Consider the following 55,508-nt stretch of genomic DNA (forward strand, 5'->3'; position numbering starts at 1 on the left):
CCTTCGTGAGTTGGTATGACACTGTTAGTGGCGACACCTTTGATTTTCAGACAGATCAGACGCTACTGCATCAATAATGTAGAAGTGTTACGCAGAGCATGCACTGTTTATCGCGAGTCTTTTCTGGAGTGCACACAACTTGATCCATTTGCATTCACTACACTGGCATCTAGTTGCATGGGCGTGTTCAAAACAATGTTTCTGCCCGCAGACACTGGCACTAACGTATGAAGGTGCATACATTGCTCAGAACAAGGCCTACTCTGATGTCTCAATACAGTGGCTTGAATATGTGGCACACACAGAGAACGTTGAGATCAGACATGCGCTCAATCATGGTGAGCAACTGTTTCCTCCGTTCTATGACGATGACATTAACACTGCAGCAGACACACGCTACGAATTTGCCGGGTGTTTTTTCCACGGGTGTGTCAAATGTCATGTGCCGTCTGATTTGAATCCGGTCACCAAAGTCACCTATTAGAATACTACTTGAGTAAAAGTCTTAAAGTATCTGATATTTATTGTACTTAAGTATCAAAAGTAATTTTCTGATATTAAATGTACTTAAGTATTGAAAGTAAAAGTACAAGTAAATGCTGTTAATAAAAAAAGCAAAGGGTCAGAATTATGAAGTTTATTCTTTTAAGTGCTGTGGCACCATGACCAAGGACATGGAGCTGTGTTGACAATAATTGGGTTGGCTGTGATCCATCCAGGAGCAACAATGTTCAACATGATATATTGTACATAAGTATACTTTTGTATCTACTATGAACTTATCATCATAATTCTCCGAAAAGCAATATGACACTATGAAGGAGTTCACTTTTTGGATTGCAGCATCGTATCAAATAGTTTATGAAAGGTTTCCAGGTCTCTTCGAAGGCTTCACTGGAGTCTCTAAGTGAGAATCTGATCTTTTCAAGTTTTATATGATTTAAGATCTCTATTAACCAACTGTTATGTGAAGGCGGGAGGACGTGTTTCCACTTGAATAGTATGAGGAGTCTAGCTAGAAGTGTCGTAAAGGCCAGGATGCGTCGTCCTGTCGATGGCAGATCAAGTACTTCAGGCGGCTGAGTTCCAAATAGTGCTGTAAGGGGTTCGGGGTCAAGTTTTATACCTAGTACTGTCCCAAGTGTATTGAATATTTGATCCCAGAAATCTTTTAAATTTGGACACGACCAAAACATATGGGTATGGTTGGCAGGTGACTGTTTGCACCTATTGCAGCTGTCATTCAGATTTTGGTAGATTTTAGCCAGACGGGCATTTGTGTAGTGCACACGAAACAAAACCTTGCATTGCAGCAGCCCGTGTCTCGCACAAATAGAGTGGGATAAGGCCAGAATGCGCACCCAACGGTTATCGGATATTGATTTACCAATTTCTCTTTCCCAGGTCTGCTTCAGGTGAGATGTCTGGTCTGGGTTAAGGGAGTCAATGAGACCATAGATAGTAGAGATGGAGCGTTTTTGTGCAGTATCTAGACCAGGGGTCACCAACCTTTTTTAGACTGAGAGCTACTTCAAGGGTACCGAGTAGGACGAAGGGCTACTTATTTGATACAAACTTCCTGAATAACAAAATTGCACAGATCACCTTAATAATAATAATATATGTGAAGAGACTGTTTGATCACATGTCAGTTATTTATTCCTCACAATAATTATTAACAATGATTTCCACAACAATGATGGTATAGCTACACATACATATTTAATTAAACATGCAACTTTTATTTCTGTTAATCTGTTTAAACATTTGAAAGTCAGAGGTATCACATCTCTGATATATTTGTATCATCACATGATTAAAGACGGTTACTTTTGCACATAGCGCCTGCTGGTGAATGATGCAGTGGTAATGTAGACATTTTGGGAAGTCTGGGTCACCTTTGCATTGTGCAATGAAGCCTGCATGCTGGCCCGTCATCGCGGGAGCCCCGTCTGTTGTCACCGACACCAGCTTTTCCAATGGTACCTTTTTCTCCACGAATAAACTAGTAACCGGTCTCGTCTATAGCGGAGCGGGGGATCCAACCCTCCGAGGCGCGCGAGCGTCTTCGGGCGCCCGCGTTCAAACCTCTAGTCTGGGCCTTTTCGGTCGGATTGCGTTACCTCGCCTCTACCCCCGCCACCCCTGAGTTGTTGCCCCGCGGCCTGTACCGAGGATTTACGGACCTGACGACGGGGTGCGCTCGCGGCTCGCGTCTGGCACCAACGGGATGCGCCCGCCATTCAGAACCTGAAAACCTAGTGCGGTGCGGCGGCCTCGTCCTGGCTGTCAGCCGTGCGCCTCCGGGTACCCAACTCTTAACTCTCTGCAAGCGTTTTTGATTAAAAAAGAACAGCAACTACAATTTTAGACGGAGCTCCATAATGACTAGTGCTATTTTTAGAACATGTCTTGCGGCGACTCACGTGGTCCCTGCGGGCGACAGGGTGCCGCGGGCACCGTGTTGGCTACCTCTGATCTAGAGTAAGCAAGGAGTCAATCAGAGATCCAGGAGGATGATTAGGAAAGTTTATTCGGATTTAATGAAGTGCCTAATCTGTAGAAAGCGGAAAAATTTGATTTAGGCAGGTCGAATCTAGAAGACAGTCCTGCAAAATCAATAAAGTCTCCATCTTTATAAAAGTCTTTAATTTTATGTAAGCCTTTGTCGCGCCACATACAAAAGGTAGGGTCAGACACAGAAGGTGAGAATAAGTGGTTTCTAAAGACTGGGGCCAAAGTAGAAGGTTTGTCCAGTCCAAAATGTTTACGGAATTGTATCCAGATGTTGAGAGAGTTAGTAACTATTGGGTTTTCTGAGATCCCGTGGGTTTTAAGTGGCAGTCGTGCCGTGATGAGGGATTGAAGGGAAATCTTGGAGGAGGATAGTTCCATTTGGGCCCACAGGGGGCCATTTCTTAGCCCATCATCTATCCAGTGACGTAGCTTTTCGATGTTACAGGCCCAGTAATATTGGATTAAATTGGGTAGAGCTAAGCCGCCTGACTTTTTAGGAAGTTGTAAGATTGCTTTCTTAATGCGAGGGGGTTTATTAACCCACAGAAATGAAGAGATAGTCTGATCTAGTTGGCAAAAAAATTATTTTTTCATAAAGATTGGAATATGTTGAAACAGATATAGGAATTTGGGAAGAATTACCATTTTTATGAGGTTGACGCGGCCAATGAGGGACAGGGGAAGAGCGGACCAGCTGGTTATATCGGATTTACAGTTGTCAACAAGAGGACGAAAGTTCTTGGCGAAGAGTTCTTTAAATGATGGTGTAATGACTACCCCTAGGTATCTAAATCCTTCCATGGTCACCTTGAATGGAAAGAGATTGTGGTAGTGCCTTGGCTAACGCATTTATGGGGAGAAGTTCACTTTTATGAAAGTTTAATTTGTAACCAGAATATTTTCCAAATTTGAGTAGAATATCTTTGACAACTGAAAGGGATGAGACAGGATTGGAGACGTATAACAAGAGATCATCCGCATAAAGTGACAGTTTGTGTGTGATTCCCATCCTGGAAATACCCTCGAATCCCCCTTCCCCCCGGAGCCAGATGGCTAAAGGCTCAATGGCCAAAGCGAACAGAAGGGGTGAGAGGGGACAACCTTGTCTGGTGCCACGGCACAAAGTGAAAGGGCGGGATTTTACACCGTTAGTGAGAATGGAAGCAGTCGGAGAATTATAGAGCAACTCGATCCAGGCTATAAAGACTGAGCTAAAGCCAAATCTTCCCAAAATATAGTATAGATATTTCCATTCGACCCTGTCGAAGGCCTTCTCAGCAAGGGATTTCGATTCTATCGATAATTATTTTGGGTTTGTAAAGTGTACTGTGCTCCCCCCAAAAGGCTTGTACCATCCTGTCCTGCCCTACCGATGTCTCAAAAACTCATGTTCCCTCTGTGCAGCAAGTGTGCTGAAGAGTTGAACCAGACAAGTGCATGCACACACAGTGACAGAGACAGACAGCTGTCGGGGGTGTGGGTCTCTTTCCAGCTTCAGAAGGCGGTTGAAAAGGGGTGATGAAGTGTGGCATTTCCCCAACACAACAGATACTCTGTTTAGGGGTTATGTCACGACATTTCTGAAATGTAAACAGGAGGCCTCGGGCTACCCTGGACATGTCAAAACCCCTGCAGATCAGGACAAATATGTCGCTGACTATTTCGAAAAGGAGGGCATTAAACTTGACCCTAGCAAAATCAAGGTCAACAAGGCGATGAGAAGTTGTAATAAACTTCTCCTAAACTCTTTGTGGGGCCGGTTTAGCATGCGGAGCAATATGCCCTCCTGTGAACTGATCACTGACCCAGACAGATTTATGCGGCTAATGTTTAGCGATGCTATCGATGTGCAGCAGTTCTGTTTCATTTCTGATGAGGTGGCCATGGTGCAATGGCGTTATGCGGATGCCCGTGGTTCACGCATAAAAGATGTAAATGTCTTTATAGGAGCCATGACAACGGCCCATGCTCGTCTGATGCTTTATGACCTGCTAGATACGCTGCAGGAACGGGTGTTGTATTGTGACACAGACAGCATCGTCTTCACATCGAGGGCCGGTGACATGATCCCGCCCCTCGGATCGTATCTCGGGGACCTGACAGATGAAATAAACCATGGGGATGTGTGTGGTCTCCATAAGGAGGATTACATCACACAGTTTGTGTCGGGGTGGGGGGGTCCAAAGTGTTATGCCTACTACACGAGACACGGCAAAACACAGGTGAAAGAATGCGTCAGTTGTCACTCCCGAGTCACTGGTTGGTCTAGTCCACGCCTTTGTAGCCAATCAGAATACCAATGCACACATGACGGTGTCTGACACTATCAAGAGGGATAAAAAGCAGTTCCATCTTAAAAATGAGCGTTTTTAAGAAAGTCCAGGTTGTGTACAACAAGCGACGGTTGTTGTCTGATTATACCACCCTCCCATATGGATACTGATCTGGGATTTGATGTAAGGTTGCAACATCCATTTAGTTTGGTGGTGAGTGGTCCCTCAAACTGTGGAAAGACTTTTTTTGTCAAGGATATTATTGAAAATGCCTCGAGGATTATTTCACACCATTTTGATAATGTAGTTTACATTTACTCCTGCTGGCAACCTTTATATAACCAACTCCTTCAAATAAGAGACATCAACTTTGCAGACGGGTTACCAGACTCTCTGTGTGACGACGTACTGCTCCCTCCAGACAAAAACAATCTGCTCATAATGGACGATTTGATGAACGATGCCAGTAATAACATAGAAGTTCAAAATGTTTTTACCAAATATGTGCATCATAGAAATCTCAGCTGTATATATTTAGTATAAAATGTATTTATTCAAAGCAAGGCAAGTCGTACTATCAGTTTAAACACAAACTATCTCATTTTGTTTAAAAACCCCCGGGATAAATATCAGATTATGCTATTGGCCAGACAGATGTTTCCTGGTAATACTAAATATTTTTTAGAGGCATTTAATGACGCCACCTCCCCCTCCTACGGTTATCTCCTCATAGATTATAAAGCAAAGACCCCTGATTATTTGAGACTCAGAACAGCATTGCTATCAGAGCAGCCGGTTGCATATATCCCCAAAAAACAAGAGGTGACAATGTCGTCCCGAATACAGACGAATTTGTCTCTGCTGGAGTTGATATATAAATCTCTCGTAGCTTATTCAATGAAAACTCAGACTCTCTCAAATAAATCCTGAAATAAGCCCTCTCTGCGACAGATGCCATCAGGCTGAATAAAAACAGAACACCTTCAATCAGCTGTTTGGAATGATTATTATCACAACCGGTGCTATTGAGCACGATGTGCAGGCCGCGATTACGTCCTTTTCTGGCACACGCACCTGACGGTGGCTTCACTACAGCAACCATAAACTACACTTAAGGGACTGATTGCCATATTAAAGCATTCTTATCTGTCTATGGGAGAGGGGGAAATATGTGATTTGCGGCCATCATTGAACATATGCACGAAGGGGCCATGAGCGAAGTTGGGTAGCCATCTGAGCGCAGAGATTTGCCCAGCCGCAATAAATGGCTATTTTCAATTACTCTGCGGAAAGAGGAGCATCTAATCAGTTAGGTGTGGCAATATTGAAAGTTGGAAAAGGGAGGTTGTCAAAAAAAAGCATTAAGGGATAAATCACGACTAGGTTCAGAGCAGTAAAGGGAGCAATGGAGCAGCAAAAGATACATTATTTAATGTTTGAAAACATGCTATTAATATTAGTTAATGATTATTAAATAATTTAAGTAATACAAAAATGAGCATTAGGTCGTTAAGAAATGTCTCTTAACCTTTATTAAGAATTTACATGTTAATAAAGGTGCTATTATAAGTAAACTCTTAAATATGTAAATGACCTTGTCGTCAGTTCACAGTTAGACCATTTCATTAAGAGAAAACTTAGTTTGTATAATTCTTATTTAAGGATAGTGATCACTTACTTGTTCATCCTCCAACTTGTGACTTATTTTCAGTAGATATGGTTGAGATCAGTGGACACCCTCCATGGTAGAGGTTTGCTTGTACCTTTAACTTATATTGTAACCTATAAATTACTGTGCATGCTATGTAAGCATTACTTTACCATAATTAACCATTTAATAACACTCTTTGTGAACCTTGTTGGAAAGTTAAAAAACATGTATCCCTTAAGTAAAGCTTCATAATGCATCAGAGTGCTGAATAAGCATTACATATGTACATGTTCGGTCATTAAAATACAGGAATGAACTGTTACACTTAATATGGGGAGTAGAGGTTTTCTTCCTGTTCCCTTTAATGTCATCGATGTTGAAACTGTTCAGTTGAATTGAGGAAAGGAACAAATAAAGTGTGTTAAAAAAAGGAAACAGTCGTATGTTAACAGACTCTGATGAGATTCTAATTTGGCTGTATTGTTAAAAAGCACATGTCCTTACAGCAGTCGGTGTTTCTGGGCACGTTAGTGTTGCATGCTGCCACCATGTGGATAGAATACACAACAATACCCCACCCATACAAATGACACATAAACCAAGCTACAGTTTTCATGCACTCCTTTAATATATCAGTTTTTCATATTCACAACAAATACATTAAGCTCTTTCTCCTTATGATACAGCCTTAAATATTTTTACACTCAACTGTTTTTTTTTTTCACAGAAGTCTGCCTATCAAAATGTCTTTTAATCTTCCATCTCTTTATTTTGAACATTTTATAATTAGTTACATTTGTAGTCTCCATGCCTCCTAGCAAACGGACAGTGTCTCCTTTGTACAACTATTTACAGGTGAAAAAAAAACAATCAGAAAAGGTCTCCATGAAGTTTCTCATTATAGTTCTCAATTGAAAGGAATTGATGGGTTTTAGGAGAATGTTTAAGAAGAGAAAAGGAAAATAGAGAAGGGAAAGGTTTTGGATGAAGAGGAGACAGAGGATGTGTGTGAGCAAAGCCTCAGTGTTTACTTCCAAAGATGCTATGAAGCTTCAGCAGATAGAGGTCGAAGGAAAGACAAACGCAAGGATTCATTCTTGCCCTGGGAAATAGTAATTACCAAGATCAAAAGCTCTAGAACAAGCAAATAAGTCAACCTCGAGTTGAGCTTATATCATTAACCACTCTTTTCAAGGTTGAGAATGAACATGTCATTGTCAACATTTAAGCCAATATAGAAATGTACAGGAAGTCCTTGGACTGCTCGCTCACTCTCAGACTAAAGCTGCTCTAAGATCAGTCTGGCTTTATCTAAAAAGAAAGAAATCTAAGTCGGATTCTAGCCTTGAATCAGAATTTAAAACATAGTCAAAAGTCAGAGTCTGTAGATTTCAATGATTAAACTTAGACATCTTTACCTTCCTTTTCTTCCCCACACGACCTCATCCTCTTCTGTAAGTACCAGTATTATTGGCCTATTACTTTTTACTGATGACAGAACTGACTGAGCACAATTCATCTTCAAAGATTTCATGACCAAGAAGTTAGCAATATTTCTATCTCTAGTGACTCAGTCTCCTTCACAACCTGAACCAGCTCATATCTTTGAAGGTCCACAACATGTCAGCTCGGTCTTCTTCAGAGAGGACCTTGAAATATCAGAGGCGTTCCATGACTGAGGGATATGTTATGTTTTATAAAAGGCCTACAATGTCTTCATACATCAGTCTAACCTTAACCTGCATACTAGTGGAAGTCAAGTATGGGTTAGAAGCCCTTAGAATCTATGGGTGGAACCAGGCACTTTCTGCTGATGCCTGGTATTTAGTACAAGGTGTTTCTGTGAGAGTGCACTCCAAAACCCAATGAACACCAGTTTGTGCCTAACAAGTGTCCGCACGGCAATGGACACACAAGAAGGCATGTGCTGATTCGACCAGCCTGAATCAACTACATGTGTGGTAAACAAAGCTCCATGTGAAGCAGCAACATCACTGGCACTGTCAGAGACGGGCAAGCATTACTGCTGAAACAATGAGCACATGGATAATTCCTTTATGCTGTGTTCACACCAAATGCAAAGCAAATGTTTGCCTTGCGAGACGCACCGGAGAGTTACAGTTCAGAATCGGAGCATCTTTGATACCAACACTTCTGATCCGCCATGGCTGGGTTCAGAACATCATCACCTAGCTGTAGTCACTGAATGTAGCAAGTCATGTCAGCTGAATTAATGTGGTTTACTACAGCAGTATGAACTCAAAATATACAGATTTTGCTGTGATTTAATTGCAATAAACAAATCAAAATAATGACAAAATCACTACATCACAATGCAGATTTGTGAAGTCTGAAGTCAGAATTCATGTCTTGTCAGGTCTGTCCGCAAGACAACAAGCAAAGAACTTTTAAAATGCCTGTTTTCTGAATGGAGTTTGGATCAACCAGGGATATGCTATGCTAACATTGTAGCTTCTCCATCAACACTCAAAATAATGTCATGTAAATGACTTCACTGCCGTAATCAAATACATGTATACACATAGATTCACCTCCAGTCTCTGTACAGTTATGAGGTACCATCTTAGAGCTCTGGGTGCCCACAGACAGCTACAATATGTTTCCCTTCATTTCTTATTTAACGTCAGGACGTCAGTGACAAAAGGAGAATCTGGCTAATTGGTTACAACTGCTGTGTTGGCGAACAACTATTGATTCATACAGCAAACACATTTCAGCATCCATTAGAAGTTGCTATTCTGGTCAAAAGAAGAATGTTGAAAGACCAGTGTGTAAGCTTTATTACACCATAGTTCTCCGACGAGCATGACCGAAGGGACTACCAGTCGCAGTCTGACTTCCGTTGCTCTTAAAGTAGTGTTATTACGGTAAAGATGGCCTGAGCGACCGTTTTGCGCTCTGAAACCACTTTCAGCTTTCAGAGCAAAAAGTCACCGTCCTTCTGTGTTGCCAGATCTCAGCCATAAACGTGGCAAGTACAGTGACAGGAATGTTGAACAAAACTACGAATAATAGACCAAAGTTGTAATGAACCTGGAATAACCGTTGCTGTTATGCAGCACTCGGCACGCTGCAAGGCGAGGTGAAGTGCACCTGTATCTTCAGAGCGACATCAAAGACCACCCAATAGCAGTTGGACATTATCCTGCTTTCACCAGTAGATATCAGGCTCTACACAGATTTGGGTTGAGTTACTCTTCAAATATGAATCACAGTTAAGGATATTCTTTTGTTTGCCGTCTTAACCTGGGTAATATGACGTCAACAGAAATATTTGTGCATTCAGTCCAGAGATACTGTAGATCTCGTGTTTTGGAGCGAGGCTAACAAACGATCCCTCTTCATGTCTTGAGGCGTTACAGGTGATCTCGCCTGCAACATTTCAGTCATTGAATGGCTCATGAAATTTTGTGAAAGGATGGTGGAATTCAATCTTTTTAACCATTTTTTAAGATATGGAAGAAAACAGCAAGTGGATGAAAAGTAACAAAAAAAGTCCCTTTAAAATCATGTTTTTCACTATTTGGCATATTTAATCCCCCCTGGTTAATGCTGCTAACATTTCCTACCAGATTGTATTTTCAACATGGTTCTTGTAAAACTTTATGACGGGAAAATGTCCAAATTACTGGAGGTGGTGATCCAGGGCCTTGTTGAGTACAAGACTCACCTGGGTCAGGGCTAGTACTGCCCCCCCCCCCCCCCCCATGCTTCCATTCTTTGTGCTAAGCTATGCTAAACTCCCCACAGCTCTGTCCTGTAGGCACAAAGATGAGAGGCAACAAAATGTCTGATAACATGGCTGTGGGTGTGGGGTTAGTTAATGATGGAAATACATAAATCCTTAATGATGAGAAGAACCAGTCTGTCAGTGTTTGGCTAGATGCTTCAGCTGTGTGCTCCAACTCCACAATATCCACTCATCAGACCAGCTGTCTCTTCACTGCAGGTAAGGTGACATACTCGGCTTTTTCAAAGACAGTCCTGAAGCAACAACTGAGCCTTCCCGGCAAAATATTCACAGTTCAGACCCTGCAGATGGCTCATGCATTGGAAATTCAATTTTGGGTCATCAGCTCTGTATGTCACAATTTATTCTTCAATAAAAAAAAGAAAAGGCAAGTCGCTCATTTGCTTCTATCCATCTCTACAAAGTGCAAGTACACGAGTCACAAAGAGTAAAACAAGCGCCAAAAGAAATACTGATCGCTTCAAAGTAAAGCAGTACAGAAAATAAACAAAACAAAAAAAATCACATAAATAAGTAAATATCTGCAGGCCTGCCTGTACAGAAAAAGGCAAACACTGACTATAACAAAATAAAAATAACCTGTAATAACACCTGCAACCCTCAACACACACTGGAATTTAAAAAAGTACAGGTGCATGTGTGTAGAGGATGTAAATGGTGCGATTGAAATAATACTTTCAAACCTTTCGTGACTAACAGATCTCTCCAGAGGATCACTGGTCCTTTCAGCAGGTAACACTGCAGCCCATCAGTGAGCAGCTGCAAGTGAGGTCCCCATTGTTAGGTGAGTGCAATATTAAAGCCACATGAGGGGGAAAAGGAAAAGAAACACGACATGCAATTGCTATTACAAAAAAAAATAAAATCTGAGGTTGGGTTTTGTGGAAAAAAACGTGTGAAGCAAAATAAAAGCTTTGTTGAAAAGATGCTATGTCACAACTTACTGTACACACTCCGTAGCTCAGTGTAAAGGCTGGCCACTAGCTTGGCTTTGACCAGGCTCTTTAAACTAAATAAGAAACCCCTCTTGTGTAGCTTCCATCACCAAACGAATCTGCATTTCCCCCCCTGTAAACAGCTCCTGTGGTCACAGAACACGTCACGCTTATGCTGCTTTTTCACATCGACGTGACCACCTCTGAAAAGGTAGAGCGTCCCTTTCCAACACTGCTGAAGCTGGCTAATTAACAAGCATCTCATTTGTTGGCTTAGACCAGGCTTTTTATGAGAAATCCCTCTCATGGATCTTTTATCACCAAACAAATGAGTATTTTTCCTCCCAAAGAACAGCCCCTATTTTCGGTGGAAAAGCGTAGGCGCCACACTTTTCTACCAGAATCCTGTTTTCATTTGAAGGTTTTGAAGTTTGAAAAGGTAGAACAAAATATGTCCGTAGATAAACAGCTATTACCGTTTCCTCATGGGTGTTGAATTTGTTGGAGGCAAACATGTATTTTGCAGAATTTCAGTATTGAGCCCTGTGGTGTGTGACCAGAAAGCCTGGCTTACACCTGGCCTATCTCAACTGGAGGACGGCAGGCCTCTTCTCCTTCCATGGGCCCCGTTTCTGCAGTCCCTCAAAGAGCAGTTCAGCACCTGGCTGATAAACCAGTCTCACCTACACAGGAAATGATGGGACGAGGGGCGCCCTAAATCTGGACTTCTGACGTTTCGCCTCCGTCTCTCCTTCCTTTTGCCTTCATCTTTTCCCTCCAGCAGGCAAGTCCATCTGTGGAGTTTGATGTCTCTTCCTCAAAAACTTTTTGGTATGGATAGCTTTGTAACTTGTTTTTTTCCCTTTCTTTTTGTGATTCAAGTTTCTTGATTGTGTTTTTTGTATTTTTTGTTCCTAATTGAGTTGTGTCCGTTGCTGTTTGCCTGCTGGACAGCTTTTTGTTGGAAGAACTCCAGTGAGGCTGCCTTCTTCAGGTTGACAGAGGAAGAATAAAGCACATTCTTTGAGACAATTTTTTTCAGTTTTTCAGTAATGAATGAATCCACCGCATGGACACAAGACTTTTGAGCAGTGACGAAGAGAGATGGACTTGTGGGATCTGCAGCACTTACTTAAATGCCGAAAACTCCCCTAAAAAGTAATAAAGACACAGAAGATTAGTATGCAGCCACAGGAATATCAATTCAGATTTTTTCATTATGTGTATCTTCACAATACGGCAAAGCAGTTTTAACGTGGATGGTTCTCCAGAGCTACGTTGCCAATTCGTTTTGTCCTTATGTTTGTGTTACGGTCAAGATCTTTTCTGATGTGCTTTGGATCAGCCTGCCACGATAATTATGTTATTGAGTACATATATGGAAACAACCTCAATCATTTTTGATGACCTCTATATTGCCCGTTATGTTTAAATGCGTGTATTTTGTTAACATTCTTATGTAAACAAAATTCTAGCCAATATGATGCCAGAATAAACAACAGGGTTTTGCCTACCATTAAACGACTTGGGCATTGGGCAGAGAATGCATATTTAAGTTGAAAGAGATCAAGAGTCCATTTTATTTATGGTTTTGGTTGTGTGATTTTATTTGGTCTATTTATATAGGATATTTGATATTATTTTTTTTTTTTACATTCCAATGTGTGAATATTCTTAAGAATTAATAGATTTTTTTAAATGTATATCATTATATATTAAAAAAATCTTAAAATGACAATAGTATTGTGTATTGCAATTATTTCTGGGACAATATATCGTCCAAAAAGTTGTTCTCCTCACAGGCTTTTGAATGTGTAATATCTACAGGAATGATTGAGTTGCTTTTACAGTAACAACAACTGACAGAATAGCAAAATAGAAGCAACTGAAATTAATGAATACATTTAAAACAACATTTCTATTACATAAAGGAAGGTATCATTTACGTTTACGGGGCAGCAAAATGTTAGAAAAACCTTTTACAGAATAATATCTGTTTCACAAAGCTAGTATGTATTGCTGGTATTTGATGGCCTATCTATAAAGGGCTTTCTTTATATATTCATTAAATTAAAATAATCAAATCTGATCAAGTGTTTCCACATTCAATCAGTGTAGTACTAATGAAGTGTACAACAAAAAGTCGACATAATCAATATGTCAGTCTAATCCATGTTTTTATCAATGTTTCTTTGAAGGAGTTTGCGTGCGTTTACTTTTATTCTTTGATTTTAAGTGTAAAAACATAATTGTGAATTGAGGCCACTGCTGACTTCCTTCTTCACTGGAGTAGTTTACAATACTAGTAAATAATACTGTTGAGACTGACGTTTGTATATGAGCTCACCATAGCCAACGGCTTGGATAGGGGTTTTGGGCGAAGCGCAGGCGTACAAGCTGAAGTCCTCCGTCTGAAAGCCGGCTCGGTTTAGCGAAGGCTCTGAGGCGCTGCGGTGGATTTTGGGTAATGAACGTGCCAGCAGCTCGATGGATGCCAAGATCTGACAGAATACAAAGCACAGCCGCAGGATCATCAGTCAGAATACTAAATAACTAACTAACTAACTAACATAATCATCAACAATGGTGTGTGCTGTGTAAGTAATGAGTCATTGCTTCAGTTCGGCTGCTTTTTTTCCATCATGTAAACCTCTGAAGCCCTCTGGTGGCAAAGCCAATCAATTCCTCATTGAATGAAATCAGTGGGGTAATGGGATCAAGTAGAAATAAATAATTTAAAGAACACAGATTAAAAAGAAATCAAACTTTTTTAGGCACTTACAAGTAAAGGTCCTAGCATTCTCCCATATTTGACCCATCTCACTACCTCTGCCCTGCAGTTTAAATATGTTACCATAAACGTCCCGTACTTTAAACCTGAAAAATGATTTGAAAAAAAGGTTGATGGTAGGAATAACCACCAGGCCTATTTGATGCGTTTGCTACATCCGCCTTCGGTAAAACAGGTGGCAGTATGTCGGACATTAGCTGTAACATCTAGTGACCAGAAGTCATTCAATCAAATGGCACCTACCAATAAAACAAGAGGAAGAAGAACCGTATAAGAAGAAGATGAAGTATAAAAAGAGAAGTATAATAAGAAGTATTGACCTTAATCTTTGCCTGAAGTAGAAGTAGCTTTGGCATTGTGTGATTTTGTGTTCTTAGTGTCAGGGTTTAGACCAGAAGAGTGATTACTTTGCTCAGCATCGCCAGCTTTATCATCCTTTACTTGCCAATAAATATTTTTCAAAAGCTGTTATTAAGATTTAATAATAAGATCTAATTTAAGGAGAGAAGGTAACCTTTTAGATTCCAAATATGCTATTTTTTTATCCAAATAACGATGATTTGTAAATTCATGCCAACATTTTTGGAGGAATGAGTAGCCGCTGGCTTTGTGAGACCAGCCACTCGGCGTGCAAAAAGTGTGCCGGTGTTTTAAAAACTGCTCTCACTGCAAAAACAGGTAGACACAGGTCCCCACAGCATGTTTAACAATTGGGTATTACATAAATAATAATAATAAATTAAAGCTGCAAGCAGCATTGATCGGGCCCTTGCATATTCACGCACGTCGAGGGTACTGGCAGGACTCTGGTGGATGCGGCCATGCATTTCTGTGACCATCATACACTGCGTGCACGAGTTAAACGGTATTTCCTGTGTCTACCAATGGCGTAGCCAGGTCATTTTGCCAGGTCTTAAGCCTTGAATGTTTTGAGTGTACCTCCAAATACAATCATAACTGTAATTCTGTAAAAATTGACGAAAAACTGAATGTGTGTGAATGCGCTTCAGTGTTAGCAACATAACAGACTGTCAAAGTAAATGCAGGTCTCAAAACTTTGTTTGTTTGTGCAGGTAGCTCTGACAATCACTGCTGAGTGACTCAGAGCTGGAAGAGTCGAGGAGAAATAGGAGAATGTATAGTTCCATGTGAACAAAAAACATTTTTTTGTAAAGAAATAACTTTAAGCCAAAAGGTGAGCCAATGTAGAATAATTTACCATATAAATTAGGATGGGTGCAGTTTGATTTTATTTAACAAACTTCACGTTTCATGAAATTACCTAACATTAAGGACCGGCTCCAAAACGAACAAAAACAATTACATTTACTATTAATGAAAACTCCACATACAAACGCAATTTGGAAACCTTTTTTATCCAATTTCTGCTCTCCAAACATCTTAGTTTGCACATATTTAGATCAGAGAAGTCTTTTTCTCATGGTGTACCCACAAACCCTTTTAATAAGTTCAGTGTTTGGGCCGCTGTAATTATAGAATCCTGCTTACGGCCATCGTTATCAGTAGGTGGCGCTATGACTGAGTTAATATTGGCATGCAGAAGTCCTAAAGCCATGACAGTCATCAAGCAGGTCAAGTTTAGGACAGTTTTGACAAAGTACAGTTGAGTTACAACAGCTTGATGGATGATGGCGAACCATGTAAAATGACTGCCATACCACATCCATGTCGTTCGATGAAACCTCAAGCTTTTGGTAACTTTTAATCGCTAAGGTCTTTAGATTGTTCTGACCACATTCTAAGTTGATCTGATTAATTCCCTAGGAGGAGTTTGTTAAAGTACAGCACCTGGAAATGGCAAAAAAAACCACGAGAAATTCATACAAAATTAAAAATGGCTGACTTCCGGTTGGGTTTAGAGCATGGACCCCTTAGAAATCTGAAGTCAATCGGGTTAAATCTCTAGGAGGAGTTTGTTAAAGTACGAAGGCTTAAAATGGTCAAAAAATGTCATAAAATTAAAAATGTCCGACTTCCTGTTTGGATTAGGACATACTTCCAAGAGGATATTTTGTACGTCCCATCAAGTAACACATACCTACAAAATTTGATACAGCTAGGTGAATTCCAATGTTGGGGCCACTCAAAAGGGGGCGCTATCGAGCCAATTTTTCATACTGGACACCCCAATCAGACTGCAATTTTCACCATGACTGCCTTGCGTGCCAAATTTCAAAAATGTTACCAGTATTCCAAGCACCTGCTTTTGCGCCGAAAGTGGTACGATAATAATAATAAACATTAGAATAACAATAGGTCCTCCGCTCCGACTACGTCGGTGCTCGGGCCCTAATTAAATGGTAAATGGACTGTACTTGTACAGCGCTTTTCTAGTCTTCCGACCACTCAAAGCTCTTTAACACTACATGTCACCATTCACCCATTCATACACTGATGGCAGGGGCTACCATGCAAGGTGCCACCTGGTAACTAACATTTATACCCATTCACACACCGTAGGCACAGCTACGGGAGCATTTTGAGGTTAAGTGTCTAGACACATCGGCTAGCGGGGCCAGGTATCGAACCCCCAATCCTTTGATTTGATTGAAGCACGACCCTGCTCTACCACTGTTGTTGAGCCACAGTCGCTCAACAACCAACAATTGCAATGAAATTGTTAATACGGGGGATAGTTAAGAATGAAGCACTGTATCTAACACAAGCCTGTTTTACAATAAATATCTGATTCTAAAACTATATTAATTCAGCTGTGATGCCCACCTCCCAATGAACTATAAAAGCATTAGCATTTATTTGTCTCACCTGAGGGAAAAGAGGTCGTTCCTCTCTCTTCTTCTTCAGGCAGTCGGCCATCAGTCTCTTCATGGCCTTTGGACAGTTGCTGCGCACCTTGCTGAGGTCAGGAGACAGGTAACCTCGACCTACCATAAATATGATCTATGGGAATAAAGATATGAGTTATAACATCGGTTTGCTGGGATAAACATTTTGTAGAGCTGTGGCTTCCAATAAAGCTCAAATGTGCCACTGGAATACTTTTATATTGTTGACTGTGTTGATTTTATTGTTAGAAAAATAATTGAATAACAACTAATTAGATTCATCTTAATTAAAGAGTGCATTTAAATGAGGCATGAACAAACTCCAAATAAAGATCATACACTTTGCAAAATATATAATTTGGCAACACTTTATATTAAGGTCTTGTAATAAGTGTTAGTTATTAAGACTGATAAAGGATTTATTATCTCATACCAGGCATTGTTCTCGCTTTAGATTTGGTAGCCCATAGTTAACTGATAATAAATGCATAATAAAGTATGTATTCATCTTTAAAAAGTATCCAAAAGCTGACATAATGACATAATTGGTAAGTTAAGGTTATAATACTTCTTAATAATAATATTAATAATAATTATATAGTCTATATAATTATATAGACTGCTTAATAATAATTCTTAAGCAGTCTATATAAAGTCTAATCATCTTAATAAGATCTTATAAATACTAATATATATATATATATATATATATATATATATACACACACCATTTTGTTTCCTTAAAATGAATAACAATCACATTTAAAAGTGGAATTGAAAAAGTCTTCAAAATCATAACGTAGGTTTTTCAGTTAGGACTTTGATTTGGCTGTTGCTTGATGCACGCCTTGTCTTTAAGAAATTGGTAGGAATATTTTTGAACTTTGGACAGAGCCAAGCTAGCTGTTTCCCTCTGCTTCCAGTCGTTATGCTGAGCTAGGCTAACCACGACCTGACTCCAGCTCTGCACTGAACACAAAGACATGAGACTGAAACATCTCACTCTCAGGATCTCAAAATATTTCAATTTTCTTTTAATGATTATAACTTCAGTTTGTCTGTGATGAGAATGCATGATGGCAACACATATGCAAATGGTTGGTATATTTTCTTCTACCGTATGCGAAGGGGTGCTTGTCTAACCAGGGAGCCACTGAAATTGATTGCGACTACTATGAAGAAATTAAATGTGTTTTGTTGTTTTAAAACATCTGTGTGGTTTATGGAGTCCTCTAACCTGGTCTCTGTTGTTGATGTTGGAGTAGGGCAGTGCTCCTGACATGAGCTCGTACAGCACGATGCCGAATGCGTAGACGTCTGACTGGAAGCTGTAGGGATTCTTGTCCTGCAGCCGTATCACCTCTGGGGCCTGAGAGAGCACAGGTTACACCGACTAGCTCACGCCAATTTATGAGTAGTGTCATAATAAAGGACCAACAGAAGAAATGGAAACTGGTAAAAAAGACAACTTAGTTAAGGGCCACTGGTAGGGGATGAACACTCACCATCCACAGTATAGAGCCAGACAGCTGTTCAAACTGGTGGGAGCCACTCCAGCGGGACTTGACTGTAGCTAGACCAAAGTCACCAATCTTCACTGTCAGATCCTCGTGGAGGAAAATGTCTGGAGGAGATGAGGTCAAGGAAACACTCTCTTCTTCCAATTCTGAGCTATTGAAGTAGGACTTCTGCATTCTCAGGATGGAGGTTATATTTTCATCCCTCCATCATCAGCTGATTTGAATTTAATTTGGAAAAAAAGGCCTCAGCCTTAAGACAAACTGATTGAGTGAAATGTTTTAAAAGGATACTGTTGCTCTTCAGATCTCTGTGGATGATTGATTTGGCATGCAGGTAACTGAGAAGGAAAAGAGAAAAGTTATTAGACCCATTACACACATGGCAAATGCTTTTCTATTTGTGGGAGGACTTACTCCATGCCCTGAGCAGTCTGCCGGGCGATGTCAATCAGCTTGATCATCTCAAACTTGGTCTCGATGATGTGCAGGTGGTGGTACAGACTGGAGCCTTCACACCACTGGGTCACGATGGCCAGCTGAGGTTTGGTGGTATAGCCCATGAACAGCAGGATGTTCACGTGACGTGTTTTCCTGGTGCAAAAAAACAGGTTGATGAGAAGACAGAACTGCAGCACTTTCTTTGTTAAAGGGAGACACTTGAGTAATGTGTTGAGTAAGATGTTCATTTGTAGGGAAGTAAAAAGGTGCAGGAATCTACCCCTAATTAAAGAGTTACCTGAGGACCCCCACTTCATTCTTGAAGGCCTGAAGCTGTTGTGGTGTGGGAGCAGTGACATTCAACATCTTCACTGCCACATCACCTGGGAGGAGATGGACGACAAAAAAATATTCAAAAATGTGACTGCAAAATTCCAGAGCCCTCCACGGTGAGCTCTAACCTAAACCTACTGAGCTAAAATATGTTCAGGTGTACAGCTACTTTATAATTTCATTACTTGTGTCGGACATTTTACACAGTAGGAGCAGTGGGCTGCTGTGAAGGGCCCTGGGAGCAACTTGGGTTTTCAGTGTCTTAAGGACAAAACATTAGCATGTTTGTTTGAAATGGCAAGAATAAATTGGTGAAATTGAGATACTTTGTTCAGAAAATATAGTTTCTTTTTTTTTTAAAGAAAGGCTCAGTCATTTCTTTAAACAGTTGGTCACTGTAGTTTTTAGCAATAGCTACTCAAATAAAAGGAAATAGTGCATTTGCCTGGGACTACTTTCAGTGGCAGACTGATCCACATTTGCTGTAGTGAGTGTTTGTGGCAGCAGGACGGTCTGTGTGGGATTGAGTCAAATGAAACTACAGTGTGTGTGTTTATGGTAATAAAGGAACCTGTGCAGTGCAACAGTGTGGCTCACTGATGTGTTTGTATAGCATTGGTCTTACCATGCCACTTCCCCTTGAAGACAGTTCCAAATGACCCAGAGCCTATCCTCTGACCCAGAGTGATCTGACCCTCTGGGATTTCCCAGTCGTCACTGGAGTCCCTTCTCCCCAGGGTTTTCTGTTCCACAGGGCACTTAGTCAACACAAGCACGCAGACAATGAACTCCAGAAAAATGGCAACATCTGTAACAATGTCTTACCATCTTATTGCGGTCCTCAGACGAGGACGATGACTTGCGCTCCCTCTGTTGGCACGGGGACTTCTGTGGAACCTTGACACTGGTCAGAGAGCCAGGTAAAGAGGCGGGAGGCGTGGCCGAGAGCCCTGTGGTGGAACCTGGAGGGGGATAAGGGATGAAGAGAAAGGAAACAATACAAGAAGAGAGGTAAGGTGGGTAGGTAAAAAAATAAAAACAGTTGAGAAAAAGCAGAAAAGCAAAGAAAGGGCAGGGATAGGGATTGAGGCTTCTGGATCAGTTGTGTGCGTGTGTGTGTGTGTGTGTGTGTGTGTGTGTGTGTGTGTGTGTGTGTGTGTGTGTGTGTGTGTGTGTGTAGTCACATGCAGAGGTGAGGGGGTGCTTGGTTGAATGGCAGTTAATGGTTTAAACATCTAGAATTTAAAGTTCATAACTGTTATTAACTACTTCTGTCAGGATCACAAAGGATTACATGATGTTGATCAAAGAGGAGCCTGATTTGAAACTTTAACTGTTGTCTCTTCAATGGAATTCTTCAACGGTGGTTTTTAAACTATTTACAATAAGACCAAAATGGAATACAAAAGGTCCAGTACAGACAAAAGGTCCAGGACAAGTTTAGTCTTGGTCAGCACAAAGACTGGAAGCAGTGGGGAACTGCTAGCCAAGCTCCACCAAAAGAGATTTGAAAAAAATATCATAAAACAACATTTTGTATAAGTTAGAGAACAATAGAAATTATAAGAAATATTGAAAATACATGCTCAGTTTGGGCTCATGCTACATTTAACCATTAAAAGATGGACATTCTAATCTGTAGTCATTGATTTTGTTGGCTACAATGATGAGCGTTACGTGCAAATTTCCTCAGCTGTAGGTCGTTGACATTCATTCAGTGAATTGGACAAACAAATAAAAGTAATTCTCACCCGTCACCTGGTTGCCTGTGCTTTTTAGTTTTTTTTTTTTTTTGTAAGTCTTAAATGAAGTAACTGGACTATTCAACTTCACTTGTTTTTAGTCTTATTTACAAGAGTAGGTGTATTCCAGTTTTCTATCCACAACAGTCTACACAGAACATTTGTGAAATTACAGGTAGATTTAGATCAGTGTTCATTGTTACTGAAGAATAAATATGTTCGTTGACAACGTTTTTTCTCCACGACTAGAGACGGCAAATGACTCCATGCACTGTGGCCGTTATAAATGTCATGATTCTTTTTGATAACAGAGTATCAAGCGAGAGTCTAAATAAATACTGTATGTACAAAAATGTATCTGACTGACTCATTGCCATATGCGTCATTTTATTTCTGTAGAAATAAGATACATTTGTAACTTTGTTTGGTACAAACATATGTTTAAAAGTATGTCAGCCTGGTCTGAAGTTTCATATATAAATGGATAAACAGAGAATTTAGAGTCGCAATTTGAATCCTAATTGTATTTTTGGTCAGAAACAGCCCCAGCTGACAGAACACACATGTCAGTCTTAAATGGAACCATTGCTGTAGCATAAAGTAGATCAAAGTGTTTTGGTGAACTTACCCTTTAAATACCTTAAATCATGTTGATTATGTTTTCTTTAAAATCTTGCAGCCAACTAAACAAATGCAGTTATGCGTGTTTGCATTTTGAGTGTGACTAAAGCCTGGAGTCAGAACACGTGAACAACAGATTTGAAGAATTATTGACTAATTATTGACTTCAACATTACTTGCTCTAAGGAGCATTTCTGCAACCAAATGACCAACCATAGAAAGAGCAGCGTCTGATCAGAATAGACGGTGAGATCTATGTGTAACCTGTGAGCTATCAGGTGTGTGGTAGAGAGAGCATGTATGGACATAAAGGGGGAAGAGAGAGAGAAAGAGAGAGGGACACACAGTGGAGGTGACACAGGGCTGGGTTGGTGTGTGGGGAGTGGTGGTGTGGGGTGGAGAGGGTGAAGGACACAGGAACACACAGAGGCCTAACTACCTCGGAAAACAGGCTCAGGCTCAAAATCAAACACTATGTCATTGGGGTAGGAGTATAGGAGGGGGCTTGAGGTCCGTGTTCGGTGCTTCCTCAAGCAGCGGGCGGGGTGGGTCGGGGGGGCTGCAGGGCAAAGAGAAACAGACAGACCATCACTGCTACTCACCCTGCCCCTCTCACCACGAACTAACTACAGTCCATGGCTACAACTGAGCTTCAGGATGTCCTCCTACCACACTACATGGCTTTTTGTTAAATAAAAAATATATGTAATACATTTCATTGCCACGTTTTGGGAAATACTCTTACTTGCTCTCTTTTTCTGAAGTGAGATGAGAAGATTGATATCAGTTTCATGTCTGTGTGTTCAGTAGACTTCAGAGCCAGAGTCAGGCCGTGGTTAGCTTAGCTTATCATAAAGACTTAAAGCAGCTGCATACACAATACTCAGACTCACACTCACTGATTGACGCCTTGTGTCTTGTTTGTTTAATCTGTACACAAACAGAAATTTAAAAAAACATTTTTGTGTCGCACCATTAACCAACCAGTTAGAAATTGTTGCTCAGCAAGTAAAGCCTCTAAAATCTTTGAGAAGCTGCCGATTCTGGAGAGCGGACGACTAATGGTAAAGTCTAATGTTGCTAGTCTAATCAATATTACTCAATCTGTAACTTAATTGAATTGAGAATATGTTAAGCACGCCAGCAGCTAGCCAGCTGCACAGTTAGCACTGTTTAGCTACAACACATTCATGTATTGTAGGTATTCAGACTGCTGTGCGTCAAGTCAGTAAGAAACACCCAGAACAAGACAAGACATAAACCACTACAGCACTGTGCACTACAGTGTGGAAGCCCTCCCCTCCAACTGTGCTTTCGCATTAGCATGACGTAGTAGTTTGGACCTGCTGGGAGGATTGTTATATTATGAAGACTGAGATGCAGATTTGTTCTTTAATCACCACTATGCATCAGGTTCTTGCTAGTTTTCTATGAGCTGCCTTAATAATGCTGTGTTTGCAGCCCCAAAATAAAGCATATACATATACATGTAATACATGTATTTTCCAGAACGTTGAACAACTCCTTGAAGTAAATTGCTAGTTTGAAACTGAACAATTTTACAAATGTTGCACTGGATTAATAAACAATGGGTGAACCTCAATTCATGAATTTGAACGCAACAGTTCAGTGGCGTTGTCAAACGTACTGTAAATATGCCATAGAAAGGTAAGAGTCCTCATTAAGGAAGTTTCTAAACTGTCGGTTGGATATCTTCAAAAGTTGCTACCAGACTTCTCATAGAAAGTAAGAGCATGTTCGTCGCATATCCAAAACCTTTGAATGATCCCTTAACACTGATCTGTTTATTCATGAACTACTGCATCTACTTGAATAAACCAAACGTACAACCTTGGCAGAGTCTGTATGTTTCTCAAACTTTTAAGTACCAGCTGATATTTCTGAACTATCAGCTATCAAAAGCATGTAACCTAATCAATCATCTTTAAATGATAAAAACTAAAACAGGCCCTGAACTAACAAACTTAAGCTGTTTTTAACATCACTAAACTTGTGAAAAATACATTAGCTTTGTGTGTTCCCTCCTTACTGGTCTAAGGAGGAGCTCAGCCTGGCAGAACAGCTCAAAGTAAGACTGGAAAGAGAAAACGGGGACTGCAGAAGTGGAAGTTCTGTTCGACCAGAAACCCTGACCCATAGATCTGAAAAAAGGTGTCCTCAGCTACTGTTCTCAGTGAATGGTAGGGTGCAGGACTAAACAGAACCAACTCAACTTCTTGGGTCTGATCTTCACACACACACACACACACACAAAAGACCAAGAGCACGCAGACGCGGGATGGTGGGAAAAAAGCCACAGAAAGAGAAACAAGTCCTATTTTGATCCTTACCTCCATCTGACCTTGGCAAGCCCTGATCTCGAATCAGGTCCTGAAAAGAAGGGACAGGAGAAATTAACAATATACTGTAAATACTTTTCACACACACAGACAAAATGTACTGCACTGTTTACCGTAGCAGCATTCTTATGAACCGTTTATATGTTGAGGTTTATACATGTTTCAGAAGCAATGCCAGTACTGAAGGTTTGTTCACACTGAATGTCAAGTCAATTTTAGGGTTAAGAGTGACATTTGCTATAGGTGGCGAAAATGAAGGCGGCCAGGATGTATCCACATGAGTTGTACACATTTGAATGAATCCACTTCATGAACATCCATCTAGAGTCTCAACTGTAGCACAAACTAGGACTGCCACTTTTTCAAACAAATAAATGTTCAAATGAATAAGAAGGAACATAATTTGTTCTAGTTCATTCAAACAAATGTATCCCAATTCTAAATGATGCTGTAGAACTGAAGTTTATATTCAGTGACATGAGAGTTGCTTCATAAAAAGGAAGCAAACAGCCTTACCTTTACAAAATAGTGTACTGAACTGAGTGGAACTAGGCGGAGGCCATGAATAATATAGTGCTAACGTCATCGTTTTCCAAAAGCTCTGTTTTCCATTTTCCACACTAAATCACTTTTTCATGTGTTTTGCAGTCCATTATTTACCAAGATAAAACACAGTCGAGGCAGGCCCGCCACAGCTTCATTATGAAACGGAAATATTTGTACCCTTCTCAGTGGGTGGGGTCCACACAGTTTGCCTGGGGGATTCAACTCTGCAGAACCGGGTACCGCTACTCTGTGTGGGAGGGTTCCCTTGTGGGATCACTCCCCGGTGTTGGCTGGCCTTTGCTGGGTGCTTTTCTCTGTGGCGGTGCGCCGTGACCGGCTCTAGGTCGGCTTGGAAAGGCCCAGGATGAAGGTGGCTCGGGGCTCCGGCCTTAAGCTTTACAGACCCGCTTACCTGGATTTCACCGCGTTCAAGGGCTGTGGAATTGGTGCTTGCTGTGCCTTTTCTACCTTTGGGGAGGGACGTGGCCCCTGCTCCCTACGCAACTGTCTACCGGGTGGACTGTCCTCAATGTGTCCTGAAGGGATGTCGGCAACCCATCCGAGCAATCTTGAAACAAGGACCCTGTCTCGTTTACCATGCTTTGTTGCGACGACTTCTTTGCTGCGACACAAAATCTTGTGGGAAACACTGCATTGTCTACAGGCTGCTCGGGGAAAATACTGGTTTGATGTAGACTACATTCAGGTTTTTACAGGTTGCAATTTTAAAGAACAAGTGGCATAGGGCTGGCCAATATTTAGAGTTATCTTTTCCTTTTTTGTACGACGTTTGAAATGCGTACATCATGAAAATGAATTTGTTAAAAGTGCATAAAAAGGTCACAGTTTGTCAAAAAATAACAGATGATATCCGCTATTAAAATCTGCCAAATGTAACTGCTGCTTCTAGTTGGTTAGCTCCTTTTCTCTGGTTAAGGTGTGTTAATCAGTAGTATCAGCTTCTGTTTGGTTGGACCAAAACATGCAGTCATGGTGGCCAATCATAGTAAATGGCTGAGAAGCACACATCTATCAGAATCAGTCCAACAAAGTGGTAGCAGACTCACATCGATGTTGACAGGCTCAATTGTATTGATATGGACGTTTGGGGCTGAAGACGAGCGGTCCCGCTGGCCAAACTGGTTGCGGTGGTCTTCCTCATTGGGCCGGAAACTGGGCGGGATGGGTATGGACTTGGACGGGGACACAGTGGTGTGGCATATAGAACTGGAAAGATGAATTTAGTAAGTGAAAAGTAGACCGACTTTTTGGGACTTGCAGAGATATTCACATTTCTGTTATTATTTTAAGCACTCCGAGTAAAAAAACAATGTTGTTGAACATACACTGCACATTAAGAGGAGAATTACTCCTCCTCCACTGAGGAGTGTGAAGGTGGAGTACTCACCCGGTGGAGTCTGATGGGGGGAGTGATGGACAGGCCTCAGACACGGGGGTGGTTCCCTCTGACGAGACCTCCTCCTGGGTAAACGGGTGATGCTCGAAGAATTTCGACACTAGCAACAAGCTGCAGAACAAACATCATCAAGATTACTTTTCTATTATTCAATTATCCTCCACACAACTTGTTTCGGGGCTGGAGCCTAAAATAGAATTTAATCAGGAGACACTAGATGACACACAGCTGTACAGCAGAGAGTTTGGTTAAGAAAGGGACTAACAAGTTTCATGTTATGTTCTCACATCGCACAATTGTTCCAGAGAAAATCCAGGACAGAATCAACATTTAGTTTGCAAAAGCAAAAAGACCAGCAGACTCAACACTCAATAGCAAGAAAACAGACCAACAACTATGTTTAGCAACCTTAAAAGAGTATTCAATAGATTTAGCATCACACACCTACAACATTGTTAAAATCATAATAGACAGTTTAAAAATTGATGAAGCAGAAATATCGCCTACACATTCTTTCTTCTTCTCAAAACCTGGCACCTACATTATCCACTAAGCAACTCAACTGTTCAGTCAGATATTTGGGTATGTCATGTTATTTACGACTAATGTAGCCTGGAGCCTCTACAGATGGGAAGTCTTGTAAGCTAACTTCTTTCTAACTCCACACCTCCACATTTCTTTCCCCCAACCCGCGCTGACTCAAGTGACATCACTTGGGGACATTTATCAGACTACACACACAGCTCCCTCTGGAGACACTAAAGGCTTTATAAACCTTTTTATCACAAGGAAGTAGTACCCAACACATGGAAACACACTGTGCTGTGTGAAATGTGTGGAGTTTGACCAGTAAATATATAAATATATATTGAAAGGGGCCATTACTATTACTTATTACCCAGTACCAAATAAATAAATAAATAAATAAAATAATATATATATATATATATATATATATATATATATATATATATATATATATATATATATATATATATATATATATATATATATATAGTTCAATGTCTGGCAAGTCTGGCAAGTCTGACATGGAACAAATAGGTGTATTGCTGACTGATGAAAAACTCTGATGCATCACAATGCAATAAAGCATGCAGAGTGAATACATTTCAGTTGCATACACCAGCATAAACCCATCCACCAGATTCCTGCACAAAATGAACTAAAAGCGAGTAGGCAGCGGGTGAGAACTAAAGTGTTTTTCTTGTGAAAGCCTGGCACTGATTGGGCAGAATGCTAGTGACAGTTAAGCAGCATGTGTGTTTATTTACGGGCCGCGTCGTGGGTCTTACATTAACGCCATTTGACTTGGATATAATTAGGGGGCATCTGGTCAGTTCAGGTACTGAGCTGGTGAGTATGGGTTTGCAAAACTGGACCCGTCAGGGTTTCTGCCATCCGGTAAATTTTGACGGAGCTGTTGTGGTTTTACATATTGTGAGTTGTAGTTTACACAGCAGCACATTTTGTCCTCCTCTTGTGGCTCGTTAAAGCAGTATAAAGGCCTATTTTGCGTGATATGTACAGTAACTACATCATGTGTGCCTACAATAGTTATAGCTACTGGGTCAGTTGGTACTGAGTAATAAGTAATAGTAATGGCCCCTTTCAAGCACTGCTATAATAACACAAATCCAGGATCTCAAGAGATTCTTGTACCATAACAAGAATACATTGTACAGTTGGTACAATCTCAAACTAGTTGCTGCATCATGGTGCTTTCCTTGTGTGTGACTTACTCTAGTTGGTCGTAGTTGACACACATGAGGGGAACCTCAGTGCTGCAACGCTGGTGGAACTTGTAGCCACAGGTCTGACAGCGGAAACCCTGGAAGAGCAGCTTTCTGCAGAAGTCACAGAAGGCCAGCGTGAAGAAGGTCTTCCTAACCTATAAATCAAACACAAATACAGAATCAGGACCAAGTAGGGTGTAGCGGGTTAGACCCCTTTAAGAGAGGGGTGCCAGTCAGAGTCACATCTGACAAATAATAGTTATAAAATAGAAAGAAAATAGCTCATTCAAACCATACAAAACAATAAAGCAAATACCCAGTAGCAATGAAATATATGTCACCATGAACCAGCACTGCAAAACAAATAGACCCCAACCCAGTTCAGCTTTTAAGAAGCGTATTCGATCAAGGGAGAATTGGTGTATGTTTCAGTTGAGTTTGCGTCCCAGTCTTAAATTTCAGACCACTCGGTAAACATTCTGTTTGTTTGTTTTTTCACAAGTCAAAACAGTTCAGTCCCCTTTAGCACAACTCAAGAAGAAAGACAACTCAAAACTGTGCTCCGGGTGTTACCCCACAAATGAACAAATCAGGAAATCGAATTACAATGTCTGCATCTGCCATTTAACAACAGCAATTATAAACAGTATAAACTATATACTGTACATCGGGTCTAGTCAGATCTGCATCAACCTTGACTCCTGAAAGACACCGGCAACTCCTGGAGAAACTCAGACGGGGAAATATAAATCCACCAGATTCTGCCTCCTCCTGACAGACTCCAGAGAAAATTGGCTTTAGCTTTTTCCAGTTGCCGTTCCCATTTTACGAAAAGCTGACCAACGGTAAGTTTCAGCTCTGCAGGGAAAACTGTAGTGGACTCCTGGACTGCTAAGTTTATAGCAAACCGGAACTCTGGGAGGTATTTATCCCAATGCTTATGCTGGTTTCCGGATGCAATCATTGATTTTAAGGTGCGGTTCACTCTCTGTGAAGTTGGTCTGGGGATGATAGGCGGATGTTAATTTGTGTCCCACGTTCTAGGCTCGGCAAACTTTTGGATGATTGAAGAGATAAACTGCGACCCACAATCTAACAGAATTGTGATGGAAAATTTCCCCTGTGCCAGTACTTTTTCAAAATATGTCTTCCAAATATGTCCTCCACTTCTCCAATGGCCACACCACAGCCAAGCATCATGTGGCAATTGTGGCTCAGTGGTAGAGCAGAGACGTCCTTCAATCAGAGGATCGGCGGTTCAATCCCCGGCTCTGCTAGTCAATGTCGATGTGTCCTTGGGCAAGACACTTAACCCCAAATTGATCTTGCAGGCTGTTCTTGCGGTGTATGAATGGGTATGAATAATTAGTTAGAGTCCTGATGAGCAGATGGCACCTTGCATGGTAGCCCCTGCCATCAGTGCTTGAATGGGTGAATAATGACATGTATTGTTAAAGCACTTTGAGTGGTCGGAAGACAAGAAAAGCGCTATACAAGTACAGTCCATTTACTATTTACCATTCTATGGTAATAGAAAGCATAATTCCTCTCTGCTGGATTTTGGCTGCGGCTGGCAAAAGCAATGACTTCCTCAGTTCAAGGTTGATCCTATCTCGCTGGCATCGGTGTTGACCAAAAAAGGAGCATTGAAGTTTGGGTGACTGAGGACAGGTTGGTTCTGGTTCATCCACCATCTTCCCAAAGGATGGAAACTGTAGCTTAACAGGGCATTTTCCCACCAACCGTCCTCGGTTCTCAGGCAGAACACGGGAATCTCGTGGTGAATCTAACATACATGCCTTTATATCAGACTGTAGAGTAGACTGGAGGCGCTGCCTCTGGGCCTCTCCCAGCTGATCCAATCACCGTTAGAGGCAGCTTGGATAGGGACAGATGTAAGTGCAGATACTGTATGTTGATATTTCATTATCACTATTTCCTGGGACATGGAATCCATACTTTGAGACAATTTTCACACCTCGTTATGAAGCAAAGACCCTATTGAAATTGTAAGGAACGGCTTATTAGGGCCCGAGCACCGATAACGTCGGGCCAGCGAAGGCCCTATTGAAACTGGTATGTTTATTATTTTTCTTCTGCCAAATGAATTGCCTTTTTGGGGGCTTTATTATATCCCACAACTCACAAAATTTGGCATGCATATCAGGACTGGTTAAAAAATTGATATTTTATGGGTCCCATAATTGAGTATGACAAAATAGCTCTCTAGCGACCCCTACAAGTTAGACCGGCGACGCCCCTCGGCCAGTATGTCCAATTTACTTGAAATTCGACACATGTCCAGCTCCACTAGCTCTACAAAAAAGCCAACCAGGCTCATAAGCTCCGCCTACCAAAGTTTTCTGCCATTTTGAATTTTGTGAAAAACTTGTTTTTGCGAAATCCTCCTACACGCTGGGTCCAATTGCTACCAAATTTGCTGTGGATCATTAGTGGATTGATATCATGTAAAATCATTACGTTTGTTCACAACTCATTGCGTTTGGAGGATAAATGTATTAGGGGCGTGGCTTGTATATCAATAGACATAACTTCAAAATCATTTGTTCAAAAATCACCAAATTTGCTGTATATGTGCACATTGCATTCTGGAACATAGCCTGTCATTTTCATTCCATTCAACGTCTAGGGGGCGCTACAGTAATTGACCCATTTTCTGCTTTTTTGTCATTTTCTCTCTTTGTACAAACTCCTCCTACAGAATGTATGTGATCGATTTCAAAATTGGTCAGGACGCTCTTAAGACCTTTGTGATAAAAAAGTATTAAATTCGTGAGTTTTCATGGAAGAACCTTGACGTGGCGGGGCGGCCATTCAGTATGAAAAAGGAAGTTGTTATAACTCCAACGTACATTATCCAATCTGCACAAAATGTCTTATGCATGATGCTACTTCAAGCCTGACCACTTTTAAATGCACTAATTTCCAATAAGCCATAGCACCACCTACTGGCAAAAGGAAATGTCACATTTTATACTTTTATTTACTCCCCAAATTTGGTAAGGAAAGCCTTAAGACATTGATAGTAACTTGGGATACTCAAAAATTCTTGGAACTTTGTACATATGTCATAGGTGACGCAAATACAGATTTCATGTAGATTTTAGCCTTGGCCGTTATAAATTGCCTCGATAGCGCCCCCTGCAAATTTTCAACAAAGCAGCCCCAACGCCCCGTTTCACCTACATGTATGAAATTTAGTAGTCACATGTATCGCATGAAGACACTCTCTTAGGACCATGCTCTAAAATCAACCAAAAGTCGTCCATTTCTATTTTTGTGTGAATTGTACCTTGATTCTTGTCACCTTTTAGGTGCTATACTTTAACGACCTCCTCCTAGGGACTTTGTCAGAGCCACTTCAAATTTGGATAGCACAGTCCAAAGACCTTTGTGATTAAAACTTATCAAAAGCTTTACGTTTGATGGAATGGTGTAGGAATGGTGTAGCCGCGGTGTGGCGGTCATTTTACGTGACTCCCATTAAACTACATTTTCAGGCTTTGTATTTTAACAAACTGCTCCTACAGAGTTTATGCGATCAACATTAAATTTGGTCAGGATGATGTAAAGACCTTTATGATGAAAACTTTTCAAAATGGTGAGTTTTCATTGAACGAACTTGACGTGGCGTGCGCCCACTTCGCTCCCATTCACTATGAAAGAGGGAGTTGTAACTCCAAGGTACATTGTCCAATCTGCCCTAAATTTCTTTTGCATGATGCTAGTTCAGGCTTGAGCACATTTCCATGCCAAAATGTTTACAAAGTCATAGCGCCACCTGCTGGCAAAAGGAAATTACACGCTTTATACTTTGATGTACTACTACTAGCCAGTTAACCTGATAGACCTCACATTTTGTGAGGAAAGCCTTAAGACATTGATGATACTTCATCATGAATTGTGTGAGTTTTCTTTAAAAGATGTTGCCATGGCAATGCATTATTCACCATGAAATGGAAGCAGATTTTCCTGTGGCTTAGGATTATCAAATAGTCATGGAACTTTGCACATGTGTCAAAGGTGATAAACATAAATATTTCATACAGGGTTTTGCCGTTGCCATAAAAAAAATTGTCTCGACAGCGCCCCCTACAAATATTCTAAAGAGCAGCCCCAGCGGTATGTTTCACCTAGATGTATGAAATGTTGTAGACACATGTATCGCATGAATACTTAAAAAAATGTATCTTGAGACTATGCTCTAAACCCTACTGGAAGTCTTCAATTTTGATCTTTGTGTTCATTTTCCCTTCATTTTTGACCATTTCTATACTTTAACGAACTCCTCCTTGGGAATTGTTCAGATCCACTTCAAATTTGGTCAGTACAATCTAAAGACCTTTGTGATTAAAAGCTTTACGTTTGATTGAATGGTGTAGCCGTGGTGTGGCGGCCATTTACGTGACTCCCCATGAAACAGCAAGCCGATATATCCCCATTGGACTTACTCAAATCTTTCCTAAATTTGCCATGCTTGATAACAGTCATGGCCTGAGTATGTCTACAAGCCATCTAAGTCAAAGCGCCACCTCATGGCGAAAGGAAATCAGCGTTATTTGACAAACGATATCCGATTCACATGACATTTCCATAATGTTGTCCATACTTGATATAGAGCAACATAATGCATGTTGCCGCGCGTTGTTTAGCACCACACATTGGTTACAGGAAGTGTTGGACTATTTGCAAAGCATAATTTCCATGGTAAAATACTCCATGCAGGAAAAAAACATCTAACTCTTGGTCGCGTTGTCCGATTGTCGCAAACATTCTCAGCCATGTAAGCAGAGGTCTCGCAAAGGTGCGAGGGCCCGTTCATCATTAAAAGTTATCAAAAGCTTTTTGATATCTCTTTGCTTTTACATTATATGGACAATGAACTTCTTAGGGGCGTGGCTTATACATCAATACACATAACTTCAAAACCATTTGTCCTAAACTCACCAAAGTTGCAGCATATGTGCACATTACATTCTGTTACATATCCTGATATTTTCATTCCATTCAACCAGTAGGGGGCGCTACAGCAAACCCACTATTTTGTCGTCACTTTTTGCATTTTTCAGCCTTTGTACTTTAACGAACTCCTCATACAGAATTGATGGGATTGACCTCGATGGGATTGACCTCAATTTGGTCAGGATGCTCTTCAGACCTTTGTGATGAAAAGTTATCAAATTCGTGAGTTTTCATTGAAGAACCTTGACGTGGCGGCCATTTGGCCTCAATCGGCATGAAAAAGTAAGTTGTTATAACTCTAAGGTACATTATCCAATCTGCACAAAATGTGTTATGCATGATGCTACTTCAAGCTTGAGCATATATCAATGCCAACATTTTCAATAACTCACAGCGCCATCTACTGGTAAAAGGAAATGTCACATTTTACACTTGTATTTACTCATAGCCAGCTCACCAGATCAGTCTCAAATTTGGTAAAGATAGCCTTAACACATTGATGATGCATCATCATGAATATTGACGTTGCCGTGGCAACGTATCATTTGGCTTGAAAAATGACACTGATGGTTCAGTGACTTGGGATGCTCAAAAACTCATAGAACTTTGTACATGTGTCATAGGTCATGGGAAGATATATTTTATATGGGTTTTTGGCTTGGCCATTTTAAATTGCCTCCATAGCGCCCCCTACAATATTTCAAAAGAGCAGCCCCAGCACTACGTTTCAGGTACATGTATCAAACTTGGTAGGCACATGTATACCATAAAGACTTGAAAGAAAGTATCTTGGGACCATGCTGTAAACCGTACCGGAAGTCAGACATTTTAATTTTTGTATAATGTTTTGATCGATTTTTGCCCATTTGTAGTCACTATCCTTTAACGAACTTATGTGATTCCCCATCAAAAAAGCTGATGTAACTCAGCTGGGCTTGTTCCAAACGGTCCCAAACTTCCCATGCTTGATAACACTCATGGCATGAGGATGTCTACAAGCCAATTTTCACTAATACTCACAGCGCCACCTGCTGGCGAAAGGAAATCTGAGTTCTGACAAACAACATCTGATTTACATAACCTTTACACAATGTGGTTTATACTTGATATAGAGCAACATAATGCATGTTTGCACGTGTTCTGTAGCACCACACAGCAGATACAGGAAGCGGTGGACTATTTGCAAAGTATAATTTCCAAACGTCGGACTCGCGGGCGCGCCGTCGGACTCGCGGGCGCGGCGTCGGACTCGCGGGCGCGCGGTCGGACTCGCGGGCGCGCCGTCGGACTCGCGGGCGCGCCGTCGGACTCGCGGGCGCGCCGTCGGACTCGCGGGCGCGCCGTCGGACTCGCGGGTGTGCTGTCCAACGGTCGCGGACGTTCTCGGCCGCGCACGCCAGAGTCCCGCTGGCACCCCCGACGTGTGGGAGGATACGAGGGCCCGTTCATCGCAGCTTTAATTTCCAGTTGAGGTTTGCTATGAACTGATTCCTCCTCCTCCTGACAGACTCCAGAGACAACTGGCCTTAGCTTTTTCCAGTTGACTACAATGATGTGGACTATATCACGCAATCTCGCAGAAGGTAAAACTGGCGTTTTTCTCATTCACCGACTTTCCACACACTGGCGGCTCACAGACACACACTTACAGATTTCAGTGGAGGTTAGTTTTGAGGGTTTTGATTGGATTATTTGATGATTGTGGGCATTGACTGTGGGAATCATGAATGAACCCTTGACAAGTGGTGTTGATGTAATTCTTCTGAAAATTGGTTGATACAAGGGCCAGATTCCCACTGGATGTGGAAGCGCAGCGCTAGGTCAATTGTCGCTTGAGCAGAAACCTGGCTGTTCACACCAGAAGCACATTTCTCCACACTGGTCAACGAGTGATTCTGCTCCTCCGCTGTTTGCGTTAGAGGTATCTCTGTCTGTCAAATCACTTATATCATATATATCATGTATGTCCTTCATAGATAGATTGATAGATTATCAGTGTATTTCTTGCCAGAATCGATCATGGCCGAGTAAGCAAGCCAGCCGTGGAGCTCTGAGCAGCGGCGCATTCTGTGTGAGTAGCCCAATTGGTTTCCATAAACGGCGAAAGGACACCGGCAGCGCTACGCCAAAAATTGTGGCTTTTACACATCCAGTGTGCACCTGGTGTAAGGCTGAGCAAAATAATTAATATATAATGTTTATTGTCATTTGAGTTACGATGTGACATTTTGTCTAACAGTACTTACAAAGTTGTGTGTGGTGAGCGGAACATTCTCCAGCACTTCTACATGTAACTCCTCTCCTGTCAGCCAGGAGATGTCTGTGTCCCAGCCAATCGGCTTCTTCTCTCTGAAAGAGGAAGTGGAGAGGTAAGGGTAAAGGTCTACACCTCACACTGCTGTTTGTCCATATAGAAAGTTGCAGAAACATGACCATGGTGGTTTCCAAAAAGAAAAGCAGCACATGCCACATGTAGAAAGTTAACCTTTCATTGATTAATAAGGTCCACATTCAGACAAGGTCCTCTTGTTCCTCCTTTTTTTTGTTTTCCAGCATGCATTTCATATCAAACAGTCATAACTGATATAATTTTCACATCTGAAATGCTTTAGACTAGAAATGAACTGTTCCGATTTTGAATATGTGAAACTATGCCTTCATTTTCTTTCTTTATATTTTTTTCATATATACATTTATTGTGCCATACAGCTTTGTATTGCCTACGTTTTCTGAGACCTGCTGGCCTGTCAAATCCAGCCGGTCATCTCGGTAGGCCAGCTCTTGAGGTTACCAGCTGGTCAGCATCCATGGTCATACCAGGAAGAAGAGTGTGACCTCAGCAGCTTTTGGTAATTTACAGCTGGCTCGTTGTCCTTGTTACAACGGCGTATTAGGGCCATTGTAGATTTAAAAAAATAAATTATTATGGAGCAAGTTTTTTCTCTCATAAATTAACTACTTCAATCTCAGAAAGTTTTTTTCCCCCAATATTACACCCCTCCCCTGGCTCCTTAATTATTATCACTTTTTTTTTGCCTACAGTGTGCCTAATACGCAGTAGTACTTTATAGACTTTTAAACAGAAGATATAATTCCTTTTGCAGGAGAGCAACTTATTTAATAAAGTGAGTGAATACTTGACACCAGTGATAGGATGACTTCATGTAGACTTACCCGTCCTGTATCCTATAGACTGCACAGCATTCTGGAATGAGGCCTCGCATCATCAGAGCTTTCTTCAGTGAGTCTCTTACAGTCATCCCACAGCGAGCCGGAACCTGAACACACCACAACAGCACTCGTTGAACCAACATCAAAAAGAAAATGAGCTGACACAACCACACCAAGTGTGGATGTTGAAAGTTTCAACAGTAAAGTTGGAGTGAGAATGTTCCTTGTAGCAATTAGTCTCAGGGAAACCATCTCTCTGAGTGCTGGTAATAGCTTGCCACAGTGGAGTTCACCAAAGTGAAAAGTCAGTCACACGTGAGTTAACACTCATTTATTTCACACTGATCATAAATCTGCAGAGAGCTAAAAAAGCTTCCTATAAACAGACAGCAGCCCCTTTCAACCGCAGGGATCAGGGTCTAAATTATGTTCCAGGGACATTTACCCCCAAAAAGGCCCTGGTCGGGGGGTAGTTCAGGAAAGTGCAATAATATTTGGGATGGGGTTTGCAGGGTTGAGCGTTGTTGATTGGTCAAACACACAAAACACTCATTAAACAATTCAGGACCATTTTAGGATGGGGGGAGAGTGTTAGGTTAGGGCATTTCTCTCTTTTTATGTTTGTTGCTGGCTTTCTGACTTATTCTAAAAAAGGCAGAGAGGAAAAGAGAAAGTAGCAGTGCTGTGAATGAGAAAAAATAATGAGAGAAGTTTATTATGAGTTTATTCTCATTGTTTCATGGTGGTTACATTCTAAAGCACAAATAAATAACCATTGAACACTCATCAGATTGATTGTCTATGGAGACAAAATCTTCAGTAAATTCTATGTAGCATTAAATGTTGTCGTGGTGAGACAAAACCGTTGATAACGTTTATTATTTTCCCCAAGATGTTTTTTAGAAAAAACTGGCGGGCACACTAAATTGCAGGCTATTGAGTGCATTTACAGCTGCAACACCAGCATCTTTGCAGGTTTTTAAATCGCTATGAAAATGCAGACAACAATGGGCTGACGGAACCTTTTCTTTCCTGGAAAAATAATCCCGGGACTAAAATTACCAGGAACTTCCTGGTGGTGACGCAGCTAGGGAAACTAATATCAGCCTTTGCTGTGCTGTCCAGGTCCAAGATTCCAGCATCTGTAGTCCTTGACCGGCTGAACTGAAGATTATAACAGATGTTAACACTTCCTATTCTTCAGCCTGAAACACAATGAGATATTATTTTCCTAAGTACCTTTACGCCTGGGTTGCGCTCAATATCAAATAAGGACTATTTTTCAATAGCCTTAAAACCTCTTAACACTCCGACGGCCCGCATCTGTGTCATGTACAGAACTGCTATGTATAGGTTGGTACTGATGCGACATATCTTTGGGAAGGGAATGTCAGCCTACTGGCAAAATTTAACATGTGGTTTAGTGAGCCGCTGGCACTTTGTCTACACGATGGCCATGGTGTTGCCGTTTCAACTGCATTATTTGGGGCCATTGGGGGGAAAAAGTGGGGTCCGGGGCAAGGTGTATGGGACCCCCAAATACCATCGGGGGGTGCTGGTGTACTGTTGGGATAGTGTTTGGGTCTACGGGGCCTATTGGGAGGTATTGTGCCTTCTGGGTAGAATTCCTTGGGATACATGGTGTGTTGGGGTTGACTGGAAAACATGGAAATGGATCGGCGAAATGAGGGGGATGGGCTGTTTGGGTCCAAAACCTTGGAAAACATGGAAATGGGTGGGGCATGGGCCATAAGGGGAAATTCATGCCTTGCGAGTTCAAAACATGGAAACGGATGGGAGTGGGCGGGGCATGGGCCATAAGGGGAAATTCATGCCTTTTGAGTTCAAAACATGGAAACGGATGGGAGTGGGTGGGGCATGGTTGGGGAGTGGGCGGGGCATGGGCCATAAGGGGAAATTCATGCCTTTTGAGTTCTAAACATGGGTTAGGGTGGGGCATGGGCGGGGCATGTTCCAAATGCGGCGATTTATGTTTTCGAGTTCAAAACCGAGTTTTGGACCTATTTTCCCATGAATGTTTTTAAAAATCACACGTAGGGGACAACAGAGGACACTCTTTAAGAATCAGTTGGAATTACATCAATACGATGTTCCTGAAAAAAGTTATTTTTTACCAAAGGTCTAGAGAATTCTCCTTCGGCATGCTGAATCGAGTCATCAGAGGGAGTGTGTGATGCAAAATTCAGGCAGTTTCAACCTTCTTTCCCCGATTTTTGGTCAATTTTTATGCATTGCACCAATTGCACCAATTTCGGCCCCTGATCCTGCTTTTGGGCACCTTAACTTGGACCTACGAACTCTAAATTTGGCTCATTTAACCTAAACCACCCTCTCTTCATTTACAAAAAGAATGTATTCCTCTATCTTGCTTTTAAGTATTTTTAATAAATTAAAAGACTGTTAATGATGTGTACTTCTGTTGGGTGCAATAAAAACACTTGTAAATGGCTTTGTATTCTAAAGTTGACATATGATGGACACAAGAGGACCCTCTTCAAGGTACAATTGGATTCAAGTCATTAGCATGCTGCTAACAGGAGATAATTTTCCAGAGGGTCTGCGGACTTGCTGCTCCATGTGCTCATTCAAGTCATCAAGGCGAGTGTTCCGTTCAATTACAACCCAGTTCCATCCCTTTTCTGAGAAGTTATGACATTTTGAAGGAGGGCCATTTGGCCAATTTCGTGAATAAAATGTAGTCGGAATGGCCCTTGGATTCGCCAAAAAGTCTATTTTGAGTCGAGAGAGTTTTTTTCCGGTCCTATAAAAGCACGAATAACAGACATTTTTGGTATAACATTGACAATTGTTGGAGACCAGACGGCACTCTACTAGGATCAAGTGATTTGATCCCACCAGCATGCTGCTGACAGAAGATAGCTTTCCAGAGGGTCTACAGGTTTCTATTCACCATTTCCCTATTCACGTCATCAAGCGGAATGTTGCCAAGCAATTTCCCGTCAAATTCAACCATGTTGTGAGAAGTTATGACTATTTGAAGGATGGGCCATTTGGGCATCACTTTCCATTCATTTTATCCTAGCAAAATCCCCCATTCAAATGTAGGCCAATTGCCCCTCCTCCCGCGCAGGCATGCTAAGTGCTAGGGAGTACCATCCAACTTGAATGTGCCTCATTGGGGCCTGTCTACAACATATTAAAAAAGCAGGGCTCCGACATGTTCAGAAGTAAAATTTGGTCTGATCTCACCAAGAGTATGACAGGGTGTACGCCTTAGGGACGTGTACACCATGCTGAGGTCTGAGTTTGGTACAGGCAAAAATCTTTTCTAGATAATCTAGAGGGATTTTGTTCAGGTGATCTTATTGTATGCCTAGTCCACAATGTGTGTCCCAAATTTGGGGGTGCTGAGACCCATATTTGAGAGATTATGGCCATTCTTGCATATGCCAAAAAATCCACTAATATAAGGGAATAAGGCCCCAATTAAGCCCTTTGAGGCTGTTTTTGGGGACCTTAACTTGCAGCTAGGACGTCCAGATTATAGGTATGTAATGGTGACGAGCCCCTCTTTGAAGGAGAAAAGGATTCAAAACTCTACCCCGATTTAAAGTGTAAAAAGTTGGAGAGAAGACTGGTGAAAACTGGCTTTCGGCCGCTTGGGAACATAAGTGCCATTTGCTTCGAATCTCTTCATTTTGGTCAATTTTCAAACACTTGTAAATGGCTTTATTTTATGAACTTGACATATGATGGACAAGAGAGGACCCTCTTCAAGCCTCAATTGGATTCAAGTCCTTAGCATGCTGCTAACGGAAGTTAGCTTTCCCAAGGGTCTACAGAGATCTTGCTTTGGATCCTGCATCTCGTTATCACAGGGGACAGATATGTGCAAAAATCAGGCAGTTTCATCTTTTCACTACGATTTGATGGCCCGTTTCTCACTTGCCAAAACAGGCCGAAAAATAAGGCAATATGCCTCAATTCTGACCTTTGGGGCGGTGTTTGGGTACCTTAACTTGCAGCTACGACCGCAAAATTTGGGGGAATTCATATTCACCCTCTTTAAAGAGGAAAAGGATTCAAATCTCTACTTTGATTTAAAGTGTAAAAATTTAGAGAAAAGACTGGAGAAGGCCATTTCGGAACATAACTTAGGTCAAAAATCCATAGTTCACTATGGGAAAACTTTTTGGAATTTTCCATCGATTTTCATACCACTTGAACTTTGGGCAAAGTTCAAATTTCTGTGAAAATTTCAGCCTCCTAGCACATTGGTTTCTGGACGTATTTAGGCCTAATAAGGTGAAATTTCCATAGTTTGCAATGCAAAAATTGTTTGGAATTTTCCATCGATTTTCATACCACTTGAACTTTGGGCAAAGTTCAAATTTCTGTGAAAATTTCAGCCTCCTAGCCCAATGGGTTGTGGAGATCTTCCAGGTTAAATGTCAGTTTATTTAGCACTCAAAAATGAGGGAAAACGGGACAATTAGTGCCATTTGGGTTAGGATTTTTGGTGGACACGAGAGCCCCATCAAATGTAGTTGAAATGACACTTTTTGACTTATAAGGGTATTTTCTCCCTTATATTTGAAAAACGGTCATTTCGACTACATTTGATGGGGCACTCATGTAGGCCAAAACCCCCAACCCGAGTGGCCCTTTTGTTCCCATTCCTCCCAAACAATATCTAGAGTAAGCTCTGGGCTAGGAGGCTGAAACTTATGAGGGGGCATACCTGGGAACAGCCAAACAGGTGCGCAAAGTTTCAAGCAAATCGGATGAGTTTGATTTTCACTTTGCCTGAGATGCCAAAAAGTCACAATTCGAGGTGCTAGCCCCATACAACTTGCTGTGTGTGTTCCTAAGAAGCCACAGACCATGTGTACCAAGTTTGGTGGCTGTAGCACATTTAGATCAAATTGTATCATATATGGTGAAGATGCCAAAATGGCACAATTCGAGGTGCTAGCCCCACACAACTTGCTGTGTGTGTTCCTAAGAAGCCACAGACCCTGTGTACCAAGTTTGGTGGCTGTAGCCCATTTACATCCAATTGCACCATATATGATGAAGTAGCTGAAATGGCACATATTAACCCGAAAGGCATTGGGGAAACCCGGGACGATTAGTGCCATTTGGGTTGGGATTTTTGGCTGAAACAAGAGCCCAGTCGAATGTAGTTGGAATGGCCCTTTTTGAGTTATAAGGGTATTTTTTCCCCTTATAATTGAAAAAGGGCCATTTCAACTACATTTGATGGGGCTCTCATGTAGGCCACAAATCCCAACCCGAATGGCATGAATTGTCCCTAAAGGCATTGGGGGACCCCGGCACAATTACTGCTATTTGGGCTGGGGTTTTTTGGCTGACACTAGAGCCCCTTAAAATGTAGTTGAAATGGCCCTTTTAGTTATAAGAGTCCAAAGGTCAGCTTCCTAGCCCAAAGTGTTGTGGAGAACTTCCAGGTCAAATGTCAGTTGATTTACAACTCAGAAAGTGTCATTCCGGCTACATTACAATGAAATTTTCATGTGTCCCAACCATACTGCCCAAATGGCAAATTTTGTCCCAAAACATTGTTTCCGTACAATTGAACGTTGGTCCAAGATATCTATGTTTGAGGGCGGGAAATTGAACGGTTGAGGAGTTACGGCACTTTAAAATGTCAACCCTGATCACTGCGCAGATGGCCATGAATTGGCCCTAATCTTCCCATTAGTCCCAGCCATTGGCCCTTTTCCTCCCAAAAGTCCTGCCATATGGCACTTTTCAGCCCATTTGTCCCCACCAAATGGCACTTTTATGCCGATTTGGCCCAGGGGATTTGGGAGAAAAAGGGCCATTTAAGGGACAGCATTTTGTGGGGCACTCAAATGGCCCTTTTTGGGCCAAATGGCAGTTTCAAATGGCCCTTTTTCAATTATAAGGTAACTTATAGCCCTTATAATTGAAAAAGGGCCATTTCAACTACATTTGATGGGGCTCTCATGTAGGCCACAAATCCCAACCTGAATGGCATGAATTGTCCCTAAAGGCATTGGGGAAACCCGGGTCAATTACTGCCATTTGTGGCTGACACGAGAGCCCAGTCGAATGTAGTTGGAATGGCCCTTTTTGAGCCAAATGGCCGTTTCAAATGGCCCTTTTTCAATTATAAGGGAACTTATAGTCCTAACTGAAAAAGGGCCATTTCAACTACAGGTGATGGGCTGACCATGTAGGCCAATAATCCCAAGCAATATGACATAAAATATACCCGTCTCTCCCAAACAATATCTCCAATTGCTTTGTGCTAGGAGGCTGAAACTTATGAGGGGGCATACCTGGGAACAGCCAAACAGGTGTGCAAAGTTTCAAGCAAATCGGATGAGTTTGATCTATGAAGCCACAGACCCTGTGTACCAAGCCCCACAAAACTTGCTGTGTGTTCCTATGAAGCCACAGACCCTGTGTACCAAGTTTGGTGGCTGTAGCCCATTAACATCCAATTGCACCATACATGATGAAGTAGCTGAAATGGCACATATTAACCCGAAAGGCATTGGGGAAACCCGGGACGATTAGTGCCATTTGGGTTGGGATTTTTGGCTGACACGAGAGCCCAGTCGAATGTAGTTGGAATGGCCCTTTTTGAGTTATAAGGGTATTTTTTCCCCTTATAATTGAAAAAGGGCCATTTCAACTACATTTGATGGGGCTCTCATGTAGGCCACACATCCCAACCCGAATGGCATGAATTGTCCCTAAAGGCATTGGGGAAACCCGGGTCAATTACTGCCATTAGTGGCTGACACGAGAGCCCAGTCGAATGTAGTTGGAATGGCCCTATTTGAGCCAAATGGCAGTTTCAAATGGCCCTTTTTCAATTATAAGGGAATTTATAGTCCTAACTGAAAAAGGGCCATTTCAACTACAGGTGATGGGCTGACCATGTAGGCCAATAATCCCAAGCAATATGACATAAAATATACCCGTCTTTCCCAAACAATATCTCCAATTGCTTTGTGCTAGGAGGCTGAAACGTATGAGGGGGCATACCTGGGAACAGCCAAACAGGTGTGCAAAGTTTCAAGCAAATCGGATGAGTTTGACTTTTGGGCAAAATCCATGCCATTGCCTTACTTTGCCTGAGATTTGAAAGAATTTCAGTTGTTCCAATCATTTTCATTTTCCTACCACTGGATCTATGCTTTAGGATGATAGTACAGTCCAAATATCAGCTCCCTAGCCCAAAGGGTTGTCAATATCTTCCAGGTCAAATGTCAGTTTATTTAGCACTGAATAAATTGGGAAAACCCAGGGACAATTACTGCCATTTGGGTTGGGTTTTTTGGCTGGCACGAGAGCCCCTTAAAATGTAGTTGAAATGGCCCTTTTAGTTATAAGGGAACTGCCATTTCCAAGACAAAAAGTGCCTCGAAATGGCCCTTTTTCAATTAATAAGAGTCCAAAGGTCAGCTTCCTAGCCCAAAGTGTTGTGGAGAACTTCCAGGTCAAATGTCAGTTGATTTACAACTCAGAAAGTGTCATTCCGGCTACATTACAATGAAATTTTCATGTGTCCCAACCATACTGCCCAAATGGCAAATTTTGTCCCAAAACATTGTTTCCGTACAATTGAACATTGGTCCAAGATATCTACGTTTGAGGGCGGGAAATTGAACGGTTGAGGAGTTACGGCACTTTAAAATGTCAACCCTGATCACGGCGCAAATGGCCATGAATTGGCCCTAATCTTCCCATTAGTCCCGGCCATTGGCCCTTTTCCTCCCAAAAGTCCCACCATATGGCACTTTTCAGCCCATTTGTCCCCACCAAATGGCACTTTTATGCCGATTTGGCCCGGGGGATTTGGGAGAAAAAGGGCCATTTAAGGGACAGCATTTTGTGGGGCACTCGAATGGCCCTTTTTGGGCCAAATGGCAGTTTCAAATGGCCCTTTTTCTCCCGCACGTCCCTGGGATTTTGCCCCCTTGTGGACACAATTGGAAAAGGGCCATTTGGGGCAAACCTTCCGAAACTTTGGAAAATCATTCCTCGGCGACCGACGGTCCGAACGGAGCGCCGTTTTCCCACCTGGAACGTGGGCAAATATGTTATACTCCCTAGGGGTCTCACTATTTTTAAGGGCGCTCCTTATACCTGGAAGGTTTAGCCGAAAACCGACCGATATGGCCCACCGGCGTAATGCAAATGTAGTCGAAAATTCCGGCAGGGGATTAGGGCCGGAAAGCTAAGATTCGTGTGATTCGATTTCTGCAAACCATTTCAAGATACAATCAGCAGGTACAATCACTGCCTCTGTCAGACCACCAACCAACAAGCAAACAGTTACAAAATCGAGGCAACTCACCGATGAAGCGTCATAGAAACCCACCCATCGATAATATTCCAACAAAAACGGTCTTGTTACATTGCCAAAGGTCCAGACGATCCGATCCAGTAAAATATTTAGTCCAAAACGCATTATTACGTCCATAAAACCCACGGACTGCTGTTGCATCATTTAAAATTAGCTGGCAGATATGCCTAATTATTTATATATTTTCGAACGTAACTTCAGTTCACATGTACATTTTGCCGGTCTCTGTGTCTCAAAATGGCAGCTGCACTCTGACATTTTGATTGACACCTCATTTGACCCAATAGTAGCTTCCATGTCTTGTCAGCCTACAATAGCCAACGATAGTCCTCGTTGAAGGAAAGTGCCTGCCACTCTTCTTTCGTGGAAAGCTCGAGCCAATTGCAACTGATCGTTCTGATGACTGACGCTTCGTATAGCCAATGAAATTTTGAAAATAATGATATACAGCTTCAGTGGTTAGATTTAGAGGCAGAACGCGGAAGTAACCTGCGTAACCGCGAGTCAGCTCCCTGCGTTTGTGCATAAAATGCGAAGTGTGGTTTTTGAGAGTTTTGGAGACTTTAGGAAAGTAAATAATGCCGAAATAACTTATAGATTACTGTATATCGACATAAATAAGCTTGAGTTATGAATACACATTTTTACACAGCCTAGGTATGTTACCATGGGTCTCCAAATGGCCTTTTTTGGAAAGCGCCTAGACATACCTTTAGAAAAACATGTGTAAAATATTCATTTTCTGTGGTTCCACAGCTAATAAGTCCCAGCTATAGTCATCTGCAGGCATCTGTTTGCAAAAAAATATTCAGGTGGAAATAAAAACCTTCTACTTCAGTGTGTTCCAACTTCTATTACTCAATGCCAGTAGCACTTACAGTGATTCTGACTGTTGGGGAAAAAACTTCAGAGTGTTACCTTTCAAAAGAGACGGAAACCATGCATGTACTCCAAGTGGTTCAAGAACAGCTTTCAATTTACTTTGGGTATGCCTTGGATAGGCGTTTTAGGCTAATTTTACTGGAGTGGTTACAGGTTAAAAGGGAAATTCCGGCATTTTCAACCTGCAGTCACATTGTGGGAATTTGGTCCACAATTTTCGGAATATTTCTTTGGTCCCCAAAGCTTTGAGTTGACAGTAGTCAGTGGATGTATCTCACCTTGAGAGCTGATCTCTTTTCATTTGTAAAATGTAAATGTACCACTCTATAGCAAGACAGAGAGGACAGCAGAGAATACAACTGGAAAGTTAAAAACAAATTTAGAAGTAAAAGCATTGGGGACTACTACTTGGTCTGTACCAAATGTTATTTTTGTACATGCAAAGCTTAAATTGTGGTTTTCGAATGAAGCATAATATTTTAGGAAATCATCACCTTAGAAAAAAATGTAAATCTCAGTTTCGACTTGAAGACTAGAAAACTAGTCTTTTCATTAAATCAACTTTCTTTATTGGACCTAACTTGTCAGTGCGTGCCTTCCTTTGTGTGCAGGAGTGAAAATGTTGTTAGGATAAAATTTTGTTGAATAAAAACGTGTTTTATTCTAAAATTTGTATAATACTTATACGTTTGAATACCCTGATCTTTATCTGCAATTATACAAAAATACCAGTTTAAAAAGAAAGAGTACACATGCAAATGAAAAAAAAAAAAAGATATGCAGCATTCAAATGTTGATTTAGGATTTGAATGTCAACGTTATGAATAAGGCTGTGAAGCTCCGAAATTCGGATGAAACCAAGCTACAATGATCGTAGTACCAGCGCTATTGCGCAATTATGCTTTTTCAGGTAAGCTTTGGTTTTCTCTGGGTTCACAAAGAAAATGTTATTCAACTTTGTAAAAATCCCGAAAGTTTCAGTTCATTGAGCAACTGCTGTAGTAAACCACAGCTTCAGAAGGACTGTTAAAAGAAATGCTGAATGCGAGATTACACTGAGTTGCAGAAGCTAACTTATAGCTATTGCTAATTGTAATTTTTATTCTACAACCATGACATCTATCATACTTCTGTCCACCCTGATAGAGGGATCCCTCCTCTGTTGCTCTCCCTGAGGTGTCTTCCTTTTTTTCCCCAGGTAAAGGGCTTTTTGGGGAATTTATTCCTTATCTGAGGCGGGGGTCCAAGGACAGAGGATGTAGTATGTTGTACAGCTTGTAAAGCCCTTTGCAGCAAATTTGTGATATTGGGCTGAACTAATACAATTTAATTGAATAAGTAAAATGAATTTGCTTTTGGTTTCTTATATTGGACAAACCAAATCCAAAACCGAAAAATCATGTTCACAACATAAGCATCCTCAGAGAGGACGTCAGACATACCACTGTTCTCTGTTTGTTGGGCAGGAAGACCCTGACGATGGGCTTCTGGGGGGAGCGAGGGTTGGCTCGGCCGGCATCGGTGGGGGTCTGCAGGACAGCCAAGGTATTGGGGGCTGAGGGAAAGGCCTGAGCCCCCCCAGCGACCCCACAACCTCCCATCTTGACCTCCAGAAGGGCTGGCATGGTAGGAGAGCAGGAGAAGTCTGTGCCGTTGCCCATGGCCTCCAGCAGCTGCTGCTCCCTCTGCTGCAGGGCGTCCAGTTTACTGGTGTACTCCTCATAGGCCTGACACAGAAGACCCACCAGAATACACTGACTCAACAGCTTCCATACATGAACTGACACCGACTTATATTGTCTTGTAATGTGTTCTGGCGGCGTGAAGTGTATACTGCATGGATGTAAAACTTGCATTTTTATTTACAATCACAAGACGATATTTCTCTGCAAATGCATTCTTTCAAGTCAAAACTATCTTACCTCTAGATATATGGAAGGAGGGTTGTGTTCTCCTCCAAACTTGTCCAGAAGGGCCTCTAAGTGTTCCTGTGTCAACTTTATCATCTGTTTGATATTCCAGATCTGTGGGGAAGCAAAGCAAACAACATGAACAATTTGAAATCCTTCAGTAAATGAACAACAACTAGAGTTGAAGGCCTAAAGATTACAATTTCCTGACTTGGTCTTCCCTAAATAAGGCAATAGTTGATGTCCAAAAGATTCTCACCTAATGTCAGGGTCAGACTACATCATATACAGTGGATACGGAAAGTATTCAGACCCCTTTAAATTTTTCACTCTTTGTTTCATTGCAGCCATTTGCTAAAATCAAAAAAGTTCATTTTATTTCTCATTAATGTACACTCAGCACCCCATCTTGACAGAAAAAAACAGAAATGTAGAAATTTTTGCAAATTTATTAAAAAAGAAAAACTGAAATATCACATGGTCATAAGTATTCAGACCCTTTGCTCAGTATTGAGTAGATGCACCCTTTTGAGCTAGTACAGCCATGAGTCTTCTTGGGAATGATGCAACACTTAGTTCCCGACACCATACCTGTGCATTTTAAGGCTGATGTGATGCAGTCAGATTCTGGCATCAAGTGTAGAGGTGAAAGTGTGCTATGACATTCCCTAGATCAATGACATTCAATGAGTCTTAACAGGAAGGAAGCTTCCGAAAGTTCCGAAACAGCTAAGATGAACTCAATATCAGACAGAATAATGAAGTGAGACAAAATGGCAATTAATTCCCCCTATCTGGAGACAAACCTATACTGTATGAAAGGTAAGATAAGATAAAATAAGATAATCCTTTATTAGTCCCGCAAAGGTGTATCAACCCTAAGCATTTTACTCATTTGCAAATCGTGAAATTAAAATTGCTTTGCTGTGCAACATGTGTTGTACATGTTGGCTGGTCTGTGTGCGCTGAAGAGGTTAATGGTAATCATTAGGGGTGTAACAGTACATAAAAGTCATAGTTTGGATTAAACCCGGATTTAGGAGTCACAGCTCGGTTCATACTCTGGTTTATGAGTCACAGTTCGGTGTGAGTTAGGTACACCGGAAAAACAAAAACAAATACTGTTCAGAAGCCCTGACTGCTGTTAGGATTAAATCCTCAGACCCATTGTCAGACCTTAGGCTGGGGCAGTGGGCCCTGGCTTCCTTCTGGTGCAGGACAGTGCCCGGCCTCATGTGGTCATTGTGTAGGCCATATAAAACAAACTTAGTTGATATTATGTTGAACAGGCAAACTTTATTAAAATATATTAACATTTGTGCAACTTGGAACTGATTTAAACATAACAGTAATAAAACCTTAGTTTAAATACAAAACCGTATTCTGCACCAAATAAATAATAATAAATAATTACATAAATTAATAAAAAACGTTCTGCTAAAATGCCAATATACAGTAACAGTACATTCTATATCCAAAATATATATAAAAAACTTTTCCCAGTTGTGCAGCCAAAAAAAAAAAAAAATAAAAAATCTATTCTGCAGCACTTAATAGGCTATAAATAAAGTGCTTTCCTCCTTTATGCAATTATTAGTAGTGCTGGGCAACGATTAAAATTTTTAATCGCATGGATTTTTTGCGATTAATCTCATTGTTATGGCAAAGTTCATCCTGATCAGTTCAATGTCAGGAGTGCATACAGGCATGTGGGGCCAAACACACAACTAAGCCACATTGTCGTAAGGAAATTCAGGCAAGTTGGATCAGCCGTTCAATTTTTCACTTTGATTTTTGATCCAGCCCTCAATGGGTTAATGATATTGGTTTCCATTGAATGTTGTTATGTAATTTTGTTCTCGACAAATTACACAAATTTTTTGAGCAGTGTAGATAAGATCACTTTCTTTTCATTTATTTTGAACAAACGTATGTGCAAGTGTCGGAGACAAACAAAATCATCCTGCTGGGGACTGGGGAAGCGTTTTGCCCACTGGCAACTTTGGTAAACTACTTTTATCAACACTTCTGTATTACACTGTACAAACACTGAACCAACACTTGCCCAAAAGCCAACAGATTATATATAATATGCTGTTAAACTGCAAAGCATCTCTCATGCTATGAAACTGGAAATACTAAATTAATAGAATAATAAAAAATAAAACTTTATTAATGTTACAATTAGTTCCACCTTGGCTGTATGCCAATGCTCATGCCAGGCGGGTCTACCAGCTCCGGTGTTTCATTTGCTCTCACCATAGTGTGACTGACTGACGGTTCTGCATGAATCCCCCTAATCTCTGTAGGTATTAGGGGTGCAATGCATCACAAAATTCACTAGGTGGCACTATAACTCTGATTCAAAGTGACCCTGTGGATGTCCTCATGCTCAAATGTGTGAAATTTGGAATTTGTAAATGAGTAGGTTCAATACAACAGAGTCGTATCAGACTCACTTTTTAATCTTAGTTCCGCTCATTATGTCACACAAGTGCATGCCGTCTAATGTTGCTAGCTGTCCACGTCTTTACCTATTTTTGCAGTTAGGCCATCTCGTTACTACCAAGATGGCGACGACTGAATCCACCCTCTTTGAAATTCACAACGGCTCTTCAGAAACGTATGGGTGATGTCACAGACACTGCGTCCATGTTTTATACAATCTATGAGGAAGTGTTGAGTTTCATTAACAGCAGCTTAACAGCAACCAAAATAACAACAATGTAGAACAATAACACAACAGGTGGCCACATCGCCTATCATAGTTGATTGCAGCTGAACAAAGTGAGCGTCTCAAATCTACGGGGAAGGTAGGGCGACAAGTGTATCACAGGATCAGTCTAAACCCACGTTTGACAACATATTGGTGAGGATGAAAAATGGTATTTACATGCACTCCAGTCCTAAATTCAGAACAGGCTACAGTCCATCTGACCTCACTAATGAACCTGGTCACCATCTATAACTAACATTTAACCAAGATTTATGTTATTGTTCAAATGCAAACACGGAGTTCACAATAACTTTTATTCTTCATAAAAACACACAATTCAAATAAAAGATTGTAATTTTATGGATTAAAACAAATCTTGTCATAAGTTTTAATGATTTATTATAAGATGCTTAGAGCTAGTGTAAATAGGTTATAATTTATTATCTATTTATGTTTCTCCTTCAAACAACTGGTTTGATTCAAGTTTCTCACCAAAACTACATTTTACCACATTACATTTTAACACATCATGATACGTTATATTTACCTTCGCCCCATACTTTTTATACTGAACAGAGCCTAAAAGCATCACAATGTAACCGAACCGTGTCTGTTAGCAGTGCTGCTAACATCACTAGCTCTCCTCCTGTAGCTCTCCTCCTCCTTGTTTACAATGTAACATTATCAGAGATCCGCGACCAGAAAAGCATAAATGATGTCCTGATCGCATTTTTTACTAAATATTGGCGGATAACGATGGTCAGGAAAACTTTATTTCACACTGTGATGGTTAATGTTAAACTGTGTCATTAATCCGTGGTTCAAATGCGTGCCGAACCGTGAGGGGGGATCCAAACAGATCACGGATCGACAGTGGTCCGTTACACCACTAACCGCAAAAATAAAAATGGGAACAGAACTTTATCTGAATGTCAACTACACGCACCAGGGTCGAAATTTAGTTCATGCCCTCCAAAACGTCCCTGCTCAAGAGGTTGAACTGGCATAGAAACTTTTAGGATGAAGTTTGTTTCACTGAACGGCATCCATTGTTTGTAGAAAACAACAGCAAACAAGGTTTAAACATGGTGGGAAATCCAGAAAGGAAAGTCCTGAGTTTTTACAATAGTTCCTGGACTTCTGAGCTGCTGGAATAGTCAACAGAAAATTGAACAGAAACTATTTTGATTGATTAATCTTGTGAAACAAAAACACAAAACATTTCTTTGGCTCCAGGTTCTCCAATGTGAAGATTTACTGCTTTTTCCACTTTTATATCACAGTAAACTGAAGATGTTTGGGTTGGGGACTAAAGGAAAACATCTGAAGAGCCACAATGGAATCAGGAGACAGACAAGAAATTCATCTGCAGAACAATCAATAGAAATAAGAATTGCTGAGTTCAGACCTCACTAGAGTTTAGTTTAGGGACAATAATTCCAGGAGATGGTTCCGTGAAGGTGGCTATGGACTTCAGTGTGATGGATAATCCATCTGCAACAAGTTTTGAGACTTTCCAATCAAACTCAAATGAGCTGAAACCAATGCATGTGTGGAAGAAAGGAAAAGTTAAAAGTGATGAATTGAAAAATGGCCAGTGGTGAAGTATTGATAGCTTGTGTATGGGCAAAAACATGCAAAGCCAATGGTATGGCTCTTTAATATTTCATGTCAAATAGCGGAGCAATGTGCATGTCTATAAATGTTTTATTATGGCCCATCACCACCTCCCTCGTCAACCAAGATGGCACCTGGATTTTAAATAGGTTTCTGCTACCATCCAGGCATTAGCTGGTCAGAAATCCCAGCCCCGGAGATAACCGGTTGAAAACAGCTGGAGTTATGAGGCAATTGAATATTTTGTTATCATTTAATGTTTAAGAAGAGTATGACACGGTACTCCGGACCCCTCTATAAGAAGAACTCACAACAAGTTATGAGCTAAGCTAGATATGCAGACGTGGTGACAATAGAGTTTAAGACTGACTGACATTATGATATTGCCTTTCTGCATTAATAAATGACGGAAACCCACCAATTTCACACGTACACAAGTTTACTCATCATGAAGAGTACTCAGCCTGCTCTGGGGAGCTTTGTCAAGTCTCAGAAAGTAACCCTGATGATGTCATAGTGATGTCATCAGGGTTACCTCAGGTTGGACATGGAGACCACAAATTAGGGAGAAGTCAGTGTTACCAACTTGGCCAGTGGAGTTAAGGAACAGGTGGACATTTACCAGGTCTAGGGAAACCATAGTATTGGTTGTATTCATGTCAATTGTTTTGTGAGCTTAGGACTAAAAGTCAGGATGTGTTAACCTCTGCACTCCACTCCTGTGAGTGTGTTTGCATTAAAAGACTTTACAACTATGCCGCTGTCAAACTGACATGTTGACAGGAAAACTCCTAAACTGCTGAGCTGATGAGACTTGTTGGACCTTAGCATGGGGCCAGGGGCCACATTAGTCAGAGGTTTCGGTTTAGAATAGAGAACATGTTAACCTCTATATAAATGTAGGGGTAGGCCATCTAGTAGTAATATCTGAACAGTGACTGGAAGTATGGTGCTAATGCGATGGAGCCTGTCGTAACGGTCCAGCAGGGAGGCCTCTGACCTGCAGACTGAACACAGATTCCCAGGATAGCATCCATTGTCACTGTGTATTAAATGATGAGGTCACAGCCTGACAGAAGGTTCCGCCTGTGTGTGTGTGTGTGCACGGACGTGGGGGCGGGGATTGTAAAGCCTATAATATAAATAAAAGTAGCGTGTGTAGCTAAATTACACCTAAAAAAAACACAAGCACGACTTCAGTTAGCCTCCACCTCCATCATCATCATCATCATCTTTAAGGTAAAGGACCTCAGTGGATTGGCCAAAATGAAACTGGGCACATTAGAGTGCATAAGAAAACAGTGTAATTGCGTATCTATTTTGCGTTAACGGCGGTGTGTGTGTGTGTGTGTGTGTGTGTGTGTGTGTGCGCGCTCGGTTGGCGCACCAGGCTATCGCTGCAGTGAGGCTGGAAGACGAAGCCAAGAGCGAATAGAATAAAAGCAGCAGGCCCGAAATAAACACAGGCTCCGCCGAATAAAAGCTTCCCTCCTGCTCGCACTCATCCACCGCATTGTTCTGCTCAGTGGGAGCCGCGTATTACGGTGGAATCGTTTACGTTTAGAGCGTCGCCTTGGTTCCCCGCACTGCATCCCCCACGATCCACGGTTACAGCCGGTGTTTCCTGAACATTTACATCCAGTTACCTCCGCTTGGAGCCCGTGTCCCCCTGCCCAGCTCAGACCCCGCTACCCCACCACCACCGCCGCGCTTACCTCCTCATCCTGCGGACCTCCGGGGATACCCGACGTGCAGGAGGAGTCCAGCCCTGCACCCAGCTCCTCCAGGCCCGGCTCCCTGCCCGGCTCCCGCTCCGTGGTGTCTCCGTTAAAGACGGGCGGTGGGGACTCGGCGCTGCTCAACGCCGCCATTTTAAACTGCGAGGAACTGAGTGGAAAATAATAGAGGGAAACGCAGGCTGGAGCTGAGGACAGGAGGGGGAGACAGAGACGCTGGACGGGGCTCCTCTGGACTGGATGGGTGGCACAGAACCACTTTGTATTATTATTATCATTGTTTCCTGGTGGGCAGTGAAGATATTTAGTTTATTACTTGTACAACTATAATCATAAATATTATTATTATTATCATTGTATCCTGGTGGGCAATAAAGATATTTTCTATTATTTTTATAATTATAATAATAACAATAATTATTACAATTATTTTTACAATTGCTATTATCATTATTATTATCATTGTATCCTGGTGGGCAATAAAGATATTTTCTATTATTTGTATTATTATTTTTATTATCATTATTATCATGAGGCCCTGGTTACTAGGTCATGAAGTATATAGTTCCAATAGATCATGAAAACCTAGGGTGCAACCTTTTATGGTTCACATGGTAGTATAAAAAATTGGGTTGTTTGTTGCCAAAAGCCTTGCTGTTTATGTATTGTAGTGTCACGGGTTGTCCCTAGGGTGGGGCAGTGCAAAAGAGAGCGTAAAACAGGCACAATCAGACAGTATAAACAAAAATAAAGGTTTATTGGTCCGTCCCACTGGCAGTTCCTTTAACTCAAAAATCACAAATCAAACAAAAAGGTCCATGAAATAAACAAAGCGTCCCGGAGGAGAAAGTAGTTTCTTCACCAAAAAAGTAATCCAACCCTGCCAAGTCCTTGGTATCTGTTCCTCCATGTAGGCGTCCTCTCTCCTACTCCGGGCCCAACTCCTCTCTCGTGGTGCTCTCCCCTCTGCCCTTTATTCAGTTTCCCAGCCCTGACAACGTTAACCCATGATTTATTTATTTCAGAATTGTTGGACTTACGTTTCCGTGGCTCTCGACTGAGCTTCTTTAGTGCTTCCCTCCACAGCATCCGGAAGGCCGGGCAGTCCCACCCAATCAGGACTGGGACTGGAAGGGACCGGATGACCCCCACCTCAACATTAAACGTGCCCTTAGTGGTGGTGAGTTTCACTACCGTGGTTGGGTACTCATGGGTGTCTCCGTGGACACAAACCACCGGGACGAGGTTGCCTTGAGCCAGGAAAGATGCCTCCAAGACGGCCTCCTGGATCAGGGTCCTGGCACTTCCAGAGTCGAGCAAGGCTTCTACATCGCGCTGATTCACTTTTACGGGGCACGTGGGTCGCCTGTCCCTACTTTCCCCCAGCAGGGCAGCAAAGTGGACATGTGGTCCACTGGCGGACTCGGCTGTGGGCATGGGCTCGTCTAGCCTTTCGCACTGCCACGAGATGTGGCCCAATTGGCCACAGCGATAGCACTGGCGGACCTCCGGGTTCTGAACCACCCGGTGCTGCACAGGTTGACTACTGCCTCTGAAGGGTGGGTTAGAGTGAGGGTTGGCCGGTGTAAGACCACTTTGGCGATGCACACGTGGCCGGGCAGGGAGGGAAGCCATGGGGTCTTTACGGGGTGGGCGGAGCATGTCTGAGGCCGCCTGGTACCGCTCTACCGCTTCTACCAACTCTGTGGCCGTCGTTAACTTTTGGTGGCTGATTACCCGTTTGGTCTCATAAGGCAGACCCCGTAGATACCTGTCCATAACCAGGGTCTCTATAATGTCTGTGGGGCTGTGTTTGTCCGGTTCTAGCCACCTTTTCGTCACTCTTATCCACTCATGCATTTGGGACCGGGGCGTCTCTCCACTTAGGAAAGGCCAGTTATGAAAACGTTGGGCCATGCTAAATTTAGTGAGCCCCTGGCGACTCAAAATCTCTCTCTTCAACTGGTCGTAGTCATGGGCAATATCGGCCTCTACATCTTGAAACGCTTTAAGTGCCTCACCGGATAGGAAAGGCGCCAGAAGCCCAACCCACTGTCTCCTCGGCCACTCTTCTCGAGCTGCAGTAGCTTCAAAGGCATGGAGGTATGCTTCCACATCGTCTGTCACCCCTAGTTTAGTGATGAAATCAGCTGCCTCGTGGTGCTCTCCCCTCTGCCCTTTATTCAGTTTCCCAGCCCTGCCTCAATTAGGGGCCTTAAGCACCTGCAGCTGGGTGCCTGATGAGGCAGTCTGGGAGTTGTAGTCTCTAGCCCGGCGGCCATTTTGGGTTGTGGGCACTGATCCTGGGTGAGGATGTAGCGCCCCTCCACAACCTGTCCCCTTGTGATGCCACAGTATATATCATTATGTCATATTCTATATTTTATCTCTAAAATGTACCTTCTTGTATAGACCTAGTGTATTCTTCTAACTAAACTATAGGATGGCACAAACTCGACTATGACTAAACCCTTTAATGTAATGTCGTGGAATGTCCGGGGCCGAAACTCGCCAGTTCAGTAACAAGGACCACGCCAATAACAATATGAGTTTCGAGAGGTTTATTGCGTGATGGAATGATTGTTAGATTTAGGAAGCGGAAGGGGTCGAGATACCCCTATCCCTACATCTCAACGTCGAGGTAGAGGGATTCAGATTCAACTTTA

The 55,508-nt window shown here is 41.7% G+C and overlaps 1 protein-coding gene across 2 annotated transcripts; it reads right to left on the minus strand.

Moving 5' to 3' along the window:
* Positions 1 to 10,519: 10,519 nt before the first annotated feature.
* On the minus strand, positions 10,520 to 53,006 carry braf (B-Raf proto-oncogene, serine/threonine kinase). Of its 2 annotated transcripts, XM_076075989.1 has the most exons (20): positions 52,822 to 53,006; positions 46,786 to 46,887; positions 46,306 to 46,590; positions 35,635 to 35,738; positions 34,707 to 34,809; positions 27,484 to 27,632; positions 25,715 to 25,834; positions 25,374 to 25,533; positions 23,752 to 23,791; positions 21,840 to 21,959; positions 19,863 to 19,999; positions 19,663 to 19,780; positions 19,003 to 19,087; positions 18,681 to 18,857; positions 18,558 to 18,604; positions 18,252 to 18,370; positions 17,984 to 18,115; positions 16,727 to 16,861; positions 13,496 to 13,649; positions 10,520 to 12,299 (listed from the first exon to the last, which is right to left on the minus strand). In XM_076075989.1, the coding sequence occupies exons 1-20, from the start codon at positions 52,975 to 52,977 to the stop codon at positions 12,277 to 12,279; spliced, it is 2,466 nt and encodes an 821-aa protein (XP_075932104.1). In that variant the 5' UTR covers positions 52,978 to 53,006; the 3' UTR covers positions 10,520 to 12,276. The 2 variants fall into 2 exon arrangements, with proteins under 2 accessions (XP_075932104.1, XP_075932102.1); XM_076075987.1 differs by lacking the exon at positions 21,840 to 21,959 and having other exon boundaries at positions 52,822 to 52,984.
* Between the last annotated feature and the right edge of the window lie 2,502 nt (positions 53,007 to 55,508).

Source organism: Anarhichas minor, unplaced genomic scaffold (genome assembly GCF_050575085.1).
Source record: "Anarhichas minor isolate MPS153535 unplaced genomic scaffold, ASM5057508v1 ptg000055l, whole genome shotgun sequence".
Lineage (NCBI taxonomy): Eukaryota > Metazoa > Chordata > Actinopteri > Perciformes > Anarhichadidae > Anarhichas > Anarhichas minor.

Excerpts from the sequence above, each read along its gene's own strand:
- braf (XM_076075989.1), bottom strand. The coding sequence starts at position 52,977 with ATGGCGGCGTTGAGCAGCGCCGAGTCCCCACCGCCCGTCTTTAACGGA. Across the intron at positions 19,781-19,862 it reads CTGAGGACCGCAATAAGATG|AAAACCCTGGGGAGAAGGGA; the intron begins GTAAGACATTGT and ends CCTGTGGAACAG. Across the intron at positions 18,371-18,557 it reads CAGAGATCTGAAGAGCAACA|ACATTTTCCTCCACGAGGAT; the intron begins GTATCCTTTTAA and ends CATCTCCTCCAG.